The 72,089-nt window shown below is 39.3% G+C and overlaps 3 protein-coding genes, 3 long non-coding RNA genes and 1 other non-coding gene across 7 annotated transcripts; 3 read left to right on the top strand and 4 right to left on the bottom strand.

Annotated features, from left to right (window-relative positions):
* Positions 1–4,037: 4,037 nt before the first annotated feature.
* Positions 4,038–9,645, bottom strand: LOC132614050 (uncharacterized). Its single transcript, XR_009572165.1, has 2 exons — positions 8,817–9,645; positions 4,038–4,228 (listed from the first exon to the last, which is right to left on the bottom strand). It is a non-coding gene; the product is annotated as an uncharacterized LOC132614050 (long non-coding RNA).
* Positions 9,646–15,932: 6,287 nt separating this feature from the next.
* LOC132616177 (uncharacterized) lies at positions 15,933–16,659 on the bottom strand. Its single transcript, XR_009573036.1, has 3 exons — positions 16,456–16,659; positions 16,144–16,193; positions 15,933–16,027 (listed from the first exon to the last, which is right to left on the bottom strand). It is a non-coding gene; the product is annotated as an uncharacterized LOC132616177 (long non-coding RNA).
* Positions 16,660–17,361: 702 nt separating this feature from the next.
* On the top strand, positions 17,362–18,441 carry LOC132613316 (uncharacterized). Its single transcript, XM_060327336.1, has 3 exons — positions 17,362–17,479; positions 17,717–17,974; positions 18,215–18,441. The coding sequence occupies exons 1-3, from the start codon at positions 17,362–17,364 to the stop codon at positions 18,439–18,441; spliced, it is 603 nt and encodes a 200-aa protein (XP_060183319.1).
* A 12,875-nt stretch (positions 18,442–31,316) lies between these two features.
* On the top strand, positions 31,317–31,422 carry LOC132616356 (small nucleolar RNA R71). The gene has a single exon (XR_009573143.1). It is a non-coding gene; the product is annotated as a small nucleolar RNA R71 (small nucleolar RNA).
* Positions 31,423–37,393: 5,971 nt separating this feature from the next.
* LOC132615829 (uncharacterized) lies at positions 37,394–42,775 on the bottom strand. The gene is made up of 2 exons (XR_009572857.1): positions 37,785–42,775; positions 37,394–37,700 (listed from the first exon to the last, which is right to left on the bottom strand). It is a non-coding gene; the product is annotated as an uncharacterized LOC132615829 (long non-coding RNA).
* A 7,871-nt stretch (positions 42,776–50,646) lies between these two features.
* Positions 50,647–51,525, bottom strand: LOC132613314 (uncharacterized). The gene has a single exon (XM_060327335.1). The coding sequence runs from the start codon at positions 51,523–51,525 to the stop codon at positions 50,647–50,649; it is 879 nt and encodes a 292-aa protein (XP_060183318.1).
* A 3,624-nt stretch (positions 51,526–55,149) lies between these two features.
* Positions 55,150–56,585, top strand: LOC132615499 (uncharacterized). The gene is made up of 2 exons (XM_060330104.1): positions 55,150–55,274; positions 55,566–56,585. Exons 1-2 carry the CDS (start codon positions 55,182–55,184, stop codon positions 56,208–56,210), a joined length of 738 nt encoding a protein of 245 aa, XP_060186087.1. The 5' UTR covers positions 55,150–55,181; the 3' UTR covers positions 56,211–56,585.
* Positions 56,586–72,089: the final 15,504 nt, after the last annotated feature.

Below are 72,089 nucleotides of genomic sequence, written 5' to 3'. Positions count from 1 at the left end.
TGATGTCTCCGGTTGTCTTCGGAGATTTGATAATGATTCCCGTAAAGTCCAGGGTGAAGTTGTATGATGTCTCCGGTTGTCTTCAGAGATTTTGATATTGATTCCTGTAGAGTTCAGGGTAAAGTGGTTAAAGTAGGTAAAGTGAATGATAAAGTAATGGGTAACGTAGGAGGTAAAGTAAAAGTGTAGCCGTTCGGCTGATGATGTTGACGGTATCGCGACAGGCTGAATTAATGACGCGTAATCCTGATTTGATTCGTCTTTAACCTGCAAAACAGGTATATTCGTTAATGAAGTCATAAAGTTGTTCTGATAAAATAAAATTAAAGATAAAGTTAGAAATAAAGCCGTTTGGATTTTGAGGCGAGGCCATATTGAGCCAGATGATGATTTTTGGTTGTGATAGACTTGACTGTTGATCTCGCGGTCTTTTGATTCCTGCACTCAAAGAAAAATTCTTAGTTTGGGAGGGGGAAGTTGATTCGTGTTGGCTCGGAGCTTGACGCTGTTGGCGTTCCATTCGTCTTGTTTGTTTGGATCTCGTGATCTCCGTTCAAACCTCGGTAGGTGAACAATAGTGAAATAATTGCACGAAAGTATTTGATTTGAAAGGTAGGTATGTAAGTATATGTATATAAAAAAGTAACTATATGTATATAGGTTGTGAAATATGTATATGTAAATGTATGTATGTAAGGAAAGATATATATGCAAACGTATACATATATAAGTTGTAAAATATTCTGCCAACTTTAGATTGTGACGCTTCTAAAGTAATTGGTCTATAATACTTCCTGTCTGATAGCCTAAATCTTGTCGATGTCCAACCGTTCTTTCGTCTATATCTTTTCAAAATATGCCCCAGTTTTGGGTTCAGAAGAATATGCTAAATTTATGTTGTGGTGTGACCGAACCTTATATAGGTTGCCTACGTATCCGCCAAGGAATCAGGTCAGAACGTAGTTCGTAAAATACATAAAGTGGTCTGAGTTTTCTAATAAAGGGACCGAACCCGATATGGATTGCCTACGTATCCCACCAAGGGAATCAGGTCGGCGTAGTTCTGCAACTAAAGGAAAGGTTGCAAACTAGGTTGTCTAACCTAATGTCGTACTTTGATTTCTTCTTGAATTGCTAGCTTTTAGGCTTATGTTATCACCTATCGGCTATTTCAATTCTTGTGAGTGGAATCTTGTCTTGTCCCCCTAGTTTCTTTGTTACTCTCTCGGAATATGTGTTGTCTATTCGTACATTTCATGTCACAATCGTAGAGTTGACAGCTTTGATAAATAAAGTAGAAAATAGATGATTAAGAAAAATCAGAAATGCATTCATAGTTTTGCAATTCAAGCTTCCACAAGGTGAAGCAAAACAAACAAAATTTTGAGTACGGTTCAAGCATCAATAAAAGAAAACAAGTTCACTACATGTTCATGCTACCAAGGCTCCCGACGGATCGAGGACGGAGTACAAGTCCAATTCTTCAGAGTCTTTCCTGGTTCGGCGCCCCATATTGTCAGTGCCTTGGTGTTGCGAGTAGTTGTATTGGATTGTTCCCACGAGAGCGACAAAGTTGTTGATCTGACTCTTTCCGCACTGGACTCCTCTAAATCTTGGCATTTCTGTGAGCAGGCAAAGGATTGTTGACCACATTGGGCTTAGCTTCAGCGAGCTGAATTACTCCTTCCTTAATCAGGGCTTCGATTTTGTTTTTAAGCCCATAGCAATCTTCAGTGGCGTGCCCAACAACTCCAGAGTGGTATGCGCAGCTTTTGGAACCATCAAACCATTTTGGGATAGGCTCGGGAATTTTTCCTTCAATCGGTTGTATTATGCCTGCTGCTTTCATTCTTTCGAACAATTGAGCCAAGGGTTCAGCGATCTGAGTGTAATTACGGGTGTTTTTGGTGTCAGGGTTTGGACGGGCTCTAGGTATAGTATGTGGTCGATTTTGGTAAGTTGGAGCTTGGTTGGGTTGATACGGGCGTGGGTTTTGATGCGGAGGCGCTCGGGGTTGGTAGTAGTTTGCTTGGGTGTTGTAAACGGGGTAAGGAGGTAGTGGAGCTTGGTAGTGTTCAGGGTAGTGGTAAGGGTAGAAAGTTTGTTGTGGGTGGTTAAAGTATGGAATGGCTTGGCTCGGCTCATGTCCTTGAGCGTTCATGACTGCAGCGACATCTTCCTTCTTCTTTTTAATCCCGTTAATAGAACCAGATTGTATAGCTTTGTTCATTGCTTGTAAAGCAATAAGATCTTGAATTTTCCCCGATTTGATTCCTTCTTCCAAGGCTTCTCCCATTCGAACAACTTCTGTGAATTTTTGTCCCATCATACCTATCATTTTCTCGTAAAATATGCCAGCCTGGCATTCAATGAAGGTAGCAGTCATTTCCCTATCATTCATCGGGGGTTGAACCCTGGCTGCTTCTGACCTCCAACGTAACGCATATTCGCGGAACGTCTCAGTTGACTTCCTGGTTAACTTAGTCATGTAAACTCTATCTGGTGTGATATCGGTGTTAAAACTGAACCTGTCCATAAAGTCTTGCGCCATGTCACTCCAACCACGCCATTTACGGACGTCTTGCTGTGTATACCAAGTAAGTGCTTCGCCAGATAAGCTTCTTATGAAGAGCTTCATCCTTATGTTCTGGTCTCTGCCCACTCCAACCAGTTTGTCACAATAAGCCCTTAAGTGAGTATGAGGGTCGCCTGTTCCATTGAATGTATCAAATTTTGGCGGTTTGTAGCCTACGGGTAAATCGACGTCAGGTTGAACACAGAGATCTTCATATTCTACACTCTTAGTTCCCCTAGCAACTTGAAGGTTTCTCATTGCTTCTTTGAGACTGTGGATCTCTTTTAGCAACATGTTATCTGCCCCTGCCTTTGCATCCTTTTCCATTTCTTCGTACTGATCTACTTCGGGTTGGAACCTGACCGTTACTGGATTGGTAAAGGCTTGTGTTTCTGTGGCGTATACTGGAGGAACATATTGTGCATTAGGGGTGGCAAAGTGTGCCCCGTGCATATGCTGGGTTGGATAAGTCTGGACGATGGGGGTGTTTTGGACAAGAGGTGGTGTGTTATAATTGGTGTTTATAGGTGGTTGATTTGGTGGGTTTAGAGAAGTGGTCGTGGGTAGTGGATTAGTGTTGGCGGGTAAAGGAACATAGGGAGTATGAACTAGCGATTGACTTGGTGGGTTGACGGGTGGTGGATTATGAGTAGCATAGGTAGTGTAGGTGGGTGGTTGATTTTGTGGAGGAGTATAGCTAGTGTAAGTGGTTGGTTGACTTTGTGGGGGAGTATAGACGGATGTTGGATTTGGTGGATTTGCGGGGGTGATCGGAGGCAAGTTGTTGTTAGTAGGTGCATTGTTTTGGGGAGGAAAATGCTCAGGAACTGGGGATTCGAGTGATGGAAAACGAGGTGGTTCTGGTGCAGTATTGCTAGGTTCAGAAGGTGAATTTTGAAGTGTGATGGATAAATTGGTCAAGTCCCTAACCCGATTTAGTTCTCCACGTAGATTCTCAATTTCTTGAGTCAGGCGGGCGATATGTTCATCCCGTTGAATAGCAGTTCCATGTTCGGAAGTTTCAGGCGGATCACTAGCGATCACGAGGTTTTCTACACCAGTTGGAACAGATGCGGCCGGATCAGACATAGTAATTTCATTTCCTTGGACAGCCCAACTACGTTCAGGTAACGATGACGTCTTTGACCTCGTGATGTAAGGATGGTCGGCCATCGAGCGTCAACACGAATCAACTCTCTGTTCGGGAATAAGATAAAATAGACATACAGTATAAACGATGTTAATCTCATGAACATATCTAGGTAAAGTCATGGTCACGTAAAGTCGAGTAAGGCATGTAGCGAATAATTTATCAAGTAAAGTCAAACAAGTTGTCAAACAAATGTAAACGATTATATCAAAACAACTAGCACGTCCTAATATGCATGTGACCTCTTTGCGCCAGAGGTGGGCCTAACGTTGTTTAAAGGATAAAATGTGTCATAATATGTCATCCCGTTGCTTTGATTAATTAAACAGATTCTATTTCTCAAAAGTAAAAAATAATGTAATATTTATTACATGTCAAATGAATACAACATAAAGTGTTTCCTAATCTAAATAAAGTAAATAAAATTTCTATGCCTAACTTCTAGCTTCATTTGTGATGCCCTTGATCTTCGTCATTTGTTGTACTCCGATGCAAATGCATACCTGTCATAGAAACGTTAGTCATTCCTTACTTCCTAAAGTTTAATTAATTAGAGCAAATAGTCAATATTTAGGCACAGTTATCCTTCAAACATGCATATAAGGTATGATTGGTGTCACTCGGGGTCGTGAACCCACTCGGACGTTTGGGTAAAGTCATCTAATGGATTTAATACACCAAGGGTATTAAACCTCCTAGGTCATGAAACGTATGCTCTTAATAAAGTGTGTTGGTTTAGCTCTATCTTAGGCTGACTAAGAGTTGGCTTCTTACGACACAAGGTTCCCCCAAGCGGACAACTTGGGAGTGGAAAGTCCGTGGCCGTCGACTGCACCGCTGATCGACTAAATCCACAAGATCAATCCAACTAAAGGGGTAATTTAGTAGTGAACGGGCGCGAACCGCGAAGCCGTTTTAAGTGTGTGAATATGTGTGAGTTTTCCAGAAGTGGAGAAAATATGAACGAAATGACAGTTTTATCAAAGCAGTAACACATAAACAGTTTATATCAGACAAACAGTTTATATCAAACAAACAGTTTATATCAAACAAACAATTAATAGCATGTAAAAAATAATTAACAAATAAATAAAGCGATTTCAAAATAAGCACACAAAGCCTACTTAAACTAAGTCCGTTATGGTTAGAACCTAAGTAGCTCCCCAGCAGAGTCGCCAAGCTGTCACACCCCATTTTTACCCGGAGGTTAAAATTAGAAGTACGACATATTGGAGATTCCTGTTTTTTTGTTTGTGTTTTAAGGAGTCGCCACCTAATTATTTATGGTGAATTAGGACACCTAAAGTTTGTTAAAGTTATGTTTAAAGTTAACTCTGTTAAGGTCTGCGAAATTTAAGATTCTAGGTAAGGGTTCAATTAGTCTAAAGGGAAGGTATTAGGCACCCTTTAAGACCCATTAACAATGGTTAACCGACCGGACTTAAAATTAATTAGGCTAGGTGTAAATATAGTATTATAGAGAAGAAAGTAGTTTTGTAAGTATGGCTAAAGTTATAAATAAGCATGTGAACATGCTATTTGTAAAAATAGAACTTGTAAATAATAATTTGTATAAAAGAATACTCATTATGTTATTTTAAAATACAACTTATAAATGTTGTTGAAATTTTAAATGAAAGTGTAATAGTATTGTTTAAAATAATACTTGTAGAAAACACAATAATTTGTATAAAGAGTTTAGTTAAAATAAACTAAAAGAAACAGAATATGTAATGTTTATATGTATTCGGAGAAAAGTGAGCTATGCCGACTCACAAATTCAAAGAGTTATTGTAAGATTAATGTGGAATAAATATTAAAGACTTCATACGAAGACTAGTAGTTTAATATATATATATATATATATATATACATTGTGCTAAGGTTATTTCCAACAATTATGTATTTCGAGTGTTAGAAAGGAATTAAAGTGGGAAAGTTATCCGTTGAAACTAATTTGCCTTTTATTTTTTAGAATAAGCTAAGTTAGTGTAGAATTTGGGGCGTTTTAAAACTTCTAAAATAGTAAGTATAATTTATGGTTCCTTTAGTCAAAAATATATAGTCATGATACTTGGAAAATCAATTATTCTAAAAATGATAAATATTGTGGATAATAGATAATTTCGATATAAACTACTGAAGCTTAATTGCTAGTCTTCTCTTTGAATTAACTACCCACAACTAAACTAAAATCTCTAATGTTACTAAAGTTTATCTAAATTAGCAAACACAATGTTAATCATACAATATACGTTAAATGCACATAAAAAAGAATAGGGATGAGGCAAATGGGCTCAGCCCACTTTCTTGGACTGCTGTGATCTGTTTGCTGTTGGGCTTCGGCCCAGTAAAGCTGCTGCGAACGAAACTGGTAGAATGACTCGAGAGGAGTTATGTTGGGTTTTTAGCCCAACGCCAAATGCGGGAAAAGACGACGAGCCGCTTGGACTCGTATGCGATGTTCATGCATAAGAAGGATGAAAGGAGAAGGATTAGTATGTGAAGATGTGCAAAATATATTCTTTGAATATGTAAAAAATATTTGCAGCAGCAATCCAGCTTGCACAGTCAATGATCCAAAAAGAGAAGAAAGGAAAATACTTTTTAACAAAGATGCCAGTATATATAAGCGTGTACTGGGAATGTGTCTTGATGTATAACACTTAACATATATCTTTATTATACACCACTGATATGTACTAAATGAGCAGCTAGCGTGCGGAATTAATTAGGATCGAACATAATTATTTAAAGGTCGAACATTCAGCACAAGAATCATGTTTCAAGACATCGAACTACTAAACAAACTATACTATCCTTCATTTCCTTTTATTCAAAAGAATCCAGAAGCCGAGACCAAGACGAGGAACAATTTCAAAACTACAAACCTTGCTACATATAAAAGATAACCAGGGAAAACAGATTTCAGGCCAAACGAGAGGGCTGCTATGAAAACAGAGCGAGAAAGAAGGGGGATCCATTCCCTCGGGCAATAGACAATGTTTAGTTTCATAATATTCGAAGCCATAACAACGGCTTTTAACAGAGAACCAGTTAATTATTTCTAGCAGGGAGAAGTTTGTTTCCTCTTACAAGTAGTATTGTGTTTCTCGGAGAAACATAACAACAGCCCATCAGTAGCCTATTTTAGTTTTAAAAAAAAGGGTGAGTCTCAATGATATAACCAATAATGCATCCACTTTATTTAGAGGAAAAAGGAAGCAAATAAGTCGTGAGAAATTACACATATGCCCAACAGTTGAGGCAAACAGGTTCAGACATAAAACTGTGTTCAAGCAACCAAAAGCAGAGCAGATTCAGTTTCCAGGGGGCAACAATACACGAATAAAATCAAACAAACTTCAAACTATTCACAGAGAAAACTGAGGAAGAAATCAACCATTTTTCCCATTTTAGAGTATTAAATTTGCTTACAGGAAGAAGATTGGACCTGGTGACATTCTATATGTATCAAAGTTAAGTACATTTATTTAGCCACACCTAACTGAACAACTATTGGACGGAAGCAAGGTTATTCATTCAGTTAAAAAGGGGGTTGGAAACAGAGGAATCGTGCAAGATTCAGATGCTACTTCTAGGAGGAACACACACAGAACAACACACAAAAAAAGGCTTAATTATGAATTCATTTTTTTTTGCAGTACTGACCCTTTAAAACTTCAGTCCAGTATGGTCAGATTCTCAGAAGCAGAATACCAACATTAGACGAACTCTAACACAAGCATACATATAAAGAGACAATTGGATGTTCATGCTCACATATAAGTTCCAAGTCAATCATTCAGATTTCGATTTGAATTATCAGGGTTCAACCCTTTCAATCACCTAATGCATACAAGGTTCATATTAACCTAAGTGGTTTCCTTTCTTCACTATTTCAGTAGAAGCTCAAACATGGTACATATTAGGATGGTATCCTAACTCATTCAGACCTTTTCACCTTATTAGGCTCAGATGCAGACTTATTAAGATAAACTAGCATATGCTTTGAAACCAGTTAAGCCTTATTTAGTCATATCCAAACAAACGAGTCATATTATAATATCTTTACAAACAGGCTTAGACTTTACTAGATATGACTTTATCCTAATCGAACTTCCCCATTTTATCTCGGCAACAGTTCATACCAATTAACATGATAGTGAAATAGGCAGTGTTAAGCTAAGAACAGTGCAGATAAGTTTCAGATCAGGGTATTCAAGAACAAGTGAAAACCAGACTTTATAAGCTAAATTCTTCATGAGCACTTCAGTTTACCTAAACAGCGTCAGCAAAATTCTGTGATCAAAGTATTCAAGCTATCATAATTCTAAACAAAACCATCATAACAATCCTCGGAGGTCCCTTTAGATTATCACTGATCACATTAAGAGTGCACATAATCCAAATGACATTCTGCATAGTCTCCTAGTCTAGGGGGGCAGTTATGTCGAACAACCCATGTAGTCTAAACCAATACTCAAACAATCATTCCGAGACAATCATCTGAACAACTAAATCAGATTCTAAGTTTGATACCAGGCTAACCAATTTGGTTCCCAATACCTATTAAGACAATAATTGTATCTAAATGTGTTGATGCCTATCACACTTCCTAACAAAACATGCCACATATATAACTAAATAAGAAATGCAACTGCTAACTTAAAGTAGATTACATTCATGGCAGGATATATTCTTTGAACAGATAGAGTAAACGAGAGGCAATGTCAGCCCGTTCTTATCGTATACATAATATACTTAAGATATACACACTATTGTGTGTATATCATATGTATATCGAATGTATATCTTCTTCTTATCTTGATAACCCATTGTATATCCTATGTATATTCGACTTTAAATAGGTTCCAAATCCTGGAAACTCAGTCTAAACATCCGAAATACAGTATACATCTTTTAAATTCGTTCGAACGATTGTCATCCTATCCTAACAGCTCCCAAACATCAAACAAATAACGCGATGACAGCGAAATTACATAACCACTGAACATACAGCAGATTAAACTAAAAATCTTAGACGAGCAGAAATTAAAGATCATGAATGACAATTATATCGAAGTTTACCTGTTTGTGGTGCAGTGAAGTGGGTGTCGATGGTCTCGAATCTACACTTGAACGCGACGAATTCGAACTCGAGAAAAAGTCTTTCGAATCAAAAAATTCGACAGAACCGAACACTCTTTTTAAAAGGAAGTTTGGTTTGTTTTTAGTAATCCTAAAAAAAAACGTAAATAAAAATGGTTCGAAACAAACTTAAAGTGAAGCAGATTCGAACTTCTAAAGTAATGGAATTTCCCCAAAATGTTGAATGCCATCTATTCTTTCCAATCAAAAATGCTGATTCCTTGTTTTGTCTCAGTTCATCGGGTTTTTCCCCTTTAACCACTCAACCCTCCCTTTTCTCCAGAATCGAATCCCCCCCTCAAACGATTCCACCCCGATTACATTTATAGGGATTCGTTTGTATTTGAGGCAAAGGGAGGAGCGTATGAGAGAGACGAAGCGGGGGACAAAGGGAATATGGAAGAGATAGGCGTGGGGGACAAGGGAGTGTGGAGGTGGCAGAGATGGTGGAACGAAGTGGGGAGAACGTGAGGCGTGGGGGACAAAGGACAGAGGCATGGTGGAGGGTGTCAGATGGAGTAGTGGAGTATGGGCGAAGTCAGAGGAGAAGGAGAGAGTGTGAGGTGTGTGCGCGGCGGCTAGGGTTTAGGATAAAGGGGAGGAAAGGAACGATGATGAAGAGAGAGAGGGAAGAGAGGTGCGGCGGAAGAAGGGTGGCGATGAGATGAGGTGGTGCGCGGCGGAGAAGGAGAGGAGGAAGAAAGAGACGAAGGAGGCGGGTGAGAGGAGAAAGAGAGGACTGAAGAGAAATGGGGATGAAGGGTTAGGTTTTTAGGAATTGGGTTGGGTCGGGTCATGTAATGTAGTGGGCTGATCCGGATATTTTAGAGTAATGGGCTGGTCCGTTTAGGCTGGCCCATTAATTTAAATATGTGTTGAAAAATGTGGGTTGGGTATAAAAATGTGGGTTGTTTATTTGGGTAGAAAAATAATATTGTATTCGTATTTCGGGTCATTAATTTGACTGAAAATTATTGGTCCTTCCTCCGCTATTGTAATTATTTTTGGGCTTCTAATTTAGTAACCGGTATAGTATATATTATGTGAAGATAAATAGTACTCAGTATATAGAAAGTAAGGATTTTACAAAGTGTTGTCTTCTAATTAATTTAACGAATCCGAACCCGAAAACGAAACGATGACTAACCGTTGAAAATAAAAGTAGTGATATTAATAGTAGTAGCAATAAAATATCGCGAAAGATAAAGTATTTAGCTCGTTAGTAAATTTAAAAACCCGGGTAAATTAAATAAAGGAGGGACAAAATTGGGTGTCAACATCCACAATGATCATGCTAATATGTTTGTTGGAATCCTATAAGCAGAAGAGTCAGAGGAATTACATAATGCTCATTGGCACCTTGAACTAATTCAAGGTCTATACTCCATTTGAATATTGCGGGGCAAAAATATCAGACGACTTCCACATACTTACGTCTATCATAAATCAATATGTTAATACATCGATAAGTTGATATGCATCACAGAGTTTAAAAGAAAGGAAGAGGTCCACCAATGCATTAAGAAGTTAAATGTCTTGAATTATGTGATAAGCTTCACCAGATTTCCGTTCCTACAATTCCATCATAGTAAAGAACTTAAAATATTTGAAGTTATGTCATATACAAAACAAAGGGAAGACAAATTATACTGGAGGAAACAACCTTATTTTTTGGGTCCATCCCCTTATTTTAGGGAAGAAAACACTTCCCTTGTTTTGAGGAAGAAAACATCTTCCTTGTCTTTGGCAAATTGTCAAGTGCTTGCTTGAGTCACTAATGACATCAATAGGTTCATCTCATACCTATAAATAGGGAAGCTTTCTCATTTGCTATATACACACCAAAAATTGAAGAAGACAACACATCCCATAAAGAGAAAAATCTAAGAGAAATACTCTTAGTGAAAGGCTTAAGTAAGAGAAGTCTTTGAGAGAATTTTTAGTAAAAATTCTTGAGTGTAATTGGGATTGAGGTTGTGAGGTTGAGTGTTGTAAACACTTGTAATATTTCTTCTTTAATAAGATCTGCAGCAGCAACGTGGACGTAGCTCTCACATTGAGGGTGAGCCACTATAAATCTGTGTGTGCTATTTATTCTTCGCTTACATCACGGCGTAAGTAGGTTCTGTCTAAGGAGGTTGGTATTTAAGTGGTCCAGCTGTGACCCTCCAATCTTTCCTGGGAACCTGCTTACAAAGGTCGGATTTGGGATTCAAATCCTAATAACTGGTATCAGAGCAACAGGTTGTGTTGTGATTTAGAAACGATGGGAGGCGAAGATGGTACGACGCACGGCATCGGTAAATTCGATGGTACAAATTTTGCGTTCTGGAGAATGCAAATTGAAGATTATTTATATGGCAGAAAGCTTCATGAACCTCTGAGTCCGAAACCAGAGGAGATGAAGCAAGCAGATTGGTATCTCCTCGACAGACATGTTCTGGGAGTCATTCGGCTAACGCTATCGAAGAACGTTGCTCACAACGTGGCAAAGGAGAAGACCACCGCAGCTATGATGAAGGTATTGTCTGACATGTATGAGAAACCTTCGGCAAATAATAAGGTATTTCTCATGAAGAAACTATTTCATCTAAAGATGATGAAAAATGCTCATGTTGCTGCACACATAAATGAATTCAATACCATTGTAAATCAATTGTCATCGGTAAAAAATGATTTTGATGATGAAGTACAAGCTCTAAATTTGTTGGCATCCCTAGCAAATAGCTGGGAGCCAATGAGAGCAGCGGTTAGTAATTCTGTCGGCAGTGACAAACTAAAGTTCAACGATGTTAAGGATCATATCCTTGCTGAGGAGGTGCGCATGACAGATTCTGGAGAGGCATCGACGAGTTCTGCTTTTAATGTTGAAAACAGAAGCAGAAATTATGACAGAAACTACAACCGAAATAGGGGCAGATCGAAGTCAACGAATGGCAGGGGTCAATCTAGACCATGACGAACACTTGAGTGTTGGAACTGTGGAAAACCAGGTCACTTCAAGAAGAACTGCAGGGCGCCAAAGAAGGAGGACAACAAGGGGGCTGGAATCAACGCTGCTACGGAAGACATTGGCGATGCGTTGTTGCTATCGGTTGACAGCCTGATAGACTCTTGGGTGCTTGACTCAGGAGCGTCCTTTCATGCCACCCCACATCATGATATAATGACAAACTACGTGGCTGGGAATATCGGCAAATTTTATTTAGCCGATGGAGAGCCGCTAGACGTTGTTGGCACGGGAGACATTAATTTGAAGATGTCAAATGGATCCTCGTGGAAGATTACAAAAGTTAGACATGTTCCAAAGCTGATGCGAAACCTGATCTCAGTAGGTTAGCTTGATGATGAGGGATATGATCTCAACTTTGATAATGGGTCTTGGAAGGTGGCGAAAGGTACAATGGTAGTTGGCCGAGGAAAGAAGATTGGCACTCTCTACATGACGACTAGCTGTCATGATACTGTTGCTGTGGTTGACAACACAAAGAAGACACATTTGTGGCATTGTCGGCTGGGACATATCAGCCAGAAGGGGATGAAGCTGTTGGTGACAAATGGCTTAATTCCGGAGCTGAAGACGGTGGACCTTCATACGTGTGAGAGCTGTATTCTCGGAAAACAAAAGCGAGTAAGCTTCTCAAATGCAGGCAGGGCGTTGAAGGTCGAGAAGCTGGAATTGGTGCACACAGATGTGTGGGGACCTACCACCGTCCCCTCTCTTGGAGGATCACACTACTACGTGACCTTCATTGATGATTCAACCAGGAAGGTGTGGGTTTACTTTATGAAAAATAAATCCGATGTGTTTAGTGTATTCAAATGATGGAAAACCATGGTTAAGAATGAAACAAACCTCAATTTGAAGTGTTTGAGGTCCGACAACGGCGGAGAATACACTGATGGTGATTTCAAACGGTACTGTGCCGATAATGGGATCAAGATGATGAAGACTATTCCTGGAACGCCGCAACAAAATGGAATAGCCGAAAGAATGAACCGAACGTTGAACGAGCGTGCTCGGAGTATAAGAATACACTCTGGACTGCCCAAGACATTCTGGGCAGATGCAGTCAATACCGCGGCCTTCTTAATTAACCGAGGACCGTCAGTTCCCTTGGATATCAGAATTCCAGAAGAAGTCTGGAGTGGCAAGAAGGTAAATCTTTCATTTCTGAAAGTGATCGGCTGCTTATCATATGTTCATAATGATGATATGGCTAGAAGCAAGCTTGATCCAAAGTCAAAGAAGTGTTACTTTATTGGCTATGGTGATACCGAGCTTGGTTACCGATTTTGGGATGAACAAAATCGGAAGATCATCCAAAGCAGGAATGTTGTCTTCAACGAAGAGGTACTGTACAAAGACAAGTTGCAAAAAAACTCAGAATGTCAGGACAAGGAATCGAAAATAGTCGATTTGAGGGACTTCCCGACACTTGAGCCGCAGCCAGGTACAACTGAGGCAGAGGAACAAACAATCCGAGAAGGTGTTGATGAAAGTGCTGATTCTGAAACAAATAAACAGACGCCAATCACAGAACTGCGTAGATCATCCAGGATCAGGAAGCCGATTCACAGGTACTCTCCATCCCTCAACTACATTCTACTCACTGATAGAGGGGAGCCGGAATGTTATGAAGCTGCAATGCAAGTCGATGAATCGACTAAGTGGGAGCTGGAAATGAAGGATGAGATGGATTCACTATCGGCAAATCATACATGGGATTTAGCCGAGTTGCCAAAGGATAAGAGGGCATTGCAAAACAAATGGGTTTATCGGATAAAGGAAGAACCCAATGGAAGCAAGCGTTATAAAGCAAGGCTGGTTGCAAAGGGATTTCAACAAAAAGAAGGCATCAAACTCTCACAAGAAGAATATATGAGGAAAGTTATCAAAAGGTTCAACATGCATGATGCCAAGCCAGTCAGCACTCCCTTGGCTGGACACTTTCGGTTGTCAAAGGATCAGTCGTCGACAACCGAGGATGAGAAGAAGCAGATGGACAAGATACCTTATGCATCTGCAATCGGTAGTCTTATGTATGAAATGATATGTACAAGGCCAGACATTGCACATGCAGTGGGAGTTGTCAGCCGATTTATGAGCAATCCGGGAAAGCAACACTGGGAGGCTGTGAAGTGGATATTCAGATATCTGAAAAGCAGCTCGAGTTCAGCTCTTTATTTCCGAAAATCAGAAACAGGATTGCAAGGGTATGTTGATGCTGACAACGGTGGTGATGTTGATAGCAGAAAGAGCACATCCGGGTATGTTTACACCTTCGGAGGTACTACAATATCTTGGGTTTCCAAGTTGCAAAAGATAGTATCTCTCTCTAGTTGTGAGGCTGAGTACGTTGCTGTGACGGAGGCCACAAAGGAAATGATGTGGCTACAATCTTTTCTGCGGGAATTGGATCAAGACCACGAGGGAAGTGTGCTATATTGTGATAGCCAAAGTGCCATTCATTTGGCAAAGAACCCGGTCTCCCATGCTCGAACAAAGCACATACAACTCCGGTACCATTTCATTAGATCATCTTTGGAAGATGGAGCGTTAGTGCTTGAGAAGATCGCAGGGAGTCAGAATCCAGCAGACATGCTGACAAAGGCAGTGACGATAGATAAACTGAAGCTATGTTCAGCTTCAGTTGGCCTGCACGAAGTATGAAACTAGGAAAGAGCTGCTGCATCGATCAAAGTGTGAAGACTAATTAAAATTAGCTTTCCAGTGGGAGATTTGTTGGGTCCATCCCCTTATTTTAGGGAAGAAAACACTTCCCTTGTTTTGAGGAAGAAAACACTTCCCTTGTTTTGAGGAAGAAAACATCTTCCTTGTCTTTGGCAAATTGTCAAGTGCTTGCTTGAGTCACTAATGACATCAATAGATTCATCTCATACCTATAAATAGGGAAGCTTTCTCATTTGCTATATACACACCAAAAATTGAAGAAGACAACACATCCCATAGAGAGAAAAATCTAAGAGAAATACTCTTAGTGAAAGGCTTAAGTAAGAGAAGTCTTTGAGAGAATTTTTAGTAAATATTCTTGAGTGTAATTGGGATTGAGGTTGTGAGGTTGAGTGTTGTAAACACTTGTAATATTTCTTCTTTAATAAGATCTGCAGCAGCAATGTGGACGTAGCTCTCACATTGAGGGTGAACCACTATAAATCTGTGTGTGCTATTTATTCTTCGCTTACATCACGGCGTAAGTAGGTTCTGTCTAAGGAAGTTGGTATTTAAGTGGTCCAGCTGTGACCCTCCAATCTTTCCTGGGAACCTGCTTACAAAGGTCGGATTTGGAATTCAAATCCTAACATTATTCCCATAGTTGAATGCTTACATGAGACTTCTCAAATATCACAATCTTTTTATTCACATGTCGTATATTCTAAATCAGTGCAGACCTAATGTTGCAATCTGAAGTCTCATAGTCCATTCCCTACCCAAAAAATGACACAACTTTTAGTTTGTCATCATTTTATTCAACTACGTCTTACAGTAGGACTAAACTTTCTCCCATGATTGAACAATTTTAAATCTTAGCAGGATCCTCTTGGGATGATAGATATGCATGCAGAGGTATCCCTAATGAAGCAACATTATCTGCTTTGCTAATCAAAATAAGAAGTAAAATCATTTGAAAGTATGTCGCTTACCTGATTTTGGAAGATAATTCTACTTCCTGGATTAGCTTCTTGAGAGTGAATCAACTATATATGGATGGCCAAAAGGCTTGGACAACCTACCCTTCACATAAGACTCGGCAAACTTTCCTGACTTGATAACTGTAAGCAAAAAAAAGTTTTAGTACTTCATTAACATAAGAATGCTACTCATGTAAAAGCGTGTTGTGGAATGGAGTTGATGTTCTACGGTCCATTCCACCAGTCACAATAAATGTAATCATTATGCACTAAGTATGCAATATGTATTTGCATAATCATATTAGTAGGTGAATCATCAATGTAATACAATATAGTTATCAAAAAATCAATGTAATACAATAAATGGAATCATTATGCACTAAGTCTGCAATATGTATTTACCTAATCATATTAGTAGGTGAATCATCAATGTAATAACCCATGTGAGGTGGAGAAGGAAGCATTCGCAACCCACTGGCTATTCAAGATCTGAAGCCCTGTTTGGATGGTAATGGTTGAGAAAGAGTGACTTAAGGCAGACTTTAATCATATGATGAAGTAGGATCCAGCATAATTTATTGTCTATAAGAAACTTAAACCTCAAGATACATACCTTGATTTTCTTTGCAAATCTGCCCATTTTAGTAGTGAAATCAACATTAGCTGAAAACAACCAATCAAAACTTAATTTAGTTATCACAAGAGCCGGAATGCATCTGCTAGCCATTCTTTGAACTACAATTATGGACATATTCACTTACATGTTCATCACAAAAATAATGTTCATCACACAAATAATTACACACCTAAAGTACTCGAAAATTATTTCTTTTAAATAAAAACTCGCTCCACATGCTCTCTCATAACGAACACAGAATTTCAAAATGCCGAAGGCGTCCAAAGATCTACTCTTCATTTTGCTCACCACGATTTTCATCAGTCCAATTGTCTTTAATTTGTTCGTAGCATTGTTTTACAGGTTTAAGCCTCTGCAACACATTTCTATACATTTGGAAGAGTAACCACCACAAGAACTCCTCCTACAACACATTCATGGGAGTTGATAGTTGTGACTTCCATCTTGCAATCCCTGAAGTGAAAGGACATGAATTCTCTGAAATAACATAGAAATCAGATGCAAGCATGCAAAACAGGAACATAATCAAAGATTTATTGTTACGATAACATATCATCAGTTGTGAATATGTTCACAATGAATCTTTGATTATGTTCCAGGACCTTTGATATGCCTGTATTCTCCTGTTTTGCATGCTGGCATCTGATTCATTGTTATTTCAGAGAATTCATGTCCTTTCACTTTAGGGATTGCAAGAGGTGTGAATAAAAGGCCCTGGAACATAATCAAAGATTCATTGTTACGATAACATATCATCAGTTGTAAAAGAGATAGACAAGTGCACAGATGTTCCTTAAGGTGCAGTGTAGTGTATCAACTCTTTAATTAATTAGAGCAGTCTTTGTACAGTCAAAGTTAGTTAGTTGTAATTAGTGGAGTCGGTTAGTTGAAGTGCTAGCTGGCATTGTACTGCCATGTATATATCCTCATTGTACTGCACATTCTCAATCTAATCAGATATTTTTCATTTTGCTCATTCTTAAGTTGAGCTTACATTTCCTCTGCAATGGCAGCTATCATTTTACTTGTTTTCTTCTTTTTTTCACTTCATTGAATTCATAGCTTCAAGCTATTTTACATGGTATTAGAGCCTATAACATCGCAGATTAGGGGAATTTCTTCCATAATCAGTGAAGAAATTGAGTGATCTGTAGCTTCAAATCAAAATTATAGAACCCTAAATCATAAATTGAGATGACAAATACTGAACACAACACTGAAACTGTTGAAATTGCAAGTGCGAGTACAGGGATGGTGACGACAAACATCGATCATCATCATCCTCTATATCTACATCCATCAGATGCACCAGGTTTGTTATCTGTTGGAATAATGTTGACTGGAATGGACAATTATACATTGTGGAGTAGGGCAGTGAAATTAGCCTTGCTAGGGAAAATTAAAATAGGTTTCATTGATGGTTCTGTGAAAAAGGAAGATTATCAAGGAGATTTGGAAAAGTTATGAGATCGATGTAATGCGATAATAGTATCATGGTTAATGGGAAATGTAAATAAGAATTTACTTAGTGGAATATTGTTCAATGGAAATGATAACTACATTTGGGAAGATTTGAAGGAAAGATTTGATAAAGTGAACAGTTCAAGAGCTTTCCAGTTGCACAAGGATATTTTCACTTTGTGGCAAGGTGTGCTCTCAGACTTAATGTATTACTCGAGGCTCAAGGATCTCTGGGATGAATATGATTCCATTGTGCCTCCACCAGCTTGTTGTCCCAAATCAAAGGAGTTCATTGATCACCTTCAATATCAGAGAATGTTACAGTTTTTTATGGGACTTAATGACAGCTATGGCCAAGCTAGAAGCCAAATTCTTATGATGCAGCAAATGCCGAATGTGAACCAGGTGTATGCAATGATAAATCAAGATGAGAGTCAGAGGATAGTAGCTGGGGTAAGCCATGTGATGCATGACACAGTGGAATCAGCTGCCATGTTCACAGCTAGAAATGGAAATGGAAATGGGAATCAAAAGCAGAAGAAACCTTACAATCCTAATGCGTTCTGTGACTTCTATTACATGAAAGGACACCTAAGAGTTTATTGTTTAAAGCTAATGAAGTGTGACTTTTGTCACAGGACTGGTCATCTTCAAATATACTGCTACAAGCTTATTGGATATCCTGATAACTTCAAGGGAAAGGTGAAAAAGGCAAATGCAATAACAGGAGGTAATTTTCACTTGGATGGAACTTGTTCTTATCAGCAGGAGAAGATGCAGCATCATCAGCAAGATATGCAGCAGATGCAGTAACAACATGGGCAACACTCTCAGTTCATGTATTCTCCTAATCAGTATCAACAAATGAACTCACAACCTGGAACCTCCACATATCAGTTTACACCTAGTCAGCTCCAACAACTTCTCCAGATGCTCAACAAGCCTAATGTGGGAGAAACAAGTGCTAGTGCTAACATGGCAGGTAAATGTGTTTTTGATAGTGCAGAAACATTTTTTAAAATGGATTGTGGATACAGGTGCTACTAATCATATGATTGGTGATCAAAAGCACTTATACAGTCAAAGTTTAGTAGAAAATGCAGGAAAAGTGCAGTTGCCCACAGGTGATTCAGCAATAATTTCACATGTTGAAAATTATCAGTTGGGAGGAGGTGATATACTTAGAAATGTCCCGTGTGTGCCAGATTTTAAGTTTAATCTTATGTCGGTTTCAAAGGTGACAAAGGAACTAAATTGCAGTGTCATTTTCTTTCCTAAATATTGTGTGTTTCAGGATCTCTCATCTGGGAAGGTGAGGACGATTGGTACTGAGGAGGAAGGACTATACATACTATGCTTAGGCTTATAGAATAAAGGACAAGAGTTGTGTAAGTTTTTGGCAGTTGTACAACATGTAGATCCAGCAACTTGGCACCAGAGGTTATGTCATGTTCCTATGAATGTACTAAGGAAAATCTCATCCTTCAAAGGTGATAGTACTTTTGTATTGAATAATTGTGAGATCTGTCCAGTAGCTAGATAGACTAGGACTCCCTTTCTAATAAGTCATAGTAGAACAAAAAGAGTTTTTCAGCTTTTACACATGGATGTATGGGGGCCTTATAAGGTAGAAACATATAATGGAATAAGGTATTTCTTGACTGTTGTTGATGATTTCTCTAGATGGACATGGGTCTTCCTGTTGAGACTTAAATTTGATGTCTTCTTTATTGAAGTCCAAACACAGTTTGATACTAAAACTCAGAAAGTTAGATCTGACAACGGAACAGAATTCTTCAATCATAATTGTAAGGAATTGTTTCAACAGTATAGAGTGTTACATGAGAGTTCTTGCCCACACACACCCCAACAAAATGGGGTTGTGGAAAGAAAACATAGACATATTCTTGAGACAGCAAGGACTATCAAGTTTCAAGGGAACTTGCCTGACAGATTCTGGGGCTTTTGTATAGAATTAGCTGTATATACTCTGAACAGGATACCCTCTACTGTGCTGGCAGACAAGTCACCATATGAGCTCTTGTATCACAAGCCACCATCACTTTCTCATATGAGAGTGATAGGGTGCTTATGTTTTGCAACCAATTTGACTAAGTGATACGCTCAAATTACACCTATTAATGGCATAACGCGAACGTTGTCAAATATAGTAACCCAACGAGGTTGGGGTCGAATCCCATAGGGAATATGGTGTGAAAAGGGTACCAAAATCGTAGATGCTAAGTTCTAGGTCTAATGGCTTAATCTGATAAGTTGTGTAAAAGTTGGTTTTTCTATGACTAGTTGCTAAATTATTGCTTTGGTGAATACTTATGGTAAAAGAAACTAAGGTTGTATCCCCGTTAGATAGAGTGTATGATCATGGGTATTGATCTTGATATACTTGTAATGGATCATTATATGAATGCAATTAATCTCTATGTGAATCTTTACTATTTCCCAATAAATAAAGATTATATCTTTCTATGATTTTCCCAAATATAAGAAAGTGATTATGAAGAACGATTAATCGTGCCAAGTAAATTCCTCTTATTCCTAAGTGAATTTATTAAACAAAGTTTAAAGCTTTGAGTTCTTGTTAATTATTCTTACCAACCCTAATTATTTTTCCAAATAAATTTAGGGTTTATGGCTTTAATCAATGTTTGCAACCATTAATTATGAATGAAGAATGAAGAATAACTAAACCCTAATAATCCATTATTTGTATATCAATCACAACCCAATCACAAAACACCCATCATTAGGTTCACAACCCTAGTAAGGGAATTTAGTTACTCATGACGAAGAACAAGGAATAAGAAATTGAAGAATTCATAAGTGCTTACTTTGGAATGAAAAGGGAATTGAGAATACTTGAATTGATGTTTGAATCTTCAAAAACTAGAGAGAATTTTATGCTCTAAGTCAAGAGACAAAAATATATTGAATGATGAATATTAAAACCCTACAATGACTATTTATAGGTTTTGAAATTACATAAGTTACAGATTTTGCACTTCAGTCCCGTCATGATGAAATATGGTCCGTAAATCACTTTACGGACCATAAAGATGGTTTACGCCCTCGTCGTCTTCTCAGCTGTGTGGAACTCAACCTTCCAAAAGACGGACCGTAAACTGGTTTATGGTCCGTAAACTTCGTGGTCGTCTTTCACTTCGCTAATCTTAGACTTTCTGCCAGACGCTTGAATGCTAAATACGTGAAGGAATACGGACCGTAAACTGGAATACGGTCCGTAAACCTAGCTCGTAAACCACCATCTTCTCAGTTTGACTTTCTGGTTCTGTTATCCTTAAACACGACCATGGAATACGGCCCGTATTGTAGAATACGGCCGTAAACTTCAATTTACGACCATGATCTGCACTTCAACTGTGATCTTGCCAAATCTGTTCCTTCACCTGAAAAACACTAACAAACACGTAAAATCACATTGACTTGCTTAACAACAAGTAAAACTTATAGCCGAAAAGTATCGATTGTGGCGTAAAAATCACGCCACATCAACACCCCCAACTTAAAGTATTTGCTTGTCCTCAAGCAAGCCATACCACGCAACGACTCAATCTAACACCTAGATATCACAGAATAAGAATGTCTACATCGGTTTTGCCTCGGAACTTCTAGCATGCATGTTTTCTTTCAACTGACCACCCCAACTGTCTATTGTACAGCAATATTACACACTTTAAGAATGTTATGACTGACCATGACGCTTCCAGACATGACATTACATTATCGAACATATTATCATGCATACAAACACTACTTTCGGCAGTCACTTTAGTTTGCTCAATTCTCATCCTTATGCCATCACATAGACCAAAGAATGTCCCAACACACATATATACGACAAGAATGGGATGAAAATGAACGAGAAGATAAAGACACTCAACACTCACAAAGAATTCATATTCACATATGCAAATACCATAAGCTTGCCCTTATTTTTCAGTGTTCTCATCCTAGGCTCGTTCGTTTGTGATCACATTAGGACTTGTTTCGGCTTGTAATGTAGGCTTAGGGACGGGTAGGATACTTTTTGGGTATTAGTGGCTCACCCTCCTTGACACTACAACATCTCTTTTACCCTGATTCGCCTCCTTTCTTTCCAGCCCCGTCTTTCCTTTAACGTTTTCGACCTCGATGTGGTTTTATTTCTATTCAACTAGCAATTCTTTTTGTGTTTCAATTTCCTGGTTTATATATATATATTATTTATTTTTTTATATTGTATCAACTACCACATCGACTCTCTACTAACAAAATTTCACCATCTCCCAACCTTTGTTCTCAACCTCTACTTCACATTTAATTTACCCCCAACTTAGGCTTTTGCCTCGTCTACCTAGTAGCATCAAGGAGGAAACGGGTGCAAAGGTGGATGAATTGCACAAAGGGTAAGGTTTCATAATTGGCTAGCCAAGAAAAAGGTCAAAAAGGCTCAAAAGGGAAACTAGGGGTATTTAACACTTTTGGTAAGACTTATTTAGGCAAAGTGACTATTTCAACAAAGAAAGCCTAAGATCATCTCACAACCAAACTAACTTTTGGATTTCAAACAAGACTAACCGGGCAAGTTCTAGATTATACATGTGTAAACAGAATAAAACTAACAACTCACACACACATCGGCATAAGGATAATCATTTTTACACTTGTGGCATCCTAAGTAGCCATTCGTCACACACAATACCCCAATAATCACAATGTCATATCAAGAATCAATCATGTCAGACAATAAGTGTTCTAAGTATGCATTTTTCAAAAATTCTGAGGGGTTCAAAATTTTCAACAAACCACACACATGCCATCAGTTACAAAGTAACACCGACTAAGTCAAAATTATTCTACTCAACCTAAGTAACATCCTAAACATGCCAGTTTCAACAAAATAAACCCCCCTCAGGAAAATAAATCTGGCAAAGAAAAGCCGAGGGGGTTCCTAAACACATATTTACACTACCCTACTATCAATAAGTCCCACCCCCATCGAAAAATCAAGCACTGTCTCAGTGCTTCAAATATAAGAACAAGGGAGCGATAAAGTACCTGAATGCTGTGAACATCTCATGGCTGGCCCGCTGCATCCGGCGGCTGACTTGCGGACTCTCCAGGTTGGCGCTGCGGCTCAACCAATGACTGAAAGATCGCCTGCTGCAGATCCTTCTTTTCAGTCTTTTTTAATCTTCTGGCCAACTCCTCCGGGTCCTCAGATGACTCACTGACCCTCTTTCCAGTACCGCGAACGAAAGGTTCCGCATCCTCCATCTCCTCCTCAGAATCCAGCAAATCCAGCACCTTAAACGTACTAGGCAAAATGGCCCGTGGTGCTGGTGCTGGTGCGGCTACCATCTCGTGCATCTTGAGTGTGTCAAGCTCCTTTTTCAGCTTCTCCAACTCACTCCTCAAAGAACTAGACTCCCCACCGGGTGCGGTCTGCTCTCGAGTCAACAATCTCGCCTCAAAGCTGTCTAGTCGAGCCAGATACACCTCGTGCTTTTTCTCAAACTCCGCACGGATTTCTGTGGTTGCCTCAGTGACCAGTTGCTGCACTATCCTCGCCACCTTCAGCCTGAATTGTTGCAAGATTTTGTCTACTTGCCTTTCGGTCCGCACCGCTTTGATTGCGATTTGGCTGTAGTTAGCAGGGCTGAAGTGTAGCAACCCCACTTCTGGATCAACAGGCTCGGCTGTCGCAGCAGTAGTGGCAGACCCCTAAGGAGGATCCTGTGTGGCCGGAAGTGGTGGTGGAGGCCTTGCCTCCGAAATAGCTAGTGTGGCTGCATCACCCTGTGTACCGACAGTAGATGGAGCACCTGTCGTGGGAGCCTCCGGTCCAGTAGCGGCAGCACCAAACTCGGAACCTCCTGGATCAGTCCCATAAGCACGGCTCGGACTCCACTCTAACTGAGTGTCGTCCTCATCACCGGACTGATCTGCCTCCTGGTCCTTTTTGCTTACCGGCTTGTTTTTTCTCCAATCCCCCACATGTGCGGCTGTAATGGTACCGTCCCACTCTGGAAGCGGAATTATTCTTGCCCGTCGACACAATGCCGTGATAAGGCATGGAAAGACCATGTTCTGGTTTGGCTTGTGTGCCCAGACATGCAGCTCCTCCGCTATCAATTCCCCAATATCCATCGGGTATCTCGACATGAAGGATGCAATAGTGACTGCCTGATTGGTGGACAGGGTATTATCTGCCTGTGTTGGAGTGATCCGATACCGCAGCAAAGTCCACCAAAATTTGGCCTCCGTGGACAAACAACTCTTAGCGATCTTAACCTTCCCATCGTTAGTCCATTTCTGCTCATGTGGCTCGGATGTGATGAGTGCTGCAGTCCATTGCCTGACGGATTTGTTGTCCTTCCTGTCTCGTTTGTCTAAGAACAGGCTCAGATCAGTGGGAGCTACAAAGTCATCGCCAAACAGGACCCTGTTGATGGCTTTGGCGGAGATATTAACCAAGGAGTTCCGAACCGTCACATTCTCCAGCATTGGGATGTGATGCTAGGCAAGACTTGGCTTTTTCATCGACCTCAAGACGGCCCCCATAGGATGCATAGAACTCCCGCACAATATGCGGAGCATATTCTCCCGGCTCATGAGTGAAGGCATCTAATTTGTATCTTTTGATGGTATCATCCAGCTGTGGGTGTGCTGAAATACCATCGAAGATCAGCCGTCGTTCTTCAAATATTTTCCTCGACGGCTGCCCACCATTCTCAGACCCGTCCATCCCTTGGTCATACAACTCCTTTGACCCCTTTACCGAGAACCGCAACTTCTCGTCATCCAAATGTTTGGTCCTGACGACCAGCTTACGACCCTTCGGTGGCGTACCATCAACCGGATCACTGCCCTCACTAGGCCCTACTGAGTCACTCTCTGGTGTAGTCTGGGTGGCTGCCCCCCTGCTTGATGCTTCCGCGTCCGAATCCCCCTCTTCAGACTGGGAGGCTTCCGACGCAGATTTTGATGGAGTCATGGGTGAGGGCAGGGTTGATGTGGTTGCCATTTTGTCTTGGGTGGGGGCCCCCCGGACTTTAGGTGGCGGTATAACCTCGGCATACTCGGATCCTGATTGTTCCCCTTCCGAAGTGGAAGGTTCATCTATCAATCTTGAATCCGAGCGCGCTCTCTGTTTCTTGCCCGTGCTATGGGCCCCCGCTCTCGTTGCTTTTCTTTTCTGACCCATTCCTGTAAAAGACACCACATATCAGTTATTATTGAACAATCAACCAAAGATAAGAATATATGACTGTGCACAGAATACATGTTCTGTCTGTGGTCGTAAACACAAAAGACGGACCGTAAACTGGTTTACGGTCCGTAAACTGCGATCGTAAATTGAGCAATCATCTGCAGAACATTCTGTCCCCTAGTGAAGTCCTAAATACGGACCGTAAACTGGTTTACGGTCCGTAAAGTCAGATCGTAAACTAGGATTCCTTTAGGATGTCATTCTGTCCACTTAACATGCTTAAATACGGACCGTAAAGTGCAATACGGTCTGTAATGTGCAATCGTAATTCGCACCACAGACACACCTATTTTGATTTCACAATTTCATATCATATCTCGGTTTCACATTGTGTTGGGGTTTAGGATACTCAGACTTTGCCTATTTTTCTAGCAATATTCATAATTCCCGCGAGTGTCAAGCCATTGGTGGGCAGACCAAAAACTTCAAATTTTGAAGTATGGAATGCCCTCCAACCCATTTGGGTGTTATTAACAATTACCCACGAGAATTAAAAACATTGAACACCTCTATCCCCTCACTAGATCATTAACCAAGGGAATTAAGCACTTAATTTCACCAACCCAGTCTAAACAATCATTTACCACCAAGTTCAAGTTCACAGATAACAAAGAAGGATGTGGAGCATGAGTCATACCTTTCAATGATGAATCAGACCACTAGAAACACAGATTTGTAGAGCACCACTGCAATCACACACGAAATTAAACCTAGGGCAGAGGGAGATTTCGAATTCTTGGTGAGATGGAATTTTTGGTGGGCTGGGTTTTGATTTTTTCTTTGTTTTTGGTGGAGTTTTCGTATTTATGGTGGTTAGGAAGATGGAAGGTGATGGTTTAATGGTGGGTAGACGTGGGGATGGAATAGAAATTGAAAGGGAAATCGTGAAGATGGAGGGAGACGTGAAGGTGAGGTGAAAGAATGGAGGGAAGTTGATGCGGTGAGATAGTGTGTATATACCCTTTGGTTTAATTTGCGTGTTATTTAAACCTGTGTTACTTTTTTTTTTTATATTTCTAAATACGGTCCGTATATCGATTTACGGCCCGTATTTAGAGATGTTATTGTGGGCAGTACACTGTATTGTCTCATGTTAGTTTACGTTCAGGTTTACGGACCGTATTGTGAAATACGGTCCGTCCTACGTGGTCGTAAACCAGCATGTTACATTACAGTGCTCACTATTCTGCAGCATTGTTAAATACGCTCTGTGGTACGAGCCGTATTATGAAATACGGTCCGTATACTTCAGGCGTCTTTTGCAATGTTGCAGAACAGTGTCTGATAACTGAACTTACCTGCATCTCAGCAGAATTTTTCTGTCACATATTCCTGCACCAAAACAACCATTACCCTATATGTACGAAGAACAACAAAGAAAAATAAACATTACACTTGGGTTGCCTCCCAAGAAGCGCTTGATTTAACGTCGCGGCACGACGGTGGTGACCAATCACTCCTTCTCTTGGTACACCAGATCATTGTTCGTGCCGAGGTGTTTCAACCTGTAGCGATCAACAATCCTATCCTCCGAAACCATTCCGTGGTAGTGCTTCAATCTCTGCCCATTCACCTTAAATGTCCGAGTACCATCTCCGGACTTTAATTCAACCGCGCCATGGGGTGAGGCACCTACCACCTCAAACGGACCAGACCACCTGGATTTGAGCTTACCTGGTAGCAACTTCAGCCGAGAGTTAAACAGTAATACAGAGTCGCCCTTGTAGAACTCTCGCTTCAGAATCTTTTTGTCATGGTATTGCTTCATCCTTTCTTTATAAAGGGCTGCACTCTCATATGCCTGGTACCGAAATTCATCCATCTCATTCAATTGAAACAACAGCAGCTTGGTCGCTTCCTCCCAATCTATGTTCAGCTTCTTCAGCGCCCACATAGCTTTGTGTTCAAGTTCAACCGGCAAGTGATAAGCTTTTCCGAATACAAGCTTGAAGGGTGAAGTCCCAATTGGAGTCTTGAAAGCAGTCCGGTATGCCCATAGAGCGTCATCGAGCTTGCGGGCCCAATCAGTTCTATTGGCATTAACAGTCTTTGCTAGAATACTTTTAATCTCCCTATTGGACACTTCAACCTGTCCACTTGTCTGAGGGTGATACGGCGTTGCCACCCTATGCTTTACACCATATTTTTCCATCAGTCCCGCGAACACTTTATTGCAAAAGTGGGATCCACCATCGCTGATTATCGCCCTCGGAGTCCCAAAACGAGTAAATATGTTCTTTTTAAGGAACCCCATAACACTCTTGGTCTCATTATTGGGTAAAGCCACCGCCTCAACCCATTTTGACACATAATCCACAGCTACCAAGATGTATTTCATTCCACCAGAACTCACAAAAGGTCCCATAAAGTCGATCCCCCAGACATCGAACACTTCCACCGCCATAACAAAATTCATAGGCATCTCTTGCCTTCTGCCGATATTCCCTTGCCTTTGACATTGATCACAGGACCGCACCAAAAGATTAGCATCATGAAAAATAGTCGGCCAGTAATAGCCGCACTCAAGTACCTTGGCTGCAGTCCGGTTTCCGCTATGATGACCCCCAACAGGAGAGTCATGGCATGCCTTTAGAATTGTCATTACTTCACTTTCCGGAACACAACGCCGAATGATGTTATCAGCGCATGTGCAGAACAAATAAGGCTCGTCCCAATAGTACTGCCGAGCATCCCGCAAGAATTTCTTCTTTTGGTAAGTTTTGATATCATCGGGAACTATACCTGTTACCAAATAATTGGCAAAATCAGCATACCATGGTGCTACCTCATTTGACACCGCCAACACCCTCTCGTCTGCAAAACATCATCTATATCAAGCTCATCAGACGGTCTCCCAGCTTCTTCAAGCCGAGAGAGATGGTCAGCCACCTGGTTTTCAGTGCCCTTTCGGTCTTTTACCTCAAAATCGAACTCTTGCAGCAGTAGCACCCATCTGATCAGTCGCGGCTTTGCTTCCTTCTTTGCCATGAGGTATCTCAAGGCTGCATGATCAGTATAAACCACAACTTTGGACCCCAACAAGTAGGCCCAAAATTTCTCGAAGGCAAACACAATGGCAAACAACTCTTGCCCCGTCACTGTGTAATTCATCTATGCAGCATTCAGCGTTCTGCTAGCATAATAGATCGGGTGCATAATTTTATTATGCCTCTGCCCAAGCACAGCACCTATTGCGAAACCACTAGCATCACACATCAGTTCGAATGGTAGGGACCAGTCAAGAGCAACAATAATAGGAGCAGTAGTGAGACGCACTTTTCACTCCTCAAACGCCTTGTGGCACTTCTCATCAAACACAAATTTAGCCTCTTTTTCAAGAAGCTTGCACAAGGGATTGGCAACTTTAGAGAAATCTTTGATGAAGTGCCTGTAGAACCCAGCATGCCCCAAGAAACTTCGGACACCTCTGACTGAGATAGGTGGAGGAAGTTTGGAGATCACATCAATTTTTGCTTGATCGACCTCGATTCCCTTTTCAGAGATTTTGTGACCGAGGACGATTCCTTCCTTCACCATAAAATGGCATTTCTCCCAATTCAGCACCAGATTAGTCTCTTTACACCTTTTTAGCACTTGACCCAGATGGCCAAGACAATCATCAAATGAGTCACCCACCACTAAAATATCATCCATGAACACCTCCAAGAAATCCTCCACCATGTCGGAGAAGATTGACATCATGCACCTCTGAAAGGTCGCTGGTGCATTACATAAACCAAAAGGCATCCGACTGAATGCAAATGTCCCATAAGGACAAGTGAACGTGGTCTTCTCCTGATCTGCCAGAGCAATGTTGATCTGATTGTAACCCGAGTAACCATCAAGGAAACAATAATAAGAACGCCCTGCTAGTCTATCCAACATCTGATCAATGAAGGGCATAGGGAAATGGTCCTTGCTCGTGGCTGTGTTGAGCTTGCGATAATCCATGCAAACTCTCCAACCGGTGACAGTTCTGGTCGGGATCAACTCATTCTTAGCATTCGGTACAACAGTGATGCCGCCCTTCTTAGGAACACATTGGACCGGGCTCACCCATTTACTATCAGCGATCGGGAAAACCACGCCTGCATCTAGCCATTTGATGATTTCTTTCTTGACGACCTCTTGCATATTCTCATTTAGTCGCCTCTGATGCTCTACACTTGGTTTGCTGCCCTCCTCCAACTGAATTTTGTGCTCACAGATCCCAGATGGGATACCTCGAATATCTGCTATGGTCCAACCAATAGCACGCCTATACTCCCTCAATACCTCCAAAAGCTGCACAATTTGCTCCTCAGTCAATGAAGCTGAAACAATCACCGGTAATGTGTTGTCGGGACCAAGGAACTCATATTTCAGGTGTGACGGGAGTTGCTTAAGCTCCAACTTAGGTGGCTCAATGATTGAAGGCTTTACTGGAGGAGTTGTTCTATTTTCCAGATCAAGACTCAGCTTCTTTGGGTGGTATGTGTATGAGCCCAACCCAACAAGTGAGTTAACTGTCTCCTCATAGCCTTCCATGTCTTCAGCATCGAAATTTATCAGAATGCCAGCCAAAGCCTCGCCCAAGCTCTCTTCTTCCATTTTGAACTCCACTGCATCATCAACTACATCAAATGAATCAATTACCGAAATGCTCTCATAAGCACTTGGTAACTTCATCCCTTTGCTAGCCTGAAAAGTCACTTCTTCATTGTTGACTCGAAACTTGATTTCATTTTTCTCAGAATCCATCAGAGCCCTCCCTGTAGCAAGGAAAGGCCTCCCCAGAATGATAGGAATGTCTCGATCAATAGCACAGTCAAGAATCATAAAGTCAGCGGGCAACAAAAACTCACCAACCCGCACAATGACATCATCAACCACCCCAACAGGTCTTTTGATAGACCTATCAGCCATCTGCAACTTCATCGTAGTCGGCCTTGGCATTCCCAAACCTGAATGCTTATATATAGCAAGGGGCATCAAATTTATACTCGCCCCATTATCACACAAAGCACGAGCAAATTCATGGTACCCAATAGAACAAGGAATGGTGAACGCCCTAGGATCTCCCTTTTTCTGAACAGTTGTGGTTGAGATAATAGAACTCACAGTGTGAGTCAAACTCACGGTTTCATGTTGAAACGTATTCTTATTGGTCAGCAACTCCTTCAGATACTTTGCAAAACCGGGCATCTCCTTGACAGCTTCCAAGAAGGGAAAATTTAGAGATAACTGCTTCAGCTGATCATAAAACTTCTCAAACTTAGCATCTTCATTCTTCTTTACCAACCTCTGAGGAAAAGGAGGTTTAGATTTGAAGAGCTGTGTCAAAGGGCGAAGAGCCCCTTTTACAGCCTGCTTGCTAGTGTCATCAGCTTCTCTTACTATCTCTAGAATATCAGCAACCTTCTGGTCAGCAAGGATCTCATCAGCAATAATAGGTGCGTTAGACTGCACCTCATTCTCATCATCTATCGGCTCAAGATCAATCACCTCTTCAGCAGCTCCCTGTATTGTTTTACCACTTCTAGTGGTAATGGCAAACACATTGTTTAAACTGCCTCCCCCATTCTTCGGATTTGGGATGGTGTCACTTGGAAGTCCTCCCTTTTTCGGAGGGTGCTGCTCTCTAGAAATATCCCTCATCTGCGACTCAAGCTTCTGAATAGCCGCTGTATGAGAGCCCACTGTTTCTGTCAACCCGGATAAAGTCCTCTCAGACTTTGATTGATTGGCCAGAATCTTCTCAAGCATTGCTTCAACTTTCGAACTACCCTGCTCTGATGCTTGCCCTTTTAGAGGTATATATGGATTGGAACTCTTGTTCCCAAAATTGTTGCTGTTGTTGTAGCTCCCTTGGTTCGCACCACCATAGTTATTGTTGTAGTTCCCAGAGTTGTTGTAAGCACCTTGACCTTGCTGAGGTTTCCATTGATTCTGATTCTGATAGCCACCTTGGTAATTCTGTCGCTGATAACCCCTTTGAGAGTTATTAACATAGTTAGCATCTTCAACCTGCATAGGTGGCCCTTCAGGGAACTGACCATCTGGAGCATGGTACATCCCTTTTGGCAAAACTGCATCTTCCTCACAAACATTTACCTTCTTGATTTGAGACTCATCAAACTTCTTCGTCAGCAAGGAGATATTTGTTGCAAGTTCTGCCAATGTTTGCTGGGTATCCTGATTCTCCTTCACTATATTCTGGAGCATAGCACTACCATATGGTACCACATCAGCATTGTTCGAGTGCCAAGCCTGATTATGAGTTGTCAGCTTGTTGAGTATTATGGTCACTCGTCGGAAGGTATTGTTCATAAAACACCCATCAGCCGCATTGTTGGCCACTGACTGTGTCACTGGATCTAACCCTCGGTAGAACTTCTCCATCAATATATTTTCCGGAAAACCATGATTTGGGATCTTCTGTAGATATTCTTTGAACCTCTCCCAGGCTTCATATAGTTGTTCCCCCGGTCGCTGCTTGAATTCATATATCTTGTCTCGAATCTCAGCCTTCTTACTTGGGGGATACCACTTTTTAAGAAACACAGTAACCATCTCTGCCCATGAAGTAATTGAATTTCGGGGCAGCTTCTCGAACCATGTTCTAGCCTCTCCAGCTAAGGAATACTTGAATAGCCTCAACCGAATAGCATCTTGTGGAACATTGTTCTGGACGTGATTAGCACGCACATCCACAAAATTTTGCAAATGACGTTGAGGGTCATTCTCGGTAGAGTTCAGAAAGTACCCCTCAAGTTTCAGCAGCTGATAAAGAGATGAGTCAATTTTCACAGTAGCCGCCCCAACTCGAGGTTGAACAATGGCAGATGCATAGTCATCCTCTTGAACCAGTTCAGCAAAAATATTCTCATCATCAGATTCATCCGTTTGATTATTCAACCGATTCACCTGATTACCCGCACGCTGATTCTGCTGATTTTGATTCATGATCACCTGGTTTACACAGAGTAGCAAACAAGGTGTGATGGAATAAGCAAAAGACTTTAATCAAAGCAAACACTATTTAGTAATTTCAAAACCGTATTCCCCGGCAACGGCGCCAAAATTTGATACGCTCAAATTACACCTATTAATGGCATAACGCGGATGTTGTCAAATATAGTAACCCAACGAGGTTGGGGTCGAATCCCACAGGGAATATGGTGTGAAAAGGGTACTAAAATCGTAGATGCTAAGTTCTAGGTCTAATGGCTTAATCCGATAAGTTGTGTAAAAGTTGGTTTTTCTATGACTAGTTGCTAAATTATTGCTTTGGTGAATACTTATGGTAAAAGAAACTAAGGTTGTGTCCCCGTTAGATAGAGTGTATGATCATGGGTATTGATCTTGATATACTTGTAATGGATCATTATATGAATGCATTTAATCTCTATGTGAATCTTTACTATTTCCCAATAAATAAAGATTATATTTTTCTATGATTTTCCCAAATATAAGAAAGTGATTATGAAGAACGATTAATCGTGCCAAGTAAATTCCTCTTATTCCTAAGTGAATTTATTAAACAAAGTTTAAAGCTTTGAGTTCTTGTTAATTATTCTTACCAACCCTAATTATTTTTCCAAATAAATTTAGGGTTTATGGCTTTAATCAATGTTTGCAACCATTAATTATGAATGAAGAATGAAGAATAACTAAACCCTAATAATCCATTATTTGTATATCAATCACAACCCAATCACAAAACACCCATCATTAGGTTCACAACCCTAGTAAGGGAATTTAGTTACTCATGACGAAGAACAAGGAATAAGAAATTGAAGAATTCATAAGTGCTTACTTTGGAATGAAAAGGGAATTGAGAATACTTGAATTGATGTTTGAATCTTCAAAAACTAGAGAGAATTTTATGTTCTAAGTCAAGAGACAAAAATATATTGAATGATGAATATTAAAACCCTACAATGACTATTTATAGGTTTTGAAATTACATAAGTTACAGATTTTGCACTTCAGTCCCGTCATGATGAAATACGGTCCGTAAATCACTTTACGGACCGTAAAGATGGTTTACGCCCTCGTCGTCTTCTCAGCTGTGTGGAACTCAACCTTCCAAAAGACGGACTGTAAACTGGTTTACGGTCCGTAAACTTCGTGGTCGTCTTTCACTTCGCTAATCTCAGACTTTCTGCCAGACGCTTGAATGCTAAATACGTGATGGAATACGGACCGTAAACTGTAATACGGTCCGTAAACCTAGCTCGTAAACCACCATCTTCTCAGTTTGACTTTCTGGTTCTGTTATCCTTAAACACGACCATGGAATACGGCCCGTATTGTAGAATACGGTCCGTAAACTTCAATTTACGACCATGATCTGCACCTCAACTGTGATCTTGCCAAATCTGTTCCTTCACCTGAAAAACACTAACAAACACGTAAAATCACATTGACTTGCTTAACAACAAGTAAAACTTATAGCCGAAAAGTATCGATTGTGGCGTAAAAATCACGCCACATCACTAAGCAGGACAAGTTTAGTCCTAGAGCTGTCAGGGCGGTCCCAGTTGGTTATGGTTCATCTCAGAAGGGATATAAGGTGTTTGATTTGGAAAATAGGGTCTTCTTTACTAGCAGGGATGTAATGTTCATGGAGAATATATTTCCCCTCAAAGGGGGTACAGATGAAAACCTTGGTCCCATTCAGTCCCATGATCAACTTTCATTTGATGATCTGATCCACCCACAACCTATAAGAATCCTTTCTGTCCAAAATGAGCCTATATTACCACAACTAGATAGCACTCAACCTATAAGAACCCCTTCTGCTCCAAATAAGCCCACATTACCACAACCAGATAACAATATCCAACCAAATGACATTTTGCCAATACCTGCACTTGATGTTTCAACTCCTACTGCACACACATCTGAAATTGATGATGAGTCTCACCATATTCTTGCACCATAACAAACAACACAACAGGCTGCTAGAAAGTCCTCTAGAACCAGCAGACCTCCCATTTGGCACAAAGATTACCTCACAAAAAATGGTTCATAGGTGCTTGTATTCTATTTCATCTGTGGTGGATTATACTGGATTGTCAGCTAAGTATCAGAGTTTTGTGACTCATTTCTCAAATGAAATTGAGCCAACTAGTTATGCAGAAGTTGCAAGAGATGTGAGATGGGTTGATGCCATGAAGGCAGAAATTCAGGCACTAGAAGACAACAAGACATGGGAATTGGTGTCACTTCCAAAAGGCAAGAAAGCCATAGGGTGCAGATGGGTCTACAAGGTGAAATACAAGGCATCTAGTGAGGTGGAGAGACTGAAAGACAGGCTAGTTGCAAAGGGGTACAACCAAAAGGAAGGGTTGGACTATCAAGAGACTTTTTCACCTGTGGTGAAGATGTCAACAGTGAGATCAGTCGTCTCTATTGCTGCTGCCAAGCAGTGGACAATCCATCAAATGGATGTCTACAATGCTTTCCTCCAAGGAGACTTATATGAAGAGGTCTTCATGAATATTCCAGAAGGTTTTGATGTCAAAGGCAGTCACAACAAAGTATGCAGGCTTTTGAAGTCCTTGTATGGTTTAAAACAGGCTTCAAGACAGTGGAACATAAAACTTACCACTGCTCTCACTTCATCTGGTTTTCATCAGAGTCTTAGAGATTATTCTTTATTCACTAAGAATGAAGGGGACAAGATTGTCATTGTTCTGGTTTACGTGGATGATCTACTTCTTACTGGGAATGATGCATCGATGATTCAACACACCAAGGAAGCATTACAATATGCCTTCAAGATCAAAGACTTGGGAGAATTGAGGTATTTCCTTGGCATAGAATTTGCCAGAAGTGCTGCAGGGATTCTACTGCACCAACGCAAATATTCCCTTGAGCTCATAGCTGACATGGGCATGGCAGGAGGCAAACCAGTCTTTTCTCCCATGGAAACTAACTTCAAACCTACAACTACTGATTTTGATCAGTATGTCCTTTCCACTTCTCAGTCTACTTCTCCTCAGTCTGATCCTCCTTTGTCAAATCCTAGCTCTTATAGAAGGCTTATTGGGAGACTGCTGTACCTCACCACTACCAAGCCAGACATTGCTTTCACTGTGCAATGTCTGAGCCAATTTATGCATGCCCCTAAGACTTCACACATGGATGCAGGTCTTAGACTTGTTAGATATATCAAACAGGAACCAGGCTTGGGTATTCTCATGTCCAGTACCAGTGTTCCACACCTCAGTGTTTATTGTGATGCTGATTGGGGCTCTTGCATTACAGTAGAAGGTCTATCACAGGATACTTGGTCACATATGGGTCTTCACCTATCTCGTGGAAGTCCAAGAAACAGGCCACTGTCTCCAGAAGTTCAGCTGAGGTTGAATATAGGGCAATGGCTTCCTCAGTGGCAGAAATAGTTTGGCTGCCTGGTCTATATCAAGAACTTGGCATTGATGTCATGCTTCCAATCTCATTATTTAGTGACAGTAAATCAGCAATGCAGATTACTGCTAACCCAGTCTTCCATGAGCGCACTAAACACATTGACATTGATTGTTATTTCATAAGGGAGAAGATTCAGGAGGGCCTCATTGTCACTTCTTACTTGCCTTCCATTGATCAACCTATTGATTTGCTCACTAAAGCCCTTGGTCGTGTTCAACATGCTCATTTACTGTCCAAGCTAGGGATGAAGAACACCTTCATATCTCCTAGGTTGAGGGGGGAGGGGTGTAAAAGAGATAGGCAAGTGCACAGATGTTCCTTGAGGTGCAGTGTAGTGTATCAACTCTTTAATTAATTAGAGCAGTCTTTGTACAGTCAAAGTTAGTTAGTTGCAATTAGTGAAGTCGGTTAGTTGAAGTGCTAGCTGGCATTGTACTGCCATGTATATATCCTCATTGTACTGCACATTCTCAATCTAATCAGATATTTTTCATTTTGCTCATTCTTAAGCTGAGCTTACATTTCCTCTGCAATGGCAGCTATCATTTTACTTGTTTTCTTCTTCTTTTCACTTCATTGAATTCATAGGTTCAAGCTATTTTCCATCAGTAAAACTCAGTATTCCTGATAAAGATCATCAAAATTCAGTATTAAAATAAAATAACATTACAGTCTATCAAAAAATAAGAAGCTTTAGATACATAAATTTGCTTTTCTGAAGTAAAAATTTTAACCTTTCAGCATTTATTTTTTATCCTATGGAAAATTACAACTAAAGCATAGAGGAAATGTAGCTCCCTCCAGCAACAGAGTTTCTAGCATGCGTTCAAAGATCTGAAATTTTACAGTTCATACTCCTAAATCTTAATTTATCATTAGCCGAAAACACCCAAATTAATCTCGCTTACTTCATTCTACCAACACTGTTACATTTACTTGATTTAAATGCTTTTTTGTTCAAGATAACGTACAAGCTAATCATCGATTTTAAAAGAAGGAAAATACAAAAATACAGATCAAAAAAGCCAAGGAGCAACATTAGCTAGTTGGACATTGTTCTTCAATTTATCAGCAATTGAATAAGAGAAAAAAATATAAACGCTGACATAAAGTCGTGTAGCAACGTCAGGGGAAAAACAAGATAATAAAAGCTGGCCCATGAGGGGCGAAGTAACGGGTTATTTAAATCAATTTCTATATGGTGCTAATTTCCAGCAACTGTGGAAAACCTTCTTTCTAACCCGCAGCAAAAGTACTACCACCATTTTTTTTAGTATTGACGGAGCATAAAATAAAAATATGGAGAAAGAATATTGTAGAGGCGGTCGGTGATGATGAGTTTCGTGCAGTTGGAGGGTGTTGACACGTAAATTAACCTAAATAAACTAGTGTCTTGAATGTCTAAACTATCGTTGATTTCAATTTTAATTACACACAAGCAAGCATGTCGATCCGGTACTTAATCCACTCTTCTATAATAATAGAAAAAAGTCATAAAATAAAGATTAAAGTTTGTGTAACATTTGTTTTTACTTTTTAATAGTCAGTTGACTTGCAATAAGAATCCTTTAAAAAACTAATTTTGTTTTCATTTATATTTATCAATCTAAGTTGACTTACATATCACGAACATGCATATCTCCACTCATAGGAATCGGGCGTACTAAGATCTTTCTTTCAATTACGTTAGATGCAAAAAAAAATATAGTCACAAAAAATTACAGATGCCAATAGCCAATTATTGTAAAAGAAAATAGCATTCTAATACTATTATTGCTCGAACTCTAAGGTAAGCATTGGATGAATTTAATAATATACATGCCAATTACATTTAAAATCACTTTAATGTTGTTCCAGCCACAACGACTAATATATTTTCTTGAAATTTTGCGCCTCACGCTGTCGCGCACTGTTTCTTACCACACAAAATAAACTGCTGGAAGTTGTTTCCATTCAATACAACCACAAAATGACAAAATCATAAAATGACAAGTCTGGAAACTCTGATGTGTACAATGGCTATTCTTAAGAAGAGTATAGACAAAACAGAAGGAAAAAAACGTCTTTTAATTGGTATGTGGATCTACCTTCTTATAGTGCACATATATAAGTGAGGATCATGTACACATCAAACCAGAGAGTACGTTTTCTGTAGAACATAAATCCTAATACATTCATAAATTTCAAATGCGAGAATATACCAACAATAGTAAAACATTCTTCACACAACTCTCAAATGCTTGGAGTAGCTATTACTTGTATATTTCAAGCAGCTGAGCGATAATACTTGGAAATGGCAAACCACAAGAATGAGAAGGCACAAAGCACACGCCCGTTACGGTCCTCCCCTTTCTTTATTCTGCAAATGTGAGATACATGAGGTCCACTGAATCTAAATTTAATAGAGAGAATAATTGAGAAACAACAATTATAACTAAAGTACCTGAGTCGTTAAACAAGTGCCAGAACGGTAAAAGTCTACTTAGCAAAGTTGCACCGCTGCTAATAGTAGTAATGGGACGGAAAGGACGAGTACAAGGCCAGGACTCCAGTGGAAATATTTTCATGATCAAGCACATGTAGGAGCCAAACAATATAGATACTGAGATTTGAGGCCATGGTTTCAGTGGAAAACAGCGTATAATGGAGATAACAATGGCTAACGATACTATGAAACCTGTTGAGTTAATAATATGAATAGTGAAGTGATAGTCAAATCTCTTATATCTTGGACTATTCGACCTGTATCATAGTCATAGATGTGATAAGCCTTGGCAATGAAACCGGGGGAGCGGCAAGCTGCTATAAGCAAAAGTGCACAACAGTAGCTAATTGACTAGCCACAGGTAATAGAACACGTTCTTTCTTTACTTGGCCGTAATGGTGTATAAACATGATCTTCCCTTCTCATTCTTAGAAGCATGTACTGCACAGCAGTTGCAGTCATTCTTTTCTAGATCTGAACTTGCCAACTCCAGCCCGTTTAGGGATCTTATCTTCTCCCATGTTGTTATAACGAAAAATAGGTAGATGACACAAGCTTTTTAAAGCATTAATTTAGTACGCATTACGTGAAAGTACTGACGTCTGCAAACTTGGTTATTTCTGGATCGCCAACAGATGCCAGAATAGTAGGCATAGCTACTATGCAACATGAAGCAGATAGTTTCGGACATCAAAAAAGGAATTGTTAAAGCGTCCATCACATCATATGGAAAATGAATTTAGCTCACCATGAAGTTTCAGTAACAACAAAGCTCATAATTGCATGTCAGCCTTCTAGGAATATATACTAGAATCATGACAAAGATGAAAAGAACCTATGCAAAATAAGGGAATTTCACAAGTAACCAGGCAGCAAGATAAGAAAAGGCATACTCTTAGGGGTTGTTTGGTTTGCAAACAAATTATACCGGGATTATACTGTGGGATTATAATACAAGAATTAAATAAAGAGGGCTATATTGCAGATTTTGGTCCAACTTCACTAAGTAAATATTAAGTGAAAAAAATCAACCACAAACCATATTTACCCATTTCGCCTACTTCTCACCAGAGGTCTATATGTCAAAATGGATTCCAACTGCCAGACAGTATCAAAATAGGAAATAAGATAATACAACAATAGGAGCAGATCTTGAGTAGACATAGTGGATTCGACCGAACCCACTACTTCAAAAGAACGCGGATGCAGTGGTTTTGGAAATCTACTGATTCTAAATTACAACAATGTTCTTCGAAATAATCTTACATAGAACTGTTTTAAGACTCTCTCCATGGGTAGGACATATCTATAGAGGAGCATGGTCCTTGGAACACTTTTTTCTTGCTTCCCAAACTAGTTAACCTCCTTTTGTGGTCACAGTTTTGAGATAATAGCACATTCCAAAGACGCATTGTACATAAGCAGCATCTCTAAGATTTTATTCAAGCAGGACTTGAACCAAATAGCTCTGTACCCATAATACCTCAAGAATTTATTAAAACCATTATTCTTAACTACATGGGAAAACCATATCGATCTCACCCTGATATAGTACTCTTTAATGAACAACCACCATCCGAAAGGACCAAAACTACCTAAGAGCCTTTTAATGACTGCCCCTATCCTTCAAAATCGCATAGAAAAGAAATGACCCCGCAATTTTTCCTACTTAATGAAAATTCAATAACAAGCCAGCGCTAGCAGACTATGATTTGCGACATACCAGCTGGAAGCAACTATTCACAACCTTAAAGAAAGTTCTCTTGATAATCTCATATGCACCTCAGGTTCAGGTTTGTATAGGCCGCGAGACAGGTAAAAATGTTGCGCACAGACAGATACACTCCTAAATTCAGTAATAAAGATTGAAGGGGACAGGGAGGAACACCCATATGGGACCCTACGTTGGACTGTTTCCTGATAGGTGGCGTATTTAAGTCCACGCTGATGGTAAGAAGAGAGTATTTCAGCAAGCAGTTGCCACAGCACAGCTCAATCAAAATCAGTTGCATCTTGGAGGCTTTTGCTATGTACAAATCAACAAGTGGATGAGTGAAAACTCTCTCAATATGCAGAGACCAGGCATCTTCAGCATCAAACAGCTAAAACTAGCATTGAAGTGTCTTCCTAACTCCTCACTGCTAAGGAAGTGCTATGTCACTGGTGTTCGTAATCCAACAGAACATATGGGAGACAACATTGTCTGCTTCTTAACATAGTTCTCACTGAAAAGCCAGCTATCAGAAGGAAATAACATCTTTATATATGCTTATGCCCTTCCTCGTTAAGTATATACAATCTAGCTATCGCCTTTGGTTTCTGCCTTTCTTTCACAAGTCTTTTTTTTTTTTTTTTGTAAGGAAAAAAGCTGGTATCTGAACAGCATTTTTTAGCGCAGAACTTTAGTAATATGCCTCCAAACTTTTGACAAAAATACCAACCCTGCCTAGTTCATAAATATAAATATGCGATCAGATCCATAAACTTGTCTCAATTGGATAAGCACATACGAAGTAGAACCAAACCTAATCCTTGTAAATCCATATATATGCTTGCATGTCCATATTTGTCTCCAATGGATAAGCACATACGAAGTAGCACCAAACCTAATAATTACCTAAATATATGATTCAACTCCAAGGATACTGAAATTTCAACCTACTTTGCTCGGACCCTCCAAAAATACTGCCGCACCCGTGTTGGATCCTCGAAATATGCATAGTATTTGGAGGATCCGACATACGCCTGACAATATTTTTGAAGAGTCCGAGCAACATTCAATAATGCCAATGGTTAAAAGATGTAGCTGTTACATAAATGATAGATATGGCTAATGTGTACAAGCAGAACAACAATTTTTTGCCTGACTGCCCAATACAGCAACTGACATTTATCGATATATCCTACCAGAGGAAAGTGCAGATTAACCAGGTTGAAAGTATCAATTCAATCCATAGAAACGCTAAATTAGAACTTAAGATTATAAAGGGGCTCAACTTTCTCGTAGTAATAAATAAAGAAAGCCTCCAAAATAGGACATTATTTAGACCTGTGTTTCCTTGGTTATAGAATTACATGGATTCATAACTACTCCCTGTTTTCATTTCATGTGCCAATGTTTGACTTAACACGAAATTTGATAAGGAAATATTAACTTTTGGGGTTGATCCGACCAAGAAAGGCATGGGACTTTTGGGCATTGCTTGGGTCGAGCTAGGCTATTTAGTGATTATAAGCACCCTCACTGCACACTTTCTATATATCTGTCTCCGTCCAATCAAAGATGTCCATGCCTTTGAGATTTAGCAAGAGTTGAATTCTTCCTCTTGAGTGCTGGATGACTCTTCCGATTAATTAAGATAAGGGGAAGGCCAAAGCGTCAAAGTAAAGTAAGATTCAAATACTAGAAGTTAGGTCGGTCTTAAAGTTACCATCACATTTTACATATAAAAGAATGTTACTCAGGGTTAAATGAGAAAATAAATTATCTCCCAATGTAGGTCGGGCGTTATAGCATTTTTGATCCCTCAGCTATTAGTAAATTTTGATTTTAGTCATTGTGACTAAACACAGTAACCTTCAATTACTTGAAATGTGCGCTTTTGATGTCTTTGCTTGTGAATATTGAAAGAAAAAATAGATTTATTAACCGTTTGGGTATTTAATTACCATATGTTATGTCAAGCTTTTGTACTTTTACTTCATTATTGAGAGTAATACACTGTTAAAAATAGTTGTAGTATAACATATTTCCAACATAAAGGGACCAAAAACACATTTTAATTAATTCAAGGTTAAATGTGTTGAGCCATATATGAGAAGTAACCAATAAATGTGAGACCAAAACTGCTCTTTTTCAAAGAGACCAAAAACAAAAAAAAGTGCCACATAAAATGTATTACTCCCTCTGTCACAATTTATGTGATATTTTCCTTTTTATATTAGTCTGTCTAAAAAATAATGATACATTTCTATATTTAAAAATCATTTAACTTAAAACTTCCCCTTTTACCCTTAATCAAATGATTTACAGTCACACAAGTATCTAGTCTTCCTTTCTTTCTTAAACTCCGTGCCTAGTCAAACTATATCACATAAATTGAAATGGAGGGAGTAGTAAGTACTACTCCGACTTACTACTCTCTCCGGATAAAAAGAGTGTTCACTTAGCCTTTTTTTCTTGGATCAAAAAAAGTGTCCACATATTAAATCAAGAAAGAATTAATCTCATTTTTTCAAATTTGCCCCTATTAAGTGTTATGTGATCAAATTCCAATACATGTTTAATTAGGAGCAGTTTAGTCAAATTACCTATTTTTGTCTAGGAATTAGTATTTTCTTAAGGGGTGTGCAAATGGCTAAATTGACACTTTTTTTGATCTGGAGAGAATACATTCCAATGGTTATTCTACCCTTCGAGGAGTAACTTTCTTTTCTAACAACTTAATTTCTCTTAAGGCAATTTCGAGATACTACTATTTCTATCATCATTTATGACGCAAATTCAAATTGAGAGAAGAATCATAAACAAGAGAACAAACCTGATGATGTCGCTTAGCAAATGGTTCAACATACTTGCTACTGCCTACTGGGGATAGAATTGCAAAATGGGGTATTACAACTAACCCCTATGTATTCCTTATGCAGTTTGGCAATTAAATATTACGCCTCTTCTTTGAGTGTGAGACTTCAAGAAGTATATTGCAAAAAATTCTAGAAGATACCAAGACATCATGGGCTAAAATGGTAAGCTACAATGGCAGTAAGGTATTAGAAAGGGGAAGCAAAGGGGCAGGATTTTATAGAATCACTTTGGTTGTAGCAAGTTTACCACATTTGATAGGAGCGTAACTGCAGAATCCTCCACACAAGACAGAACAGAGAATACACTGTTCAGGCAAATCATCCGGAAAGTTCATTTGAGAGCACACCTAGTTTTGAAGTTAACGGTTTATGTTAGCAAGCTTAAGAGAGAAGGACATAAATGGTCCAGTAGGTTCAAAATAGTTCCTTAACTATGCACTTAACAGTTTTGATCCTTTAAGTTTGTCACAAGTTAATAAAAGTTGTCCCTTAACTATGAGGATTGGTTAGAAATTGTCACGACCCGACTAGGGGGCCATGACGGGTACCCGGAGCTGATTACCGAGCACCGCATATCATTCTAGCCTTCATACTCATCTCAAACAAACGAATCTCTCAAAGTAAACTTACTATGAAATGATCACCAACATATCCCAAATTATACATATAAATACGCATAGGCCCACAAGGCTACAAAGTGATATACAAGATATACACTAATAAGATCACATAGCACCTACTACCCACACATATGTATCTACGAGTCTCTACTAGAATACTAAGATTATAAGGACGGGACAGGACCTCGCCATGCCCCAAATATGTGCACAAAAGAATATACCAATGAGCGACAACTCCGGAGTAGTGGAGTGCTCATGTACAGCTACTGGTAAGACTCCTAGGTATCCGGGCCGTCTCCCTGTCTACCTGTGGGCATGAACACAGCGTCCATAAAAGGAAGGACGTCAGTACTAACAATATACTGAGTATGTAAGGCATATATGATAATATCATAAGTATAGAAGGCATAAGAAGAAAGGATAATTGTAGCTACTTTCCTCTTGAGGCGGAATCATACATGCTTACTTTTACCTTTAAAGCATATCACATATACATACATAAACTGTCTGAATCAATAACATCATTAGCTTGCGTCCGGGCCTCCCGCCACTCCTCCTCCTCCTCCCACCCCTCCCCCCTCCCCAACCCCTCCCCCTCCCCCCACACAAAAAAAAAGTATTGAAAAGTTTTTATTTTTTGCACCACCTACCCCCCCCCCCCCCCCAACACACACACACAAAAAACAAATCTTGAAAAGAAGATTTGAATTATATTTTTTGGTTTCTTACTTCCCCCACCCACCCCAAAAAAAAATTAATTTTGTTTTAAAAAAATATTTTGAAAAGTTTTTATTTTTGGTTTTTTGCACCCCCCCCCCCCCCCTCCCTCCTCCACTCCAAAAAAAAAATCTTGAAAGGAAGTTTTGAATTTATTTATTTATGGGTTTAGGAAAAGTTTTGAATAAAATCCAGGTTGTTGTTGTGTGTTTGTAGTGAATAGATGGTTTTTCTGTTGCTATCTTGATATGGTTCAGGGTTTAGGAAAATATATCCATCAGATAGTTTTTTAGTTCTTGTCCTGGTATTTATCTGGTTCTGTTTGTAGAAGATAACCAACAGATTTGTAGTTATTGCAACAAGTTTTACACTTTTTGCAACAAGTAGACAATCTGTTGCAATGACTCACTAATCTGTTGGACATAGCTTCAGTTATTTGGTTCTGTTTGTAGAAGATATCCAACAGATTTGTAGTTGTTGCAACAGATTGTCTGTTGCAACAACTACAAATCTGTTGGACATAGCTTCAGTTATTTGGTTCTGTTTGTAGAAGATATCCAATAGATTTGTAGTTGTTGCAACAAGTTCTACACTTGTTGCAACAAGTAGACAATCTGTTGCAACAACTACAGATCTGTTGGACATAGCTTCAGTTATTTGGTTTTGTTTGTAGAAGATATCCAACAGATTTGTAGTTGTTGCAACAAGTTCTACACTTGTTGCAACAAGTAGACAATCTATTGCAACAACTATAAATTTGTTGGACATAGCTTCAGTTATTTGGTTCTGTTTGTAGAAGATATCTAACAGATTTGTAGTTGTTGCAACAAGTTCTACACTTGTTGCAACAAGTAGACAATCTATTTATGAAGCAGCAAATGTTGAGGAAAGATATAGTCAAATCGAACAGCCAAACTGACAATCAATCCTCCGAAAGAGATGAAGAACGAAGCAAAGAAACAGTAGATACAAATGAAGAAAGTGAAGAAGAACTAGAAGATAAAGAAACCAATGATGGAAATAGAGTAGATCAAGGAAATCTACTACAACCCAGAAGGCAGTTGCTGAATTAATTATTACTTAAGTTGTGGTATTTGGAGCCAAGGTTGCTGTTGAACAATTTCTGTTTTTTTTTTTTTTTGGTCCTTTATGTTATTTGTGAATGATGTTTATGAACTTATTTATTTTGATTAGTTGTGGTATTTAGAGCCAAGGTGGTTGTTGAACAATTTCTGTTTATGAACTTATTTATTTTGCTTACTAATTGTTGCAACAGATGAATACAGTTGTTGAAGAAGTTGCAACAAGTTACTAATTTGTTTCAATAAGTTACTAATCTTCTTAAACAAGTTGCTTAGTTGTTGCAACAAATTACTCACCTTGTTGGAAAAAATCAAACAATTGCTTAAATTATTGCAAAAACTAAAAAATATGTCGCAACAGATGAGTTAATTGTTGCAACAGATCATACACTTGTTGAAGAAGTTGCAACAAGTTACTAATCTATTACAACAGATGGATCAGATGTTTAAGCAAGTTGCTTAGTTGTTGTAACAAATTAATCACCTTGTTTGAATTATTGCAACAACTTACACATATGTTGCAGCAGGTATCTCATATGTTGCAACAACTTACTCACATGTTGCAGCAGGTATCTCATATGTTGCAACAACGCCTCCATTGTTGCAACATATTCACGATATTGATCACATTGAACTCCTTTGTTTATACTGAATAACATTGAATTCATTTGTTTATCACTAAATATGGTTGAATTAAGTATTCACATCAAAACACTCTAATGATCATTCGATTTAGGAAGCCATTAAGGATGTTAGTAGATATATATATATATATATATATATATATATATATATATATATATATATATATATATATATATATTCATCCCTAAATACCATTTATTTCCTTTGTTTAACACTAAATATGAGTGAATCAAGTAGTTCGCATCAAATCACTCTAATGATCACTCGATTTAGTGCATACTGACTTAGTAGATCATCTTTCCTGACTCAAAATACATCAAATTGATTAAGTATTATACATTGATCACTAAATATCGTTGATTTCCTTTGTTTATCACTAAATATGGGTGAATCAAGTAGTTCACATCAATTCGCTCTAATGATCACTCGATTTAGTGCATACTGACTTAGTAGATCATCTTTCCTGACTCAAAATACATCAAATTGATTAAGTATTATACATTGATCACTAAATATCGTTGATTTCCTTTGTTCATCACTAACTATGGGTGAATCAAGTAGTTCACAATGCATACTGACTTAGTAGATCATCTTTCCTGACTCAAAATACCATCAAATTGATTAAGTATTATATATTGATCACTAAATATCGTTGATTTCATTTGTTTATCACTAAATATGGGTGAATCAAGTAGTTCACATCAATTCACTCTAATGATCATTGGATTTAGTGCATGCTGACTTAGTAGATCATCTTTCCTGACTCAAAATACCATCAAATTGATTAAGTATTATATATTGATCACTACATATCGTTGATATCCTTTGTTTATCACTAACTATCATTGATTCCCTTTGTTGATCACTAAATATGAGTGAATCAAGTAGTATTTGTTGCAACTACTGTAATATCTGTTGCAGCAAGTGTAATATCTGTTGCAACAACTGTAGTATCTGTTGCAGCAAGTGACATAGTTGTTGAACAAGTCCTTACTCTTGTTGGATAAACACAACAAGTTACCTAGTTTCTGCAACAAGTCACTCCACTTGTTGGAAAAACCCCAACATGTAACTTAGTTGTTGTAACAAGGCCTGTTAGTTGTTGCAACATATTGCTTACTTGTTGAAAATCTTTTAGCAGTTGGATAAAACCCAACAAGATACTAGTTGCTGCAACAAGTCATGTTACTTGTTGGATAAAACACAACAAGTTACAGAGCTGTTGCAAAAGATTCATTACTTGTTGGAAATTGTTCAGCAATTTATTAACAAGAATACACACATTTGTGATTGACCACGATCAACATATCATATAAACCAAGTTCACAAACACCAAGAGCAGAAATTACCATTCTAAAAAAGAACAACATTAAAATGTCATAAAGTTCCAACAAATAACTATTATTACAACACAGTGCAATTAACAACTATGGAGCATTTCGATTTGGACATGTTGTTTTTTGTGCCAACTGTTTTGCATAAGAAGCATTTGTTTCTCCTCGTTCGCAATGATTCCCCGATTCCACGCCTCCTCTTTGTCCTCCTTCTTCCGGGTTTGCTAGGATCAACATATGGAGGAGGTATCTCTCTCTCTCTAATTCAAAACTTCTTTTCAAGAAATTTGTTTTTGGGGGTGGGGTGGTGCAAAAAACAAAAAAACAAAAACTTTTCAAAACTTTTTTTAAAACAATTTTTTTTTGGGGGTGGGTGGAGTAAAAAACCAAAGAAAAAAATTATTTTCAATTTATTTTTTGCTGGGGGGAGGGGTGGATGGGGTGAGGGTGGTGCAAAAAATAAAAAATAAAACTTATCAAAACTTTAAAAATAAAAAAAAAATTGGGAGGTAGGGGTGTTTGGGGGGGGGGGGGGGGGGGGGGTGGTGCAAAAAACCAAAAAATAAATAGGAACGACACGAACCTGTCCTCGCACAACCTTCTCACGGACAAAGTGAATATCCATTTCAATGTGTTTGGTGCGTTGATGTTGCACCGGATTTCCCGAAAGATAAATGGCACTCACATTGTCACAATACACCATAGTAGCCTTATGAATAGGACAATGTAATTCCAATAGAAGATTGCGAAGCCAGCAGGACTCGGAGACAACATTAGCAATCCCCCTATACTCCGCCTCAGCACTCAAACGAGAGAGGGTAGGTTGGCGTTTCGAAGACCACGATATCAAGTTATCCCCAAGGAAGACACAATAACCAAACGTTGACCGACGTGTGTCAGGGCAGCCCCCCCCCCCCCCCAATCCGCATCAGTGTAGGAAAGGAGGTCAGTAACTGAGGATGGATAAAGATGCAAACCATAGTCAAGTGTACCCTAAATGTAACGGATGATACGCTTAAGAGCATGCATATGAACCTCTCGCGGTGCATACATGTGTAAGCATACCTGTTGAACAGTATAAGAGATATCCGACCTCGTGAAAGTAAGATACTGAAGTGCACCTGCGAGACTGCGATAGTAAGTCGGGTCATCATATGGAGCACCCGATGTGCTGCTCACCTTCGGTTTAGTATCAACCGGAGTAGAAGTAGCCTTACAAGAAGACATCCCAGCTCGATCAATGATTTCTTCGGCATACTTGCGTTGCGAAAAAAACATGCCATCCTTATGGCGAGTGACATGAATGCCAAGGAAATAATTCAAAGGACCCAGATCCTTCATAGCAAATTCCGAGGCAAGGAGAGCCATAATGGAGCATCAGAGAGAATCTGAGGAAGCAGTAAGAATAATATCATCAACATAAAGTAACATGTATGCCATATCGGACCCCTTTTTGTAGATGAACAAAGAATTGCCAGATCTGCTGTTTAAAAAACTAAGAGAAGAGACATAATCTGCAAAACGCTTGTACCATGCCCTCGGGGCCTGCTTAAGTCCATATAAGGACTTACGGAGTAAACATACATAATCCGGATGAGTGGGATCTCTGAAACCTAGAGGTTGATGCATATACAATGTTTCCTTGAGCTCACCGTGTAAGAAAGTATTCTTGACATCTAGCTGGTGAATAGGCCACTTCTTTGATAATGAAAGACTGAGAACGGTACGGATCGTAGCCGGCTTGACCACCGGACTGAAGGTCTCACCACAATCAATGCCAACCTGTTGAATCTTACCATCACCTACAAGACGGGCTTTATGCCTCTCAAAATCACCATTAGACCTTTCTTTATGAGTAAAAATTCACATAGAACGAATAACATTCATATTAGGTGGACGGGGCACCAACTCCCACGACTTATTTTTAATAAGAGCATCAAATTCATCATCCATAGCCATTTTCCAATTCGGGTCACGAAGGGCGGTCACAGGTTACGAGGGAGAGGGGATTTCGTAACCATGGTATTCAAGTTAAACGTACGTTTTGGCTTAAAAATACCATGCTGACTCCGGGTCACCATTCGGGGCGGATTGGTAGATTGGGGTGGCTGGGGTAACGGTTGTGAGGGTGGGAGAGACGTAGCCGAGGGCTGTTGGCCCAAGGCAGAGGGGAGAGGGGTAGGTGTGGTAGGGGAGGCGGCTGCCAATGGAGGGGACTGGGCAGTGGGCTGGGTCACGGGTGCCACGGTGGGAGGGGGTAGTCGGCTGTGTCACGGGAGCAGCCGGGGGGGGGGGGGGGGGGGGAGGGGGGGCTGATCCGACTATCCGGAGTAAAAGCCAAATGATGCAACCAAAATGGGGAAATCCCATCATCCAAAAAATCATAAGTAGTTGAAGTGGGAGAATGTAAATTGGAAAATGGGAAAACATTCTCATAACAAATCATGTGATGAGAAATAATGATTTTATGGGACGATAAATCATAACACTTATACCCTCTATAATTCGTAGGATACCCCAAAAATACACACGGTGTAGACCGGGCTTGCAATTTGTGGATAGTCGGAGAAGGAAAGAGGGGATAGCATAAACACCCAAAAACCCAAAGATGAGAGTAAGATGGCTTTCTTTGGTATAGCACTTGAAGAGGAGAAACGTGACCTAATAATTTACTTGGTAAAATATTAAGAAGATATGTTGCCATTTGTAAGGCGTGATGCCAAAACGAAGGGCGAAGAGAAGCATGAGCAAGGAGAGTCCGAGTGATATTATTGATAGAAAGGATTTTTCTTTCGGCTTTCCCATTTTGTGAAGACGTATGTGGACAAGAAAGACGAAATGACATCCCATTAGACTCACAAAATTTCCCGAATTGACCATTATCATATTCCCTCCCATTATCACATTGGACATTTTTAATATGACGTTCAAATTGGGTATGAATGTGGGGTTTTAAAGCTAAGAATTTCGCATAGACGTCAGATTTCTCAGCCAAAGGAAAAGTCCATAAAAACTTCGAAAAATCATCCATAAAAAGAACATAATATCGATGACCCAATGAACTTAACACGGGAGAGGTCCACAAATCACTATGAATAATATCAAATGGCATCAAAGTTTCGGAAATAGAAGAATCAAACGGCAACTTAATGTGTTTACCAAGAACGCAAGAACGACAAATACTAGAATGACTAGATTTATTACATTCAATGCTTTTATTAAGCCTAGGACAATCTAAGATAGAATTTCCCGGATGACCCAAACGAGCATGCCAAAAAGGAGAGGACAACGCCGCAAAGGTTGATGGAGTGGTGGTTGGATATTTGATGGTGGTGACTAGATAAAGATCTCCCCAACTATCACACCGCATTAGTGCCATCCCCGTCTGAAAATCCTTTACAGAAAACCCATATGGATCAAATTCAACAGCCACATAATTATCAGTAGTAAACTTCCTTATTGAAATTAAATTCTTAATGAGTTTAGGAGCATGTAAGACATTCCGCAAGGATAGAGGGGGGTTTGGGGGAAGCAAACTAGTATGACCACAACCACGAATTGGAATCGAATGACCATTTCCTACAACAACACCATTATTTTGATTGCTCAAATTAAAATAAGACGAGAGATTACCGTCCGAGGATGTCATATGAGAAGTGGCCCCAGTATCCATGTACCAATTTTGATCGGGCGGGTTCAAAGTCATGGTGTGCATTGTGGACTCAATATCGGTTGGAACATACGACTCGTGAGGGGCCACTACTGCTGTGTAGAGCTGCTGGGCTGTAGGAGGGCCCAATATACCCTGTTGTCGTGGCGGGACTGGCGGGGGACGAGCCTAAGAAGCCGTCGGGTACGAGCAGGGGGGAGGAGCAGCCCAGCGAGGATGCGGGACCCACTGCCAATGACCAAACTGGCCGGCAGTCCACTGTTGCGAAGGGGAGCCCGCTGGCTGCTGACCGCCACTGCTTCGGGCTGAACCACCACGGCCGCCGGTGAATTTTTCGCCGCCTGAGCCGTGGCCAGAGCCTTCCTTACGGCCAGTTCCCGAATTTTGGTCGCGGGAATTTTTGGGTTTCCCTCGGCGTGAGCTTGTGTTGTCCGAGGGCAGCGGCGCGTCGTCGACCGAGGCTACCATAGCCGAACCAGAACTGTGAGACACCATTGCCGCAAGTTCACGTTCTTCCAAAATAAGGGAAGACCGAGCCTCTGTGAATGGGGGGAGCGGCTTTGCATGGCGAATTTGTGTCCCAACCCCTTTGTACGCTTCAGTGAGGCCCGAGACCAGTTGAAGGACAAGGCGGCTATTCGTCACGGGAGCCCCGACGTTTTTCAGTTGATCTGCAAGGCTCTTGAGACGTTGACAATAAGCGGAGGCATTGGGAAAATCCTCCATACAAGTCGTCGTGAATTCTTGTTCGAGAGTCACCGCACGAGAAATTTGATGATCTTGGAATACATCACGCAAGCGAACCCAAGCGTCCATGGCAGTAGCGTCTGGTTCAATGATGGTGTTCAACAGATCATTCGAAATTGTCGAATATATCCATTGAAGCACGGTGGCGTCAATGGTCGACCATAATTCGACTTCCTCATCAGTTTTGGGAGCCGGCTTTTCCTTACCTTTGGGTGGAGGAATGATGTGATGAAGGACCTTGAGAGAACGAGCATGAATTTTGAAAAGCTTGGCCCATGTTCCGTATTGTGAGTTCTCCATCTCAAGAGTAAGAGAGAATCTGATACCATGTAGGAAATATTTTCCGTGTCTCCTTTCATTACTTGAATTGGTTTATATACAAAATATTCTAACCTAAAATAGGAGATTACAAAATATTCTAACCTAAAATAGTAGACTACAAAATATTCTAACTAATATTTACATAATCTATCAATTTTTTTTTGGGGGGGGGGGGGGGGGGAAGGGAGGGGTGTGGTCGGGGCTGGGGGCAGGGGGTGGTGCAAAAAATAAAAAATATTTTTAAAAAAAAAAAAACATTTTTTATGGGGGTGGGGGGTAAGGGCAGGCGGCGGGGTGGGGGCTGGGGGCAGGGATGGGTGCGGGGGGCAAAGTGTTAAAAATAAAACTTGAGGGCAAAGTGTTAAATATAAAGCTGAGGATCAAAGTGTCAAAAACGAAACTGTTGGGCAAGTTCAAAACTCCTTAATCACTAATAAAAAATCATCACCTCTACTCAATAATTAAAACTTGAATCACCTACCCTCAATTTTAAAACTTAAAGGTCACTTATAATTAAATGCCCCAAAGATTGTTTTTTAGTTTGGACAAAATTAATTAAAAATAAACAAATGACGTGGACGAATTAGAAGGCAAGTGACTCAACAACACCCAGCTTTGACCTGGTTTGGGCAAGAGCGGATTGAACAAAATTCACTTGAAAGTTGTTTAGGGGGGTATATAAATGTTCATAAAGTTAAATTGTTAAAGTGAGTTGTGCGGCCAAGTTTAGGGGGAAAATGATCTCTTTTCTCAAGAAAAGTTCCTGGGGTATGAATGGAAATAGTTTTTATGGAAATGTATTTTTAGAAAATTTGTTCTTGAAAAATAAGCGTTTTTTTATTGGTAAGAAAGCAAAAAATATTATCTCGAAAATATTTATATAAATTTAGACCAAATACTATGGAAGTGGATATGAAGTAAGAGTATGGGTCGGGGGTGGAGGTGAGGGCTATATGAGGGTTGGGGTGAGATTGAGGTATTGAGAGTGGAGGAAAATGAGAAACTTGTTTTTTCTACTTCCACGAAGAAGAAAACTTTTTCAAAATTTTTTATCAATAAAATATGAAAAAATTTAAAAATATAAAAATATTTTTCTATAGCAAAGCTACCCCTAGTTAGATCAGCTTTTGTTAACTAAATTTTAATGAACTCTTTTGGTGTTTGGTGTAATTTTTATTATTTTTATCTATTTCTACTGTTTCATACAACTTTTTAAATTTTACAGGACTTTCTTGATATTTTTGGTTAATTATTTTTCTTCATAATTTCAATTAAATCCAAACAACTAGAATTTGTTAAAATTTTATTGAGACCAAAGATGCTCACTATTGACAAACTTCACGAATCAAAATTGTTCAAAAATGTATTTAAACAATTACTTTAAATTTACGCGAAAGTATAAGGAATCATTTTTGTCATTTTCTCGAGGGTCAACACTAGTTGTCGTCTATTGAACGTAATTAGGTTTCAGAATAACTTTTTATAACAGCTAACGTAAGTAAGATGTTCCAAATGTTCCAACAAAGCTACTTCATCGATCTCATTTTATGTGATGAGATTCGAAGTAAAAGAACAAACTATTTAATTTTGGTATATATTCACAATTTTTTACGTGCAGGTTTGATTCTTTTATCATGATCAAATACGTACGTCAAATTTTTTTAATAGTGGGTGGTAGTGAAACTCAATCCTAAAATCTTTGTCCGCTTTGATGTCGCATTGGAGCGTGTGATAATCTCATCTAAAAAGTTAAAAACAAACTTATATGATCGAGCGTTCTTTCTTACAAACAAAAAAATGAAAAACAGAATAAAAAGTGAAGTGCATGAGATTTGAATTACCCTCGTCCATGAACCGGCATTTTCCAGTAGGCAGTGGAATAGTCGCTCAAGAATATCGTCTAGCGGAGCTCTCTGCTTTATGGGCCAATCTTGGAGCTCTTCCAAAAAAGCCATTAATGTAAATATGGAGATTAATTATATGCTAGAAATTAATCCTTTTTTTTGGTGCGGATTGCCCTTCATTTGGGGTGGTCTTTAATTTTTGCCCTTCAAATTGGTGGTCCTTAAGTATTGCTCTTCGCCTAACACCCAGAGGTTGTGGGTTCAAACCCCAGTTCAGTTAAAAAAAATAAATCGCAAGTCAAAATTTCGCTAAGCAGAATTTTTGCAAATCTGCCTATAAATTTGGGCCTTCAGGCATAATTTGCATGGGCAGAGGCAGAATTTCAGCCCATGCAAATTCTGTCTTAAGAGACAAATTTTAAAGACCACCATTTTGAGGGGTAAAAATTAAAGACCACCTCTAGCGAAGGGCAATCCTGCAAATTGCCCGAAATTAATCAGATAAAAAAGAGAAATAAGTTGAAGATAGCTAGAGCAACAATAGAGTCTGTTAGATTTTTTTATGACAGATTATTTGAGTGATTCTTTAAGAGAAAATACTAAGTTGAGTGATTTTATTGATACAAAAAAAAAGTTGAGTGACTTTGAAACATAATTTTTCATAGTTGAGTGACCTTTTGAGATATTACTCTTCCATAACCAGAAGGAGACCCAAATTTTCTTATTGAGCTCTTTTTAATTTTTGCCTTTTAAAAAAAATCTGTATTTCAATTTTCACCCTCGTGAAAATTCTAAAAAAAAACGAGTGATTTCATTATTTTGCAAAAAATAAAAAGTCTAGGGTGGTATGAACATATGTTAGGGGTGCAAAATGCAACTGACCCGATAATTTCTTTCGGACATCACCCTAAAAATTAGTAATTGAATTATTTATAAAGTAGAAGCTAATAATGAGAATTTCCTATCTACCACTCGGGGGAGACCTAACCGTTTACCTTTTTCTATATGCATTTTAGAAATTTCATGAACTTAAGCATCTCTTGTTAAAGATATATACTATAAGCTTCGACGAAAGAGTCCAGCAGATCCCGAAAATTACGTAGCAAGAAATGCGTAAATTCGTACCGCCATCAGGGAAAAGAAGAAAGAAAGAAAATGTAAATGTGAAAACCTTCATCTTCTTGGTGGACAATTTTCCGGAACGTGAAGAAAATTACAGGAATCTGCAATGGACAATTAATTTTCGGACACAGTAGGTTCAATTAAACTTCCTTGAAACCGTGTACTGTTAGGGCGGACCTACAAGTCGACATACGAGTTCGGTTGAACTCAGTAATTTTAGTTCAAACCTTATATTTGTATTAAGAAATTCGCCAAATGTGCAACAACATTAACAACATACCAATGTAATTCCACAAGTAGAATCTGGAAATTGGCTAAATATGCATAAACATTAAATTGAGAATTCAGTTACTAACACCTGATGTTGTATTCTAAAGTCTAGAACCCAAATAGTTAAAAATCCTGTCTCCGTCTCTTTATACTACCCTTGCCACAAATTATCGTAGTGATTTCACAAACAAATACCGGCATACTTCCTACCTCAGTGCATAGAAATTTAGCTTCTGAATACTTACCAGTGGTTGAAACATTTCCATGTAACTTGTTAGTAGTTACGACTACTAGACCCCTAACTTCATAAATCTCTTATTTAATGCAACTTTCGATCAAATTTTGAGCTAGTAACACGCAAATTTAACATTGTTTTTTGATATATCCCGAATTATTCCTATGGCTATGAACACTGATCTGTCCTCCTCTGAAACCAATGAAGAAGAAGTGATGCTGGAAATAAAGGGTGATGACAACATTCAAGACAATGAGGTATGTCTCTCTATCAGTCTCTTTCCTATTTTTAGAAGACTTGGTCTATAGTCTATACTATGCAAAGGGGTTAATAATTTCATGTAAAGTAACAAAACTTCACCTACTATTTCAGTACATATATATATAAGTTCATTTTTCCTATGACAAATGTCAATTAGAGTTAGCTATATATAATAATAAAAGTCGAATCTAAGATTTAGAATCAACAAGTTCATACGAATGTCATCTTATTAAGTCTACGCATTTAAATTTTTTCCTTTTTTTTTCCGCATATGTACATGGATCCAGACAAAAACAATAGGTTCAGTTGAACTCACAGAGCTCACCTTAGAGTCGCCTAGTGAAGGTGGCACAAGCACTGCAGAAGCCCACGAAAAGTCTGGCGATCTGAAATTGAAAGCATCAGAGGAAAATTCTACAAGATCAATAGGGAGTACTGAAGTTCAAATGATGCTATTGTCACTGTTGTTAGCGGTAACGATGTTTATTGCAGGAGGGGCATATGCAGCTCTCCTTAATTTTCATGAAGTTTTTTCTAACACGGAGCATGTTAAGACTGTGAACCTTAGCATCTTTGAGATTTTGACATTTCCAAGTGGTACAACAGAAGGCTTTCTTTTCCTTAGTGCAACAACAGCAGCTTTCATGACAAGTATGTCGGTAATTTCGTATGCCTTGTGCCTGATCTGTGGGAGATGGACTTCTTTGGCCACTTTGTCGTTGTTTGTAATAGCGGCAATGTGTCTTGCAATGTTTCTTAGTTTTTTTGCTATGTTGAGTAAGCTTGTTCCCCACTTCGTCACAGTAGGTGGAGGCCATGCCAAAGTTCCAGGAGCTTGGATTGTAGTATTCTACAGTATATACATGATGGTTCTTATACCTACGATACTGGCATTTATTGTTCAAAGGGTAATTCATGGAAAGTACATGTAAAATAGCGAAGTTTGACATTCTACTCTAGGGTGTAATCTAGGACTAGCCTCACATCCTGGCCCACTAAAGTGCCATGCGATGATTAGTTGTTGATTTTTGTAATTGTGTACTCTCTCGTCCCAAAAAGATTGTTTTCTTTTAACTTGACACAAAATTTAAAAAATAAAAAAAGATTTTTAAAATGTGTGGTCCAAATAAGTCTTAGATATTTGTATGGTTGTAAACCCTCTCATAAAGTTAAATTGTTTCTAAATATAGAAAGATGACAATCTTTTTCGAACAGATTAAAGAGGAAAGGAGGATAATTTTTTTGAGACAAAGAGAGTATATTTTTCGCTTTTAGACACATGCAACTATTCAAGTATAAATAATACTCCTTCGTCCTTTTTCATATGATATCTTTTTTTAATATGTTTCAAAAAGCATAAGTATTTTGTGGAAACTATTTGATTTAGCATCTCCATTTTTCCTTAATGACATAACTTGCCACTAATTTAAAATCGAAAAATATGTGAAACCCACCGCCGCTCATTTAGCAAGATATTTTTTTGTAAAATATTTGGCTTATGTCACCTGTCTTCTTTAAATTCTTAAATTTTATTTCTAGTCAAACATCTAAAATGAGACAGAAGGAGCGAATAAGGATTCAAGCTAAATACGTAGACAATCCCTTAAAGTTGCTATAGTTTTTCATTTAGACACCTCAAGAGAGACGGTTTCATATTAAACACCTAACAAATGTCCAAGATGTACCTATAGAACCCTTCATTAGCTTTAACTTTCAACTTGATTCGCCGCCTACGTGCCATTTATGCCCAGTCATTCCTAAGAACACCCCCCCCCCCCCCCCCCCCAAAACTCTCATCTTACGACGGTTGTCCAACAAAGATGATATGTTATATATGGTTATCCAATTACCTATTGCTGCCCCCACCCTCCCAGTGGGAGTCCTGATCGTGTCTCAGTCACTAGTTTAACTTAGGTACTCTTTTAAGTAACTTCGGCATATGTTATATACACAAATTATGCCGGACAAGGCAAAACTTTCAACACTCAATATAATTTGAAAAATACTACAAAACTTACGCCACATAACTTAAATCCTCCATACTTTATGTCAAGCGAGGCAAAAGTTCAGTTTTCGAAGATTAAAATGTTGCAAAAATTATGTCTTGCGAAACAGGTCTGGATATTTTCATTAAATAAGTAGCATGGACAAAAATTAAAGACCATGAGGGGCGAAGCCTCTGACAATTTATAGCCCACTATTTTGATCTGAACAGGTGTGAAAGTGCCTGTTCCATGAAGGATATGACCGTTGGTTCTGATAAGGTTGAAAAGGCCCTCTGTGGGGTAGCCCTTTCCAACATACATATCGTTTTTACTAATAACAACCTTATCAGAAATAAAAATACATTTAAATCCATTCTTGACTAGTAGTGAAGTTGAGACTAAGTTCTTCCGTATTTCTGGAACATGAAGGACAATCTTGAGCGTCACAATCTTTCCAGACGTCATCTTCAAGGCAATGTTGCATGTTCCCTCGATTTTGGCAGTAGCAGAATTGGCCATGAAGATCGTCTCGTTGGGGCCAGCTGCATTATAAGAAGAAAAGAATTCCTTGTTAGAACACACATGGCGGGTAGCGCCCGAGTCTATCCACCACTCTCGCGGGTTACCTATCAAGTTGCATTCTGACAACATGGCACATAAATTGTCCATTTCTTCATTCTTTTCTACCATGTTGGCTTGACCTTTCTTCTTCTCCTTATCATTTTTCGAAGCACGACAGTCTGAAGCAATGTGTCCAAATTTGCCGCAATTGTAGCAATTTCTTTTAAATTTCTTTTTGCTTGGAACCTTCTTCCCTCCAAAAGCCCGCTTCCTTTTCTTTGAACTTGTATGAGCAGTTTCAACGATGTTTGCCCCATTATTTCTTGTTTGCCATTGGCCTTCTTCTCATCAGATCTGTTGTCTTCCTCAATTCTAAGCGGGACAATTAGATCTTCTAATGTCATTTCCTTACATTTGTGCTTTAAGTAGTTTTTAAAATCCAAGCAAAAAGAAATTCAAAGGAAGTTGCTACAATTGCGGCAAATTTGGACACATGGCTTCAGACTGTCGTGCTCCGAAAAATGATAAGGAGAAGAAGAAAGGTCAAGCCAACATGGCAGAAAAATGGTTTCGGAGCTTTCTGTTTTTTCAGAAAGCAAAAATTTTTGAGTTTGTCGTTTCGATGTATAAAAAATGAAAATTTATAGCCTACTATTTTGATTTGAACATGTGTGAAAGTGCCTGTTCGGTGAAGGAGATGACCGTTGGTCATCGTTATGTCTGTTGGAAAATAATTCCGTTGGAAAAATAATTCCGCGAATTTAATTAATTAAGTTAAATTCCGCGTGAATTAATTAATATCAGGATTGGAAATATTAAATAACAAAAATGGAAATAAAATAAATTTGGTCCAAAAAAATTATCAATCAAATCACTTGACCGAAGCCGAGCGACGACGACGACGGCGCGAGGGATGATCCTCTTTTCAACCCTTTATGAGCTAGAGAATGTGTTGCTTAATATAAGCACACACATAACACTTTCAACCACAAATGTGGGAGAAGTGCTCACTTGAAAGGTTATTTTTCAACCTTTCATTTCCCTCCACTTTTATTTCCCTCAATTTCCCAATTCATACTTCACCTTTAAAGTCCCTCCCTTAATGCATTTGTGGACTTTAAACTCAACAAAAATTAAAGACTAGTGCGTTTGAAGGACGATGCGCGCAAAAAAAAAAATGATATTTCTTAAAGATTATTTTCCTCCCCCAAATTTGTTTTCTCGGCTCACCCCTACCCACAGTTCCACCTTTTGTGCCTGATTTAGTTGAAACTTTTGTGAAGTTTGATATCACATTCATTTTTAATTGTTTTCTGTTTTTTTTTTTTTCAATTCAACTTCTAATTGCTTCACTGAATGGTGTATATTGTATATCATTTGGGAAAGTTTGAAGTTTGGGCTACTTGAAGCGTATATAAAACAACTCATTGAGTAGAAATGGCATAAAAATCGCATTGAATCATAATTCATTACCTATCGGAAAAGATAAAACAATAAAATAACGTAACAATTAAAACTTATAATTTATGCTAGATGATGCCAAGCCCGTGCTGTCCAACATGGAAAATGAGTTGGTTTAGTAATAAAAATTATCATAATTTAATTCGTTCAAATAGCATTTGTTATCGTCCTATAAGTTTAAAGACAAATTAACGGACTGAGTGCTAGCTTAATTGGTGGGCTTCTTGTCTTTCATAGATGAAATAAATGGTTCAATTTCCATTAGTAGCATTTTCTCTAATTCCCCACATCTCCTCATGTAATAAAAAGAAAATTTTAAAATCTTAAGAACTCAATGTCCTAAACTATTTGTAATTATCTCTTACCTCCTAAACTATTTAATGTCTATCACAAATTAAAAAGCAAGCAGGTTACTATAAATTAACAAGGTTAAGTCAAATAGAGTTTTTTTTAATAATTAATTTGCACGGAAAAATACTCACATAATTTAAATATGGTGGTAATTCACTACTCCTTCCGTACTAAAATACTTGTTATGTTTCACTTCTCGAGAGTTAATTTAATTAACTTTTGAAACTAAATCAGATTAGATTAATTTTATTTTAAAATTAAAATTTAGATAATTGAACTACACGGAAAAATACTACAACTTGCAATTCTTCTCATGTCACTTTAGTGGAAAAAACAAAATACATCTTAAAGTGTTAATCAAAAGACCTTTTAAATATTTTGAATTGTCAATTATTGTGACTTATAGTACGTTTTACATTCAAATCACCTTGATGTTGTTCCAACAATTACTGACTAACTATTTTCTTGAAGTTCTGCACCTCACTAACCATTTTTTGACGATCTTCAACAAATTAAGCATTATTGGATTTTTTGTATTTCTTCCCTGGAATTGCTAATTCTGTTCTTTCTCAGAAAGGGTCTTGAAGTACCTTTAGTAGGTGTTCCTACCTCCAGTTCTGGTGATTGTTTGAATCAAGTTTCATAATATCCGATGATCCTCATGTGAGAAGTTTGTCAATTTTGGTGTAGCTTTTATAGTTTTATGGAAATAGGGGATTTAGTATACATACCTTAAAATTTTCGTCCCTTTTCTTTTGTTCCATTATATAACCTTGACATCGTGACTCGTTTCCTATGCTTTGTTGCATGATAGCAACGAGAATTATTAAAATTTAATCGTAGTAATCACCTTCATTAATTGCTAATCTCTAAGACAATTGTGCACTTGCTAATTGCCATGATGAGAATGTCAAAGCCGTATAAAAACTCAACAAGCTTAAGGACAGATAGTATTATCTGACCACATAAAATGATTTGCTACAAATTTGTTTCCATTCAATACAACCACAAAATCATCAAATGACAAGTCTGGAAACTCTGATGTGTACAATGGCTATTCTTAAGAAGAGTTTAGACAAAACAGGTTAAAACAGTATGTGGATCCACCCTTTTATAGCACATATACAAGTGAGGATCATGTACACATTAAACCACACAGAGTACATTTTCGGCAGAACATAAATCCTAATACATTCTTAATTTTCAAATTCGAGAATATACCAAAAAAAAAAAAAGTAAAGCATTATTTACACAACTCTCAAATGCTTGGACTATCTATTACTTGTATATTTCAAGTAGCTACATAATAATACTGGGAAATGGCAAAACAGAAGAATGACACGGAAAAAAGCAGGCCCATTATGGTCCTCACCTTCCCTTATTCTGCAAATGTAATATACATGAGATCTAAATTTAATAGAGAGAATAATTAAGAAACAACCGTGATATCTAAAGTACCCGAGTAGAACAAGTAGCAGAATGAAAAAAGTCTACTGAGCAAAGTCGCACAGTTTTCCAGCAGCTGCTAATAGTAGTAATGGAACGGAAAGGAAGAGTACAAGCCAGGATTCCAGTGGTAATATTTTCATGATCAAGCACATGTAGGAGCCAAACAACATAGATACTGAAATCTGAGGTCATGGTTTCAGTGGAAAACCGCGTAGAATGGAGAAAACAGTGGCTAACGATTCTATGAAATCTGTTGAGTTAAATAATATGAATGATGACGTGATAGTGGAATCTCTTTCCTCTTGAACTATTCGACCTGTATCATACTCGTAGATGTAATTAGCCTTGGTAATGAAGCGCGGGAAGCGACAAGCTGCTGTAAACAAAACAGTAGCTAATAGAGTAGCAGCGGGTAATAGAACATATTCTTTCTTCACTTTGAGGGCAGCATTCATGTTTAAACGCGATCTCCCCTTCTCATTCTTTGTTAGGTCTTTGAACTTGCCAACTCCAGCCTGCTTAGGGATCTCGTCTCCTCTCGTGTTGCTATAACTAGAAAGAGGTAGATGTCGCAAGCTTTTTAAAGTGTTAACTGAGCATGATTCGAAAGAATTGATGTCCGAAGACTTGGTGACATTTGGATCACCAACAGATGCCAGTAAATTCTGCATTGATACAAATATAAACATCAGTAGCTCTCTAAACTATTCTTCACGTCATATGGAAAAAGAATTTAGCTCAAAACGAAGTTTCAGTAACAACAAAGCTCATGATTGCATATCAACCTTTTGGAAATATATACTAGAATCATGATAGAGATGAAAAGCACCTCTGCGAAATAAAGCATAAAATGATTTCACAGGTAACAAGGCAGCAAGAAAAGAAAAGTTATACTCTACTGCTTTAGAAACAGAGTTTAGGTGTAATTAAGCTGAAATTATCGCCCCAATGTAGAAAGCCTACCACACCAGTGCGAGATTTCATGAACTTTAAAGCTCGCAAAAGAGGCAATTAGCGTCCCTCTCTTCCACATGAATTAAAGATTAAGGGCAAAAAAACCAATCACAAATCATATTTCTCATTTCCCCTACTTCTCACCGAGGTCTAGAGGTCAAAATTAATTATGGCAGCCAGGCAGTTTCATTGGAATAGGAAACAAGAAAACACAACAACTGGGGCGGATCTCAGGTAGGCGCGGTGTATTCGACTGAACTCACTGCTGCAAGAGAGCATGAATGCAGTGGCATCTGGAATTTACTATTTCTAGAGCTATGTTGATCGGACTCTTCAAAAGTGTCGCCGCACCCGTGTTGGATCCTGCAAAAATATATTACTTTTGAAGGTCCTGCAAAAATATATTACTTTTGAAGGATCTGACAAACACCTGACAGCATTGTAGACAACGGAATTTTATTAAATTTAAATCCGTAGGAAATTCGGATTATATTAAATTCAAGATATATTAGTCCAAATAAATTATGGGCTAATGTAATTGGATTAATTGTTCAAGTCCAATAAATATGGATTTAATTAAAAAGGTCCAAATGCATTGGGCTAGTCCAGTTAATTGGGCTATAAATGACGAGCCCATTTTGTTAAACCCAAGATGATGTCTTTTCCAAGAGGCCCAGCTTGGTGCCACATGTCAAATGACGTGGCATGCCAAGTCAAACAAAGGAGTCAATAGGATCATGTCACGTGTCAAAATGATGCAGCATGCCTAGTCAAATCAAAGGCCAATGAAGATACGCCACGTGTACAAATGACATATTCGGTCAATCAAATATCGGCATGTCAGTTTAATTCTGATTGGTCGAAAGAAGCCTGTCCTTATCACAACTCTTCCATCCTACAACTATGAACAGGGGTCTCATAATTTAGAAAAGTGACAGAAATTCTAACAAGAAGCCAGGGAGAGCTAGTGGATCAAACGCCGCAGATTTCTCTACAAGCTGAAAGCATTCAAGCATGCAAGTATTTCTCTAGAAGTTCTAGAGATCCAAACGAAAATTCAAGACCAAGCTCAAAAGCCTTTGAATTCAAGTCCAAGTCAAAATCAAATCCATCAAGTTCAAGATCAAGCTCAAAAGCCCTTGAATTTATTGTTGAAAAGACGAATCAGAGGAATCATAGAGATTGTAACACTCGTATTTTGAAATCAAATACAACAATTGTTGCGATATTTTCCTGTCTTGATTATTATTTTCTCGACGCGAATTTTATTGTCTACAAATTCTGGCACGCCCAGTGGGACAATCTCTACCTCTCATCTCAACTTTTCGACAATCAAAGCTCAAGAACATTGAAATGACTTCAGAGAAGATCAACTCCATGGTTGCTAACTCCAAGTTCTCTGCTGATGTGGAAAGCATCCTCGACATTACCTTTGGTGGCATTGGACCAGTTACGAGGAGCAAAGCAAGCATGTTGGGACAACAAGCACTCCAAGTGTCACCTGCAACAACTCCTGTTTTTGGATCTTCATCCCCAAAAGGAGCAAGATCCTCTACTAATACATCGGAGGAAGGAAGCAGCATTGCTGAAAAGATTAAGAAGACTCTAGCTCTACTTGATCTCTCTGGATCCAAGCACTTTGCTATGAAGGAAAATGATGATACTTCAAGTGACGGATCCTCTCCACTCACACCACATGAAGTAGTCCAGTCAAAGATCAACTTATGCGATAATCCATGCTATTCTCCAACATCCCCAACAATCATGCAAGCAATGGTAACTAACGCTTCATCAATGGAGGAGACACTAGCAAACTTAGCAAAGGTGATTGATGGCTTGGCCAAGCATGTGCAAAATCAAGACGCTCGGATTGAGAAGTTGATGGACAAGATGGATGGATTAATGGAAGGAGAATCCAGCCACGCACCTGGGAAGGGTCCAGAAGCACAGGAGACTGAACCTCATGCAAAACAAGTACCGCCTACTAAGGAAATTCCAGTTTCTTCTGAAGGGATGATTCCGCTTGACCGACTAAAGGAGTTCATTGAAGGGACTATCAAGGATAAGTACGAAGTTGCTGCCAAGTCTTATTTTACTTACGGAAAGCCGTACACTACAAGAATTGTTAGCTTCAAGATGCCCGCCAGTTATCAACCTCCCAAATTTCAACAATTTGAAGGCAAGGGAAATCCAAAGCAACATGTTACACATTTTGTTGAAACATGTAACAACGCTAGGACTTATGGAGACTATCTTGTCAAGCAGTTCGTCCGCTTTCTCAAGGGGAATGCTTTTGACTGGTACACTGATCTTGATCCTAATTCTATCGATAGTTGGGAGCAACTAGAGCAGGAGTTCCTCAATCTCTTTTATAGCACAAGGCGTACCGTGAGCATGGTAGAGCTTACAAGCACTCGCTAGAGGAAGGGCGAACCAGTTATAGATTTCATCAACTGATGGAGAAATGCGAGTCTAAACTGCAAGGTTAGGCTCAGCGAAGCTTCTGCGATAGAGATGTGTATCCAAGGAATGCATTGGGGGATTCACTACATATTGCAAAGAATTAAGCCAAGGTCTTTTGAAGAACTAGCTACTCGTGCTCATGACATGGAGTTGAGCATGTCTTCCACTGGGAATGAAGTAATGCCTGTCTACGACCCTCGCAAAGGAAAGGACAAGCAGGAACCCAATAAATGGAGCAAGTTCGTCCCCAAGAGTGACAATAAAGAATCCATGAACGTCAATACCTCGCCTGTAAAGTTTATTACGAAGGTGAGCAAGAATCAGAGTATGAAAGCAACTTCCTTCCAAGACAACAAAAGCCGAAAGTCTACCTTGAAGGAGATGCAAGAAAGAGAATACCCCTTCCTAGATTCTGATGTCCCTGAATTTTTTGATGAACTACTTGAGTTGAAACTCATTGATTTACCAGAGATGAAGCGGCCCAATGAAGTTGGAAGAACAAACGACCCGAACTATTGCAAGTACCATCGACTTGTGGGTCACCCTCTTGAGAAGTGCTTTGTCTTCAAAGACAAAGTTATGCAGTTGGCTAATGAGAACAAGATTCTGCTTGACGATGAGAAGGAGAGTTCGAATCAAGTCTCTATCACCTTTGGTTCTCTCGATCCGATCCAGATACGTAGCTTTGAAGAACATGAGAAAGGGCCATTGGAGGAAGATAAAACCCAAGTTGATGAAGTTTGGATTCTGGTGACTAGGCGGAGACGCCGTAAAACAAGTTCGCAAAAAGAATCATCCAAACAACCAACTAGGAAGAGGATGGTTAGAAGACCAAGGAAGCAAGAACCAGTTGAGCATCCGAAAAAAGAAAAAGTGAAGGTGAACTACCACCAGGAACCACGACGTCCCGTGACTTTAGAGGAATTCCTACCGAGTTGGTTCCGCAATAAGACTACTCGAGACAACATTGAAGCATCGTGCTTCAATACTGATAAAGAAGAAACAAAGGATGAAGGCCTATCAATGTTGTCTCTATCATCATCTAAAAAGCCTGTTGAATCTTCTTTCCAAGAGGTCCACGCATGTGATACAAGAATCATATTCACGGATGACGATCTTCTACTTGGTGAAACACTACACAATCGTCCTTTGTACATGGTGGGTTATGCCCTTGAGAAAAGGATAAATAGAATATTGATAGATGATGGATCTGGAGTTAACATTCTTCCTATTCGCACAACGAAGGAACTTGGTATCATAACTGATGAACTTTTTGAAAGTCGTTTGATGATATAAGGATTCAATCAAGGGGGGCAACGAGCCATATGTGCTATCAAATTAGATATCACCATCGAAGATTTGCGATCAAGTGCATGGATGCATGTCATCGACGCAAAGACTTCGTACAATATATTGCTTGGCAGGACATGGATACACAAGAATAAAGTTGTCCCATCCTCCTACTATCAATGTTTGAAGTATCTCGAAGGCAGTGTTGAAAAGAAGATAGTTGTTGATGATTAGCCATTTACTGAAGCTGAGTCACACTTCGTCGATGCGAAGTTCTATTTGTAGAACTACATTGTGAGAGAAGTAAAAGTCGATGACAACGCAACGACCAAGAGTGATAAGATCGCAACTGAAAGAGCTGATGAGACTATTGGAAAAGTTGAAGTTGGTGCTGAGGTACCGCCGCACTCCAGTCCGAATAAAGGGAACACCGTGTCGAAGTCGAAGAAGAAGAAGCTTTCATACTTGCATTTTTTATTATGAAAAAAGGTTCCCCCCTTTCTTGCCCAACTATTTCGGGGAGAGGCAAATCGGGAACCAGCGGTGGGGCTTCAGGTAGGGCATCGGGAACCCGCGGTGGGGCTTCAGGTAGGGCATCGGGAACCTGTGGGAGCGCCCCTTGTCTCCCGCTGAAAGTCTCTTGTAAACTGGTCAAGGCCGGTACGGCTGCTTCGAAGAATTCCGTGTACATTTCTATCTATGTTCCAAAGTTGAAGAAAGAGGAAGGTCAACCATCTGAAGCTCAAGAAAATATGCTAGGGAGGCTAACTCTTCCCATCAGACGAATTGATGCGATAAATTTGTCCTCAAAGCTACTTGGAGACTTCGTGACTCAGAATCCGCCACAAAAGATGGCACTCCCTACAAAACGTACAAATGAAGGCTTTGATCCAAATTCTTACAATTTATTTGTCAAGGCTGGGTACAACCCCAATGAGCCGTCAAAGTTAGGGAAACTTCCATCAGGAGCTAGCATAATGCAATCACGTGAAGGTTTGGGATACAAACAACCTCCGCCAGTTCGCATATCCATAAGAAGGGCAAGTACCAACTACATCACTGTGGAAGATGAGTCTGTTGCTTCCAACAAAAGGCCTTCAGTGTTTGATCGTCTTGGAAAGTCGGCCACAAAAGCTTCTGTATTTGAGAGATTAGGGCCGTTGAAACTGAAGAAGAAAAGGAAGAACAAGTTCCACAAAGATTATCAAAGCGTGAAAACGCTTGCTTTGCTTGGAACCCAGAGGGATATACAAAGTTTGATTCCTTCTAGAATGAGACGACAAACAAAGCTTGTGGTTTCATGTGGGGAGGTGCTAAAAGCAAAGTCTGACACTATGGTGTATACCAAGGAGCGTGACGAAGATGAGGAAAGTGTAGGTTCTTCATATCATATTACTGCACAAAGTGATCAAGATACTTCATTTCAGATGGAGGTTGCCGAGAAGTTGGAGGACATCTCCTCGTGTTACCACATATCTTTCAATAATGGTGATCCTCGAGAGGATGAAGATGCCAGATATGCTCCTCCAGAACTTGAAAAAGGGATGAAGACCATAGTAGACTCTTTGAAAGAAGTTAATCTTGGTACTGATGAGGACCCAAGGCCCACTTACCTAAGTGCTTTTCTAATAGGTGATTAAGAAGACACTTACATGGAAATACTCAAAGAATATAGGGATGTTTTTGCTTGGAGTTATAAAGAGATGCCTGGATTAGATCCCAACGTAGCAGTCCATCATCTGGCGGTCAAGAATGGTGCCCGTCCTGTTAAGCAGGCCCAAAGGCATTTCAGACCAGATTTGGTTCCTTCAATCGAAAATGAAGTTAACAAACTCATTGAAGATGGCTTTATTCGTGAAGTTAAATATCCTACATGGATTTCAAGTATCGTTCCCGTGAAAAAGAAGACTGGCCAAATTCGAGTTTGTGTTGACTTCAGGGATCTTAACAATGCATGCCCTAAAGATGATTTCCCGCTTCCCATCCCAGAATTGATGATTGATTCTACCACTGGTTATGAGGCGATGTCTTTCATGGACGATTTATCCGGCTATAACCAAATTCGCATGGCACCAAAAGATGAAGAGCTTATTGAATTTCGTACACCCAAGGGTATTTATTATTACAAAGTGATGCCTTTCAGTTTGAAAAATGCTGGTGCCACATATCAAAGGGCTATGCAAAATATCTTTGATGATTTGCTCCACAAAAATGTTGAATGTTATGTGGATGACTTGGTGGTAAAATCAAGAAAGAGGAGTGACCACTTGCAAGACCTGAGAATGGTGTTCTCGACTTCAGAGATATCAACTTCGAATGAATCCATTGAAATGTACCTTTGGAGTTACTTCTGGAAAATTCCTTGGTTTCATTGTTCGACATCGAGGAATCGAAATTGATCAAGCCAAAGTTGATGCGATTTTCAAAATGCCCGAGCCTCGAAATATTCATGAGTTAAAAAGTCTGCAATGGAAGCTAGCTTACATTAGGAGATTCATTTCGAATTTAGCTGGAAGGTGTCAACCATTCAGTCGTCTCATGAAGAAGGGTGCCCCTTTCAAGTGGGACAAAGCATGTACTAATGCCTTCGAGAATATCAAGTCATATTTGATGAACATATTTGATTAAGCCTCTAGTTTTAGTAGCCCCTGTACCTGGAAAACCATTGATATTATACATTTCAGCACAAGAAAGGTCGGTTGGAGCATTATTGGCCCAAGAAAATAGTGAAGGGAAAGAAAATTCTCTTTACTACTTGAGCAGAATGATGACACCAAATGAGCTGAATTACACGCCAATTGAAAAGTTGTGTTTGGATTTAGTCTTCTCGATTCAAAAGTTGAAGCACTACTTTAAAGCTCATAGTGTTCATCTTATTTCCAGGGCAAATCCCATTAAGTTTGTGATATCAAAACCAGTCCTCAGTGATCGACTAGCAAGGTGGTACCTCCAGTTTCAACAATTTGAGATCACATACATCCCTCAAAAGGCTGTAAAAGGACAGGCATTGGCGGACTTCTTGGCGGATCACCCGATACCTGATGATTGGGAGCTAACCAATAAACTTCCCGATGAAGATGCAATGGTCGTTGAAATTCAACCTCCGTAGAAAAATGTACTTTGATGGTGCTTCACAATGTGATGGAGCTGGTGCTGGTGTGGTGTTTGTTACTCCGCAAGGAGAAGTTCTACCATACTCCTTTACTTTGACACAATGTTGCTCCAACAATATCGCTGAATACCAAGCACTAATACTTGGACTTGAAATAGCAGTTGACATGAAGCAGTTGCAGTTACAAGTGTTTGGTGACTCTCAGTTGGTGATCAATCAACTCCTGGGAAGTTATGAAGTCAGAAAGCCCGAATTACTCCCCTATTATGGTTATGCTCAGAAGTTGATAGGATGGCTTGGTAACGTGACTCTTCAGCATGTTCCTAGGAGGGAAAATAAGAAAGCCGATGCTTTAGCTGCTCTAGCTTCAGCGCTCACTCTGCCAGATCAAACACAAGTGACTGTCTGTCAAAAATGGGTAGTACCTCCGCCAAATGAGCATGAAGGCGCGGAAAATGAGATTGAGCATCTCGTAGCTATTTCTGGGGCTGCGAAGGAAGACTGGCGACAACCCATCTGACTACTTGAGTTATGGGATACTGCCAGAACATACAAGAAGAAGAACCGAAATTCGTTGTCGCGCACCTCGGTTCCTTTACTACAGGGATACTTTATATAGAAGATCTTTTGAAGGAGTACTCTTGCGATGTTTGGGGGAGGATGAAGCAGTCCAAGCTTTGCAAGAAGCACATTTAGGAGTATGTGGATCACATCAATCTGGAACAAAGCTCCACATTCACATAAAAAGGATGGGATATTATTGGCCAACGATAGTGAAAGATTTCTTAGACTATGCTCGAAGATGCAAGGCTTGTCAGTTTCATGCGAATTTTATACATCAGCCACCCGAAGCATTGCACCCGACCGTCGCATCTTGGCCGTTTGACGTTTGGGGGTTGGACGTTGTTGGTCCGTTGCCGAAATCTTCTGGTGGACACTTATACATCTTGGCTGCAACCGACTACTTCTCAAAATGGGTCGAAGTTGTTGCTCTTAAAGAAGTGAAGAAGGAGAATGTTGCGAATTTCATCCGAGTAAATATCATCTGCCGCTTCGGCATTCCTCGTTACATAATAACGGACAATGGCAAGCCATTTGATAACAAGTTGATGAACAAGATTTGTGATCTCTTCGGTTTCAAGCAGCGTAAATCTTCTATGTATCATGTTGCCGCCAACGGTCTAGCTGAAGCGTTCAATAAGACGCTGTGTAACTTATTGAAAAAGGTTGTCTCCAAGTCCAAACGAGATTGGCATGAACGAATGGAAGAAGCTTTGTGGGCATATAGGACGACTTACCACACACCAATGCAAGCAACCCCATACTCGCTTGCTTATGGAGTTGAAGCGGTCCTACCACTGGAGCGCCAAATACCTTCTTTACGACTTGCTATTCAAGAAGAGCTCACCGAAGAGGAAAATGCTCGATTGGGTCTTGCAGAGTTAGAAGCACTTGATGAGAAAAGGCTGGAGGCTCAACAAAATCTTGAATGTTATCAAGCCCGCCTATCTCGTGCCTTCAACAAAAAGGTTCGCTTGAGGTCCTTCCAAGTGGGAGATCAAGTCCTTGCAGTAAGAAGACCCATCATCGTTTCCCAAAAGTCTGGGGGTAAATTCACCTCAAAATGGAATGGACCATATGTCGTGCAAGAAGCATATTCAAGTGGCGCTTACCAGCTTGTTGATGCGGATGGCCTGAGGATCGGTCCTATCAACACAAAGTTCTTGAAAAAGTACTATCCTTGAAGCAAGATAACGCTCCTTAAGGCACGAGCATAAACTGCATGTAACTCCTGGCCGGCAAGAGTATAAACTGTGCACGGCCCAAAAAAAAATGTCCGTTAGGTTGAAAACCCCGCAAGGGGCAGCCTAGGAAAAAGTTAGGACAAAAAAAAAAAAAAAAACTCATTCTTTCTGAACTACGGTATGACTTGATCCTCTTCACCGAGGTATGTAGGCGCTTAGAGTTTTATTCTAAGTTCAGTCGCATGAGTAAAAAAAAAACGCATCACCCTATGCGTTGTTCAAAATGAAGTTCGCCTGACCAGGCGCATGGAGATCGTACATACAAGCATCCTTTTGCTTCAATTTGGACTTTCACTAAATATCAGTGGTCCAACGAAGGCAAATCTCCATAACAAATGGGTTTCTCCAATGGAATGACTGTAATCTCTTAGTAAGTGGTTAAATCAAGGAGTTAAAGTCTGCAAAACCATTGGTCTCCAAATTGAAGGCCTCAAATCCGGCAACTCTTTGAGTTGAAGTCCAAAGCCACCGCAACTGCAAGGCGAAGCCTTCAAATATGTTAGTCTTCAAGCTAATGTTTTAAATTCACCATGTCTGTAAGTTGAAGTCTTAAAATCCAGCAAGCCTTCAAGTTCAATCCTTCAAATCCGTCAAGTTTTCAAGTTGGAACAAAAAAAAAAATCTAAGGTGGATTTCCCGAATTTATCTGGGATGATCCAGAGGGTTTCCAACTTTGATTTTTGGATACGTATTAGATTAGTAAGTCTAGTTTCCTGAGAATTTGGCGGCTCATGATTTTGATGTTCCTACATCCAGATATGAATTTTCTCGACGAAATTGTGCAAATCTGAAACTATCGACGTTTTAGCATGTATTGTCAACTTCTTGAATTTATCTGGAACTATTCAGATTTTTGTTGGCTTTGATTTTTGTACACACGCTATATTTATGAGTATAGTCTCTTGGGAATTTTTCGGCTCGCGATTTCAACGGCCCTACGTCGAGATATGAATTATTTGGCGAGACTGCTCGAATCTGCGAAATATTGGCGTTTCAGCATGTAGAGACAAATTCTTGGATTTATCTGGGATGATCTATTTGTTTGTTGACTTTGATTTTTGGATACATGCTATATTTATGAGTCTAGTTTCTTGAGAATTTTTCGGCTCATGATTTCAACGCCCCTACGTCGAGATATGAATGTTTTGGCGAGACTGCTCAAATCTGAGAAATATTGGCGTTTCAGCATGTAGAGCCAAATTCTTGGATTTATCTGGGATGATCTATATGGTTTTTGACTTTTATGTTTGGATACATGATATATTTATGAGTCTAGTTTCTTGTAAATTTTGCGGCTCGTGATTTCAACTCTCCTACGTCGAGATATGAAGTTTTTGGCAAGACTGCTCGAATCTGAGAAATATTGGCGTTTCAGCATGT

This window comes from Lycium barbarum, chromosome 10 (genome assembly GCF_019175385.1).
Source record: "Lycium barbarum isolate Lr01 chromosome 10, ASM1917538v2, whole genome shotgun sequence".
Lineage (NCBI taxonomy): Eukaryota > Viridiplantae > Streptophyta > Magnoliopsida > Solanales > Solanaceae > Lycium > Lycium barbarum.
The sequence above is the reverse complement of the archived record's forward strand: the minus strand, read 5'-3'. Positions and strand labels throughout refer to the sequence as shown.

Bases quoted from the DNA above. Each gene is read 5' to 3' on its own strand.
- LOC132613314 (XM_060327335.1), bottom strand. From the start codon at position 51,525: ATGGAGAACTCACAATACGGAACATGGGCCAAGCTTTTCAAAATTCAT.
- LOC132613316 (XM_060327336.1), top strand. From the start codon at position 17,362: ATGACAAATACTGAACACAACACTGAAACTGTTGAAATTGCAAGTGCG. The intron at 17,480-17,716 runs GTTTGTTATCTG...TGTTCAATGGAA, and splicing joins ACATCCATCAGATGCACCAG to ATGATAACTACATTTGGGAA. The intron at 17,975-18,214 runs GCTATGGCCAAG...ATTACATGAAAG, and splicing joins TTTTATGGGACTTAATGACA to GACACCTAAGAGTTTATTGT.
- LOC132615499 (XM_060330104.1), top strand. From the start codon at position 55,182: ATGGCTATGAACACTGATCTGTCCTCCTCTGAAACCAATGAAGAAGAA. The intron at 55,275-55,565 runs GTATGTCTCTCT...ACATGGATCCAG, and splicing joins ACAACATTCAAGACAATGAG to ACAAAAACAATAGGTTCAGT.